A 61,521-nucleotide genomic window follows, 5' to 3' on the forward strand; every position below is an offset into this window, starting at 1 on the left:
ATCTGCCTGCAGTGTGGGAGACCCAGGTTTGATCCCAGGTCAGGAAGATCCCCTGGAGAAGGAAATGGCAACCCACTTCAGTATTTTTGCCTGGAGAATTCCATGGACAGAGGTGTCTGGAGAGCCATAGTCTATGGGGTCGCAGAGAGTTGGACATGACTGAGCTACACACACACTTAAAAAGAAATCCAATAACCTGTAATAAATTGAGACCAGATAGTGAAGCAGAAGTTAGAGACAAATTACAAAGGGCCAAATAAATGCTGTTAAATGGTTTAGAGTTAGTCTAAGTACAGTGGTAAGTCTCTGCAGTGTTCTAAGTTGGCTATTAACTGGAATCAGATATTCATTTTTAGTGGGATCACTCAGACTGACTTGCATATGATGTACTGGAACAAACTGTTGTCTTAAAGACATGATTGTGTTCAAGTCTAAAGTGATGGCAGTTGAAATGAAGGAAAGTTGTTGAATTAAAGACACAATTAGTAAAGAAGCCTTTGATTAATTTGATAAGGTAATTCAAGGAGAGGAGATGCAGAAATAGAGAGTCAGATATTATCCTTGTGTTTTGACTCAGAAAATTGTGTGCAGCAGGCAGTGTTTCTTAAGTAACATAGAAAGTAAGACTGGACTTGGAGAGAATCAAAATGATGAGGTTAGTTTCTAGACCCTGTAGGGGATTCAACTGAGTATTTTTAATATACATTTGAATATATGATTCTAGCCCTAAGCAAAGGATTTTAATCAAGAAAATTACATATACATTCTTACTTTTATGTCTTTTGGTTTAGAAAATAATTTTCTATCTGTGATAGAGGCAGTGGCATGGTCCCACCCTTGACTGAAGAATTCATTCCCTCAGTTGATAGGAATTGGTGTCTCAAAGTTTTCAGCTGAATCTCTATGGTATGGCTTTCAGCCAAAACATACCACCTTCTCAAAGACACATTCTCCCTCAGAAATAACTGCATCAAATCATGCAAGACTATAAACTTGCCTTATACCAGACTTGCCTTAAGGACCACTCAGATTCAGAGCTCCCTATGTTGGCAACTAAAGCTTTTGTTGGGACTGAGTCACACCGTTCAGTTTCCCTTTTCCCGGACAGAAGTATCTCTTTCTCTCCCACAGGTGTTGATTTTGAGGTACCTCCCTAGTTAACTTCCTGTATGCAAAGCTCCCACTTGAGAGTTTGTTTCTGGAGGAACCTGACCTTAAAACACAGTCTAAAGAAATAGACTGTGGGGGCAAAGCTTAGCAAAAAAAAAGGTAGAGTTTCACCTTTGATCTATTTATTTTTTGGATGATCCATGTAATCTTTTCTCCCTGAAAGCAGTACTACAGGGGAATGAGCAAATATAGAATTTTTGTGCAGCCTATATCTTGGTAATACCTGCTTCTCCAATTCTCTTGCATCTGACATTTCAGAGGGTACTTATGATGAATGTTTTGAGTGTCCAGTAAACACACGGAAATGCATATTTTGCATGAACCCCCCCCAACATTTGTAGAAAACATAAAAATGACTCATACAAAAGCAAAGCATACATGATTTTATTTACAGAGGTGTTAAGCTGTACAGAACAGTGATTTGACCTATATACATCATGAAATGATTCCAACAACTGGTTGACTGAACATCAGTCATATATAGATATAACATAAATGAAATAGAAAAACAATTTTTTTTATTAAAATGAGATCTCTTAAGATTAACTTTCCTCATACTTTTCACATATAATATAGGGTAGTTCATGCAAAGAGTTGACTCACTGGTAAAGACCCTGATGCTGAGAGGGATTGGGGGCAGGAGGAGAAGGGGATGACAGAGGATGAGATGGTTGGATAGCATCACTGACTCGATGGACATGAGTTTGAGTAAACTCTGGGAGCTGGTGATGGACAGGGAGGCCTGGCATGCTGCGATTCATGGGGTCACAAAGAGTTGGATACGACTGAGTTGACTGAACTGAACTGAGTGTTAATTATCATATAGTACACTACATTCCTAGTACTTATCAATCTTACAGCTAGAGTTTGTAACTTTTAATCACCTTAATCCAATTTCCTTTCTACCTGCTTCCCTCCACCTATGATAGCCACTAATCTGATCTCTTATTCTATGAGTTTGTTGGTTTAGAAGTATGGTTGACTTACACTATATTAATTCCTAATATACAACATAGTGATTCAATATTCCTCTAAATTTCAAAACATAATAAATCTAGTTTTCATCTGTCACCAAACAAGATTTTACTTAATTATTGACTATATCCCCCAGATGGTATATTTCTTAACTGTGACTCATTTATTTTGCAACTGAAAATTTGTACCTCTTTTTAAAATTATTTTTTTTATTGAGGTATGGTTGATTTGCAATATTGTGTTCTTTTCTACTGTATAGAAAAGTGAGGGAAGTTTGTATCTCTTAATCTTCCTTACCTATGTCCCACCTCCCACCACTCCCCTTCCCTCTGGTAACCAACTGTTCTATGTATTTATTACTTGGTTTCTGTTTCATTACTTTTGTTCATTATTCTTTTAGATCCCATGTATAAGAGAAATCACACAGTATTTGTCTTTGTGTGATCTTTCACTTAGCATAATACCACTTAGAGCCATACATGTTGTTTCAGATGGCAAGATTTCATTCCCTTTTATGGCTGACTAATATTATTTCATCTTCTTTATCCATCCATCTGCTGATGGGCACTTAGGTTGCTTCCATTTCTTGTCTATGGTAAATAATGCTGCTGTGAACATAGGGGTGCCTACACCTTTTCAAATTAATGTTTTGATTTTCTTCAGATAAAATGGAATTGCTGGATCATATGATTCTTTTTTAATTTTTGGAGGACTCTCCATACTATTTCCACAATGACCACACCAATTTACATTCCTGACAACAGTGCAGCAGAGTTTTCTTTTTTCCACATCTTCACCAACACTTATTATTTGTTTTCTTTTTGTAACTGTTTTGTCAGGTGTGAAGTGATATTTCATTGTGATTCTGAATTACATTTTCCCTGATGATTAGTTGCTATTGAGCATCTTTTCAAGTACCTATTGATTAGCTGCCCTTTTTTTAAAGTAATCACTTTAACCAAAAGAATGGTACAATCAGATTGACAATCTCCCAAGATCACATTATGTGAGCTGAAAAATTTCCCAAGGAAATAGGAAGGAAGATGCTGGGGAGACAAAATTTATATTTATAATTATCATAGCTGAGCTTATATATATGTATACATATTTTCAAAGACCAGTGACTAATTGGTTTGAATGGCAGGTATACTGAATTGAAGACAATTAAATGGTAAACTCAATAAACATCTAATATTAAAAAATTCAACATAGCTTATCCAATATTAAATTGATTAATCAAATAGGAAATATCCTTATTTATTGAGACTTTAAATTGCAAAACTCTAGAGTACCATGCTTCTCAATGAATATCAAAAAAGTAAGAACTATGAAAAGTAAAATGATGAATGCCTTGTTCCTTGCCTTAAATGTCTACAGTCCAATTTGAGATATAAACCTTATAAATAAATCATTTTACCTCACACACTAGTAAAATAATGCTCAAAATTCTGCAAGCCAGGCTTCAACAATACGTGAACTGTGAACTTCCAGATGTTCAAGCTGGTTTAAGAAAAGGCAGAAGAACCACAGATCAAATTGTCAACATCCACTGGATCATGGAATAAGCAAGAGAGTTCCAGAAAAACATCGATTTCTGCTTTATTGACTATGCCAAAGCCATTGACTGTGTGGATCACAATAAACTGGAAAATTCTGAAAGAGATGGGAATACCAGACCACCTGACTTGCCTCTTGAGAAACCTGTATGAAGGTCAGGAAGCAACAGTTAGAACTGGACATGGAACAACAGACTGGTTCCAAATAGGAAAAGGAGTACATCAAGGCTGTATATTTCCACTCTGCTTATTTAACTTCTATGCAGAGTACATCATGAGAAACGCTTGGGCTGGAAGAAGCAAGCTGGAATTAAGATTGCTGGGAGGAATATCAATAACCTCAGATATGCAGATGACACCACCCTTATTGCAGAAACTGAAGAACTAAAGAGCCTCTTGATGAAAATGAAAGAGGAGAGTGAAAAAATTGACTTAAAGCTCAACATTCAGAAAACTAAGATCATGGCATCTGGTCCCATCACTTTGAGAGAGTCATTTCCTAGGTAGGTTGATAAGAAGTCTAGGAGTCCCCAAGGAGAGAGGGGTCTGTAATTCTCAAGGAGGAAGAAAGGACAAACTTTTTTCCCCTCTATATTCCTTAGGATATAACAATAATATATCCTGCCTGAAGACAGTCTCTGGATTAAACTTTATGGCTAATCCTGTTATCTTAAAATGTAAATATGGGAGTAGGTCTGGTAAGGTCTTTACAACCTCCAGACATTTCTTTTGATTCATTGGAGAGTATATAACTCCACTGCTAACATTAGCAAGAGGGTACTCTTTCTGTCCCCTTCTGATGCCTATGTCAGAAGCTTTCTCTATCTCCTTTATACTTTAATAAAACTTTATTACACAAAAACTCTGAGCGATCAAGCCTCGTCTCTGGCCCTGGATTGAATTCTTCTCCTCTGGAGGCCAAGAATCCCGGTGTCTTTTCATGGGTCAGCAACAACCTTTCAACTTCATGGGAAATAGATGGAGAAACAGTGGAAACAGTGGCAGACTTTATTTTTTAGGGCTCCAAAATCACAGCAGATGGTGACTACAGCCATGAAATTTAAAACGCCTTTTTCCTTGGAAGGAAAGTTACGGCCAACCTAGACAGCATATTAAAAAGCAGAGACATTACTTTGCCAACAAAGGTCCATCTAGTCAAGGCCATGGTTTTTCCAGTAGTCATGTATGGATGTGAGAGTTGGACTATAAAGAAAGCTGAGCACCTAAGAATTGATGCTTTTGAATTGTGGTGTTGGAGAAGACTCTTGAGAGTCCCTTGGACTGCAAGGAGATCCAACCAGTCCATCCTAAAGGAAATCAGTCCTGAATATTCACTGGAAGGACTGATACTGAAGCTGAAACTCCAATAGTTTGGCTACCTGATGTGAAGAGCTGACTCATTTAAAAAGACCCTGATGCTGGGAAAGATTGAAGGTGGGAGGAGAAGGGGACGACAGAGGATGAGATGGTTGGATGGCATCACCGACTCAATGGACATGAGTCTGAGTAAACTCCAGGAGTTGGTGATGGACAGGGAGGCCTGGCGTGCTGCAGTCCATGGGGTCGCAAAGAGTCAGACATGACTGAGCAACTGAACTGAACTGAACCTGCAAAAGTGTAATTCTAAAATGATAAAATTACACAAGTTGGTAAGAAGGAGATATTTAATAATAAATCTTGTTCATGCTCATTCGCTTCAGTCTTGTCTGACTCTATGTGACCCCACCGACTGTAGCTCAGTAGGTTCTATCCATGGGATTTCCCAGGCAAGAATATTGGAGCGGATTGCCCTTTCTTTCTCCAGAGGATCTTTCTGACCGAGGAGTTGAACCCGCGTCTCCTATGTTTCCTGCATTGCAGACGGTTTCTTTATCACTGAGCCACTGGGAAGTCCAATAAGTCTTGCAAAGGGGCTGCATAATAAAGCAGTTGTAGACAATATAGACAACATCTTACTTTCAATGTTGGAGTGACTTTTCAATTTGCCAGGTTTTAGGAAAACTCATTTTTCACTAAAATGTCAGAATTTTTTGCCCTCAAATAAAGATGTAACTCCCACACATCTGTTTCCTGTACATGTTTCTCTTGATTTCATCACAAACGCTATGCAATTTATAGGAAGTTAATTGAACTTCTTTTCTTAGAAACAGGAAGTTACACATTTCAAAGGTATTTTTAAGGGTAATGGAAGTTTACAATTTCATTCAAATCTTAAGAAAAAGAGGTAACTAAGGTCATAGCTTGATACTATAATTAAACTTATTATAATGAGTTTGATTTATAACACTACTATAAGAAAACCCTCATACAAAACATAGGTCAAAAAAGCAAACAGCTGAGTTAATTGAAAAGGATGAAATGAAGATATTAATAAGGAGGAGAAATATAGAATCCGGTATACCTTGAAATTCAGTGAAGCCTATATGTGTGTGTGTGTGTGTGTGTGTGTATATTTCCCCTTAAATGCTTGTTTCTGGATGAGCACAAATGGGACTGTAAATTTCTTTTAGTAACAGCAGAATCACTATTGCATGTCTCTTGTTACAGCTATATGAGTTAACAAATACAATTTGGTTATTCCTCTATAATTTAATCCACTTTTGTGCCTACCTTATACCTGAAACTGAATAGATCTATCTAGCTAGGGAATAACTCAGAGCTTTGTTTAGATGTCTTTTTTAAAAGTATATGCAACTCTAGATTTTTTTTTTCCCCACTCTATGTGACATTTGGGATCTTAGTTACTTGATCAAGGATTGAACCCACATCTCTTGCATTGGAAATGCAGAGTCTTAGCCATTGGACTGCCAGGGAAGTTCCTACAACTCTAGATTTCTCTATTTTTCCCTCAATCCCTCCTTCTCTCTCTCTCTCACTCTCTTCTTACTTTCTCTATTTAACTTGCAATAAATTCTTTCTCCTCAGTCACTACTCTTTCTGTCTGTAGAATCTTATCACTTCTCTTCTGTTTTTTTTTCTTTTTTATTTAATACTCTATCTGTATCAGCTCCAAAGCCTAAAAACTACCTGTATTCTTTGAAAACTTATTTATTTTTATTGTAGGATAATTGCTTTGCAATATTGTGTTGGTTTCTGCAATACAGCAACATGAATCAGCCACCGGTATACATATGTCCCTTCCAATCTCCCAACCCATCCAACCCATCTAGGTTGTCACAGAGCACCTGATTTCAGCTCGCTGTGTCAGACAGCAAATACCCACTGGCAGTCTAATTTTACATATGGAAATGTATATGTTTCTGTATGGACCTAAGAGAAGCAGAAGATATTAAGAAAAGGTGGCAAAAATACACAGAAGGACTATACAAAGAAGATCTTACTGATCCAGATAACCACGATGATGGGATCACTTACCTAGAGCCAGATATACTGGAATTTGAAGTCAAGTGGACCTTAAGAAGCATCACTATGAACAAAGCTAGTGGAGGTGATGAAATTACAGTGGAGCTATTTCAAATCCTAAAAGATGGTGCTGCACTCAATATGTCAGCAAATTTGGAGAACTCAGCAGTGGTTGGAAAAGGTCAGTTTTCATTCCAATCCCAGAGAAAGGCAATGCCAAAGAATGTTCAAACTACTGCACAATTGCACTCATCTAACCTGCTAGTGAAGTAATGCTCAAAATTCTTCAAGCCAGGCTTTAGTAGTACATGAAATGAGAACTTCCAGATATTCAAGTTGGATTTAGAAAAGGCAGAGGAACCAGAGATCAAATTGCCAACATCTGCTGGATCACAGAAAAAGCAAGAGAATTCCAGAAAAACATCTATATCTGCTTTATTGACTGCGCCAAAGCCTTTGACTGTGTGGGTCACAACAAACTGTCGAAAACTCTTAAAAGAGATGGAAATACCAGACCACCTTACTTGCCTCCTGAGAAATCTGTATGCAGGTCAAGAAGCAACAGTTAGAACCGGACATGGAACAATGGACTGGTTCCAAATTGGGAAAGGAGTACTTCAAGGCTGTATATTGTCACTCTGCTTATTTAACTTATATGCAGAGTATATCATGTGAAATGCCAGACTAGATGAAGCACAAACTGGAATCAAGATTACTGGGAGAAATATCAATAGCCTTAGATAAGCAGATAACTCCACCCTTATGGCAGAAAGTGAATAGGAACTGAAGTGCCTCTTGATGAAAGTGAAAGAGGAAAGTGAAAAAATTGGCTTTAAATCTCAACATTCAAAAAACAAAGATCATGATATCTGGTCCCATCACTTCTTGGCAAATAGATGGGGAAACAATGGAAACAGTGACAGACTTTATTTTCTTGGTTCCAAAATCACTGCAGATGGTGACTGCAGCCATGAAATTAAAAGAGGCTTGCTCCTTGGAAGAAAAGCTATGATTAACCTAGACAGCATATTAAAAAGCAGAGAATTACTTTGCTGACAAAGGTCCATCTAGTCAAGGTTATGGTTTTTCTGGTAGTCATGTATGGATGCAAGAGTTGGACTATAAAGAAAGCTGAGCACCTAATAATTGATGCTTTTGAACTGTGGTTTTGGAGAAGACTCTTGAGAGTCCCTTGAACTACAAGGAGATCAAACCACAGTCTATCTTAAAGGAAATCAGTCCTGAATATTTATTGGAAGGACTGATGCTTAAGCTGAAGCTCCAGTACTTTGGCCACCTGATAAGAAGAACTGACTCATTTGAAAAGACCCTGATGCTGGGAAACACTGAAGGCAGGAGAGAAGGGGATGACTGAGGATGAGATGGTTGGATGGAATCACTGACTCAATATACACGAGTTTAAGCAATCTCTGGGAATTGGTGATGGTCAGTGGGATGCTTAGCATGCTGCAGTCCATGGGGTCACAAAGAGTCGGATATGACTGAGTGACTGAACTGAACTGAATGCATATGTTTCAATGCTACTCTCCCGATTCATCCCACCCTCTCCTTCCCCTACTATGTCCATAAGTCGATTCTTTCCATACCTCTCCATCAACTGCTTACCCAACCTCCCTACTTCATAGTTAAATAAGCACCTTGTTCTCAAAGTGTTCAGAACTGTTCAAAATTTTCCTTTCATACAAGGTTACTTTCCACTTATTCACATCTCAATTAACGTTTTTTTTTTTTGAAAAAGATTTTTTTTTAATGTGGATCATTTTTGAAGTCTTTATTGAATTTACTACAATATTGCTTCTGTTGTTTTGGTTTTTGGCCACAAGGCATGTGGGATCTTAGTTCCCAGACCAGGGATTGAACCCATGCCCCCTGCATTAGAAGTTAAAGTCCCAATCACTGGACTGTCAGGCAAGTCCCTCAATTAACAGTACTTTCCTCCTGATAACTCTGGCCAAAAACAACCTGAAGCATCAGTAACTCCACTTTTTGTCATAGATACTACTTCTTATCCATCTGTGAATTCTTTCTTGATGCATATAAAGTTTCCACCTCCACTGCTACTGCTGTATTTCAACCAACTTTTGCCTAATATTTAATTGTGAATTTTCACCTTCTTCCCTTGCAGAAATTTCAAATCAACCCTAATTTTTATGTTGGAAACTTTCTTTATTTTTCTTCAAGTCATTATCTCATCAGCTGAATTATTACACAATGTTTGTTTGTTTTGTTGGTTGTTTCATTATTATCTCCCTCCATTTGCATAAAAGCAGCATGAGACCATTAATGTTGATGTTGGATATTCAGCATATTCAATGCTCCATCCCCAGTACCTAGTACATTGCCAGGGAGTGGATGCTCAGTAATTATTTTTTGAAGGAATGAATAAATAGATAAATCTGTGCATGTGATAGCAACCAAGTGAGTAGATTGAGGGTGGTTGTATTAGAACAGGTGGCCAGAGAGGACTTTTTTGAATCATTCTGATATCTTATAGGCTTCACATTTGTGTCTACAGTAGTGCCCAGGCAAGAATTAGATCCTGGAGAAGCAATGTGCAGATACCAACTCTAAGAATAAGAAATAGAAGTCTTATAACTTTGGGATACCACATATCCTTTCAGTTGTACCCTGGTTTGAAAGGTGGCATGACTCTAGCTCCCCCAAAACCTCCCTACGAATGGTTCATCCCTGGGGGCTCAGGTGGTAAAGAATCCTCCTGTAATTATGGAGAACTGGGTTTGATCCCTGGGTTGGGAAGATTCCATGGAGAAGGAAATGGCAACCCACTTTAGTATTCTTGCCTGGAGAATTCCTTGACAGAGGAGCCTGGCGGGCTATAGTCCATGGGGTCACAAAGAGTTGGATGCAACTGAGCGACTAAGCACACACAGTACCTCATATACCTAGCTTGAGTTTGTGGGAAAATGTGTTTTCCACACACCCTGTATCAGGTGATCATCAAACAGTTATTTTAAGTTTCCATCCTTGAGACTGTTCATATCTTTGTCATAGGAGAATGATGGAAATTCAAGGAATACTGGTTTGTAGACTGCTGATATACTGTGAGGATGAACTGGTTGGACTTTGCATGAGTTTTTGGCAGATCTACTTGATTGACATCTAGTCTGACTAATCAAAAATTAAAAAAATTGAGCTGAGACCTATATAGTGATTGTGTTTTAGTTTGGGAAGTCATTAATATTATTGTTGCTTTTATTTCTATTTAATATCTGATAGTTGGAGATACTAGAGTGTTATTTCTTCAGAAGGCAAGTAATCTTGGCTTTTCTGCTGTCTGCTTCTGGATAAAACTTTTTTTTAAATTAATTTATTTTAATTGGAGGATAATTACTTTACAATATTGTGGTGGTTTTCTTGCCATACATCGACATGAATCAGCTGTGGGTGAAAATGTGTCCACCCATCCTGACCCTCCCCCCACCTCCCCTTCCTCCCACATCCCTCTGGGTTGTCCCAAAGCACTGACTTTGAATGCCCTGCTTCACACATCAAACTGTCATTGGTCATCTATTTTACATTTAGTAATATACATGTTTCAATGCTATGCTCTCAAATCATCCCACCCTCGCCTTCTCCCACATAGTCCAAAAGTCTGTTCTTTACATCTGTGTCTCTTTTGCTGCCTTGCATATAGAATCGTCACTACCGTCTTTCTAAATTCCATATACATGTGTTAATATACTATAGTTTCTTTTTCTGACTTACTTCACTCTATATAATAGGCTTCAGTTTCATCCACCTCATTAGAACTGACTCAAGTGTGCCCTTTTTTAAAAGCTGAATAATATTTCATTGTGTACATGTACTACAACTCCCTTATCCATTCGTCTGCCGATGGACATCTAGGTTGCTTCCATGTCCTGGCTATTGTAAACAGTGCTGCAGTGAACACTGGGGTGCATGTGTCTCCTTCAATTCTGGTTTCCTTGGTGTGTATGCCCAGCAGTGGGGTTGCTGGGTCATATGGCAGTTCTATTTCCAGTTTTTTAAGGAATATCCACACTGTTCTCCATAGTGGTTGTACCAGTTTGCATTCCCACCATCAGTGTAGGAGGGTCCCCTTTTCTCCACACTCTCTTTAGCATTTATCATTTGTAGACTTTTTGATGGTGGCCATTCTGACTGGTGTGAGATGATACTTCATTGTGGTTTTGACTTGTATAAATCTTAAAATCATTTTTCCAATATTGTCATGATCATTATTGACCTACTGCTGTATTCTATATTCAATATTCAATTTCCTTGCTACTGGAATTCTCTGAAGAATTTGATACAATTGATCTTATCCTTTCCTTTACAAATTTTCCTTGACTTCTAGAGAGAATAATATCATTACTGTCAAAATTACCATCTTCACTACCTTCAGCACTCCTGCCGGCTCCACCACTATCATTTTCTGATGCATAAAATTTGTTTTTTTGTCCTATATTAACTTTCTTGGATGTTTTATTTAAATTAGTCATGTCTGTAACTAATATGCAATTACTAATATGCAGTGGGCTACATGATCTGAAATGACAGTGGAGTGTTTATGTAAAATGTTATTTTCATGAGTCTGCATTGAAATTTCATACTCATTGGTGAGATTTTTTTATAATTTCCTCCCATAGGTATATATGTATATTTTTATATATGAGTGATGATAAAGAAAAAAAATCCATATTAATTCTAATTTATTCAGTATCACAGAGTTTAAATATTTACTTCATCTTTTGTTTAAAAGAAATAAAAATGAGGACTCTCCCAGTAAATGGAGAAATGGAAACATAACATTTTACAGTAATGTTAGTGTCTTCAGGCCTATTGAGAAGAAGGATATCTGACACAGGATATCATAAACAGACTGACATTGAGAGTGTTTGAATTTAAACTTTTGTAAGTTACTTTTTGAAAGATTTTTTTTAATTAAGTTTTTTTTAAAACAGTATTCTGAAGCAGAAACATGCTTATTAAGCAATAAAATTTATTTGTGGTACATATTTTTTTAAATAATAAAACTGAAAAAAGAAACAGGTTATTACTGATTTCAGGTGAGCTGACTTTAAAACAATTGTACTACTAAATCTATAGCATAGATATTTATTATTTTCAGCCATATATTTCAAACGGATATTTAGCTATTTTATATATTACTAAACAATGTAGAAAAACCCTAAATTTAAATCACTTTAATTCATTTTATTTTACTAATTTAAATATTTTGCGAGGGAAAGTAGTCCTAAAAACTAAATTTTAAAAGAATGATCTATTTTTCCTATATAATAAACTTGGAGAATGAAGGCAGATATTCAGTTCAGTTCAGCTCAGTTGACTCAGTCATGTCTGACTCTTTACGACCCCATGGACCGCAGCACGCCAGGCCTCCCTGTCCATCACCAACTCCCGGAGTTTACCCAAACTCATGCCCATTGAGTCGGTGATGCCATCCAACCATCTCATCCTCTGTCGTCCCCTTCTCCTCCTGCCCTCAATCTTTCCCAGCATCAGGGTCTTTTCCAATGAGTCAGCTCTTCGCATCAGGTGGCCAAAATATTGGAGTTTCAGCTTCAACAACAGTCCTTCCAATGAACACTCAGGACTGATCTCCTTTAGGATGGACTGGTTGGATCTCCTTGCAGACCAAGGGACTCTCAAGAGTCTTCCTCAACACCACAGTTCAAAAGCATCAATTCTTCTGTGCTCAGCTTTCTTAATAGTCCAACTCTCACATCCATTTTATAACAGTACTGAGTACTGAACCCAAAGACTAGATCAGTGTAAATGATCATTCAACATTAAACAAAGATAACTAGATTGTTTTTGTATGCGTCAGGAAGAGAATTAGATTAATAGATGCCAGGGATTCACTGAGTTCAACACACAGCTTGAAGATTTTGTGTTTCAAATTACTGCATAAGAGTAAGTGAAATCAACTGACTGACTTTTGACAATGCTTCCTTCTGCCTTTTATTTTTTTATTTTTTTCATTTTAGCAAGGACTCTTCCAGGTTGACCTCAGTTCCTCTTATGAGTTAGTGCCCTCTAGTGGTTAGGTAAGGGGTCAGAAGGGGCGGCCGTGAGAAGATACTCCTCGTCCTAGGTAAGGAGCAGCGGCTACACTTCGCTGGAGCAGCAGTGAAGAGATACCCCAAATCAAAGGTGAGAGAAACACAAGATGGTAGGTGTTGTGAGAGGGCATCAGAGGGCAGACACACTAAAACCATAATCACAGAAAACTAGCCAATCTGATCACAGGACCACAGTCTTGTCTAACTCAATGAAACTAAGCCATGCCGTGTGGGGCCACCCAAGATGGATGGGTCATGGTGGAGAGGTCTGACAGAATGTGGTCCACTGGAGAAGGGAATGGCAAACCAATTCAGTATTCTTGCCTTGAGAACCCCATGAACACTATGAAAAGGCAAAATGATAGGATACTGAAAGAGGAACTCCCAGGTCGGTAGGTGCCCAATATGCTACTGGAGATCAGAGGAGAAATAACTCCAGAAAGAATGAAGGGATGGAGCCAAAGCAAAAACAATACCCAGTTGTGGATGTGACTGGTGATAGAAGCAAGGTCCGATGTTGTAAAGAGCAATATTGCATAGGAACTTGGAATGTTAGGTCCATGAATCAAGGCAAATTGGAAGTGGTCAACAGGAGATGGCAAGAGTGAATGTCGACATTCTAGGAATCAGCGAACTAAGATGGACTGGAATGGGTGAATTTAACTCAGATGACCATTATATCTACTGCTGTGGGCAGGAATCCCTTAGAAGAAATGGAGTAGCCATCATAGTCAACAAAAGAGTCCGAAATGCAGTACTTGGATGCAATCTCAAAAATGACAGAATGATCTCTGTTCATTTCCAAGGCAAACCATTCAATATCACGGTAATCCAAGCCTATGCCCCAACCAGTAATGCTGAAAAAGCTGAAGTTGAACGGTTCTATGAAGACCTACAAGACCTTTTAGAACTAATACCCAATAAAGATGTCCTTTTCATTATAGGAGACTGGAATGCAAAAGCAGGAAGGCGAGAAACACCTGGAGTAACAGGCAAATTTGGTCTTGGAGTAAGGAATGAAGTAGGGCAAAGTCTAATAGAGTTTTCCCAAGAGAACGCACTGGTCATAGCAAACACCCTTTTCCAACAACACAAGAGAAGACTCTACACATGGACATCACCAGATGGTCAACACCGAAATCAGATTGATTATATTCTTTGCAGCCAAAGATGGAGAAGCTCTATACAGTCAGCAAAAACAAGACTGGGAGCTGACTGTGGCTCAGATCATGAACTCCTTATTGCCAAATTCAGACTTAAACTGAAGAAAGTAGGGAAAACCACTAGACCATTCAGGTATGACCTAAATCAAATCCCTTATGACTATACAGTGGAAGTGAGAAATAGATTTAAGGTACTAGATCTGATAGACAGAGTGTCTGATGAACTATGGATGGAGGTTCGTGACATTGTACAAGAGACAGGGATCAAGACCATCCGCATGGAATAGAAATGCAAAAAGGCAACATAGTTGTCTGAGGAGGCCTTACAAATAGCTATGAAAAAAGAGAAGCTAAAAACAAAGGAGAAAAGGAAAGATATACCCATTTGAATGCAGAGTTCCAAAGAATAGCCAGGAGAGATAAGAAAGCTTCCTCAGCAATCAATGCAAAGAAATAGAGGAAAACAACAGAATGGGAAAGACTAGAGATCTCTTCAAGAAAATTAGAGATATCAGGGGAACACTTCATGCAAAGATCGTTTCAATAAAGAACAGAAATTTTATGGACTTAACAGAAGCAGGAGATATTAAGAAGAGGTGGCAGGAATACACAGAAGAACTGTACAAAAAAGATCTGCATGACCCAGATAATCACAATGGTGTGATCACTCACCTAGAGCCAGACATCCTGGAATGTGAAGTCAAGTGGGCCTTAGAAAGCATCACTATGAACAAAGCTAGTGGAGGTGATGGAATTCCAGTTGAGCTATTTCAAATCCTGAAAGATAATGCTGTGAAAGTGCTGCACTTAATATGCCAGCAAATTTGGAAAACTCAGCAGTGGCCACAGGACTAATAAAGGTCAGTTTTCATTCCAATCCCAAAGAAAGGCAATCTTAAAGAGTGCTCAAACTATTGCACAATTGCACTCATCTCACAAGCTAGTAAAGTAATGCTCAAAATTCTTCAAGCCAGGCTTCAGCAATACGTGAACTGTGAACTTCCAGATGTTCAAGCTGATTTTAGAAAAGGCAGAGGAACCAGAGATCAAACTGCCAACATCCACTGGATCATTGAAAAAGCAAGAGAGTTCCAGAAAAACGTCTATTTCTGCTTTATTGACTACACCAACGCCTTCGACTGTGTGGATCACAATAAACTGTGGAAAATTCTGAAAGAGATGGGAATACCAGACCACCTGACCTGCTCCTTGAGAAACCTGAATGTAGGTCAGAAAGCAACAGTTAGAACTGGACATGGAACAACACACTGGTTCCAAATAGGAAAAGGAGTACATCAAGGCTGTATATTGTCACCCTGCTTATTAAACTTCTATGCAGAGTACATGATGAGAAACGCTGGGCTGGAAGAAGCACAAGCTGGAATGAAGATTGCCGGGAGAAGTATCAATAACCTCAGATATGCAGGGAGAAGGAAATGGCAACCCACTCCAATATTCTTGCCTGAAGAATCCCAGGCACGGAGGAGCCTGGTGGGCTTCGATCTATCGGGTTGCACAGAGTCGGATACGACCGAAATGACTTAGTGGCAGCGACAGATATGCAGATGACACCACCCTTATGGCAGAAAGTGAAGATGAACTAAAATGTCTCTTGATGAAAGTGAAAGAAGAGAGTGAAAAAGTTGGCTTAAAGCTCAACATTCAGAAAACTAAGATCATGGCATCTTGTACCATCATTTCATGGGAAATAGATGGGGAGACAGTGGATACAGTGTCAGACTTTATATTTTGGGGCTCCAAAATCACTGCAGATGGTGATTGCAGTCATGAAATTAAAAGACACTTGCTCCTTGGAAGGAAAGTTATGACCAACCTAGACAGCATATTAAAAAGCAGAGACATTACTTTGCCAACAAAGGTCCGTCTAGTCAAGGCTATAGTTTTTCCAGTGGTCATGTATGGATGTGAGAGTCGGACTTGAAGAAAGCTGAGTGTTGAATTGATACTTTTGAACTGTGGTGTCGGAGAAGACTCTTGAGAGTCCCTTGGACTGCAAGGAGATCCAACCAGTCCATCCTAAAGGAGATCAGTCCTGGGTGTTCATTGGAAGGACTGACGCTGGATCTGAAACTCCAGTACTTTGGCTACCTCATGCAAAGAGTGGACTCATTGGAAAAGACCTTGATGCTGGGACTGACTTGGGGCAGGAGGAGAAGGGGACGGCAGAGGATGAGATAGTTGGATGGCATCACTGACTCGGTGGACATGGGGTTGGGTAAACTCCGTGAGTTGGGATGGACAGGGGGTCGCAAGAGTCAGACACGACTGAGCGAATGAACTGAACTGACTGACAGAAAGAGGCTGCTCCCCTGTGATTGTGAGATAAACCCATCTGAGAGGAGAATGAAGTGATGATTCTCATGTTGTTCTCGTTGAGAATATCTTCCTTTGCCAACAGAATATTTTCACCAAATCTTACCTTCATATCCGGTCGTTTATTCATTTGTGAGTTTTGGAAGATTGTATCTTTCAACAGCTTGGCCTACCTCATTTAGGTAATCAAGTTTGTAAGCTTAACGTTCATACTACCTCGTATCATCATTTGATGTTCATGGAATCTACAGAGATGTCCCCTACTACATTTTTTATATTAGTAAATTTTGTCTGCTTGTTTTTCTTAGCCGGGACAGAGGTTTATCATTTTTATTGATATTTTCCAAAGAGCCAGCTCTTGGTTTCATTGTCTTTCTATATTCATGTCCTGTTTTTAATGTCATTGATTTCTGCTCTATTTCTTATTAATTCTTTTCTTCTCTTGGTTTTGAGTTTTTCTCCCTCCCCCCCCCCCCCACCACCTAGTTTTCTAGGGTGGAAACTTAGATTATTCATTTTAAATTTCTCTTCTTTTCTAACATTCTTGCATGCTGGTTCGTTTCAGAGTTGTCTGACTCTGTGTGACCTTATGGACTGTAGCCCACCAGGATCCTCTGTACATGGATTATCCAGGCAAGAATACTGTAGTGGATTGCCAAGCCCTCTTCCAGGGGATCTTTCAGATGCAGGGGTCAAACCCATGTGTCATAGTCTCCAAAATTGGCAGGCAGGTTCTTAACCACCTGCATCACCTGGGAAGCCTCGTCTTGCCTAATATATACACTCAATTATATAAATTTCCTTCTAAGGACTGATTTTGTTCAGTTCAGTCATTCAGTCATGTCCAACATTTTGAGAACCCATAGATTGCAGTATGGCAGCTTTCCAGTCTATCACCAACTCCTGGAGCTTGATCAAAATCATGTCCATCGAGTCAGTGATGCCATTCAGCCATCTCATCCTCTGTCATCCACTTTTCCTCCTGCCTTCAATCTTTCCCAGCATCGGGATCTTTTCAAATGAGTTCTTCATATCAAATGGCCAAAGCATTGGAGTTTTAGCTTCAGCATCAGTCCTTCCAAAGAATATTCAGGACTGATTTCCTTTAGGATTGACTGGTTGGATCTCCTTACAGTCCAAGGGATGCTCAAGAGTCTTCTTCAACAACACATTTCAAAAGCATCAAATCTTCGGAGCTCAGCTTTCTTTATAGTCCAACTTGCACATCCATACATGACTACTGGAAAAAACATAGCTTTGACTAGACAGACCTTTGTTGGCAAAGTAATGTCTCTGCTTTTTAATATGCTGTCTAGGTTGGTCATAGTTTTTCTTTTAAGGAGCAAGCGTCTTTAATTTCATGGCTGCAGTTACCATCTGCAGTGATATTGGAACCCAAAAAAAAAGTCTGTCACTGTTTCCATTGTTTTCCCATCTATTTGCCATGAAATGATGGGACCAGATGCCATGATCTTAGTTTTTTGAATGTTGAGTTTTAAGCCAGCTTTTTCACTCTCCTCTTTCACTTTCATCAAGAGGCTCTTTAGTTATTCTTTGCTTTCTGCCATAAGAGTAGTGTCACCTGCATATCTGAGATTATTGATATTTCTCCCAGCAAACTTGATTCCAGCTTGTGTTTCATCCATCCAGGCAATTAAATGATATAATCTGCATATAAATTTAAAAAGCAGGATGACAATATTCAGCCTAGGAGTACTCCTTTCCCAACTTGGAACCAGTCTGTTGCTCCACATCCAGTTCTAACTGTTGCTTCCTGACTTGCATACAGATTTCTCAGGAGGTCAGGTGCCCTCATCTCTTGAAGAATATTCCAGTTTGTGGTGATCCACACAGTCAAAGTCTTTGGCATAGTCAATAAAGCAGAAATAGATGTTTTTCTGGAACTCTCTTGACTTTTTGATGATCCAATGGATATTGACAATTCGATCTCTAGTTCTTCTGACTTTTCCAAATACAGTTTGAACATCTGGAAGTTCATGGTTCATGTATTGCTGAAGCCTGGCTTGGAGAATTTTGAGCATTACTTTGCTGGTGTGTGAGATGAGTACAATTGTGTGGTAGTTTGAACATTCTCCGCCATTGCCTTTCTTAGGGGTTGGAATGAAAACTGACCTTTTCCAGTCTTGTGGCCACTGCTGTTTTCCAAATTTGCTGACATATTGAGTGCAGCACTTTCACAGCATCATCTTTTAGAATTTGAAATAGCTCAACTGGAATTCCATCACCTCCACTAGCTTTGTTCATAGTGATGCTTCCTAAGGCCCACTTGACTTTGCATTCCAGGATGTCTGGCTCTAGGTGAGTGATCACACTATCATGATTATCTGAGTCAATAAGATCTTTTTTGTATAGTTCTGTGTACTCTTGCCACCTCTTCTTAATATCTTCTGCTTCTCTTAGGTACATATCATTTCTCTCCTTTATTGTGTCCATCCTTGCCTGAAATGCTCCCTTGGTATCTCTAATTTTTTGAAGAGATCTCTAGTCTTTCCCATTCTATTGTTTTCCTCTATTTCTTTGCCTTGTTCACTGAGGAAGGCTTTCTTATCCCTCCTTGCCATTCAGATGCTTATATCTTTCCTTTTCTCCTTTCCCTTTTGCTTTTCTTTTTTTCTCAGCTATTTTTAAGGTCTCCTCAGACGACCGTTTTGCCTTTTTGCATTTCTTTTTCTTGGGGATTGTCTTGATCACTGCCTCCTGTACAATGTCATGGACATTCATCCATAGTTCTTCAGAGATCCTGCCTATCAGATCTAATCCCTTGAATCTATTTGTCACTTCCACTGTATAATCGTAAGGAATTTGATTTAGGTCATACCTGAATGGTTTAGTGGTTTTCCCTACTTTCTTCAATTTATGTCTGAATTTTGCAATAAGGAGTTCATGATCTGAGCCACAGTCAGCTCCTGGTCTTGTTTTTGCTGACTCTATAGAGCTCTCATATATCCATCTTTGGCTGCAAAGAAAATCATCAATCTGGTTTTGGTATTGACCATCTGGTGATGTTCATGTGTAGTCTTCTCTTGCGTTGTTGGAAGAGCGTGTTTGCTGTGACCAGTGTGTTCTCTTGGCAAAGCTCTGTTAACCTTTGCCTGCTTCATTTTGTACTCCAAGGCCAAATTTTCCCGTTATTCCAGGTATCTCTTGATTTCCTACCTTTGTATTCCAGTTCCCTATGATGAAAAGGACATCATTTTTGGATGTTAGCTGGAGAAGATCTTGTAGGTCTTCATAGAATCGCTCAGCTTCAGCTTCCTCAACATTACCTGTTGGAGCATAGACTTGGATTACCATGATATTTAGTGGTTTGCCTTGGAAAGAAATAAAGATCATCCATCCTGATTCATTCTGATCATTCTGATTATTCAGAATCAGAGATGATTCTGATTTTGTTGCATCTCACTAGTTTTGATAAAGTCTCTTTTATTTTCATTTAGTTCAAATATATTAAATTTCTCTTGATACTTTTCTTTGATCCATGTGTTATTTAGAACTGTGTTAATTAGAGAAAAGGGAACCCTCCTATACAGTTGACATGAATGTATATTGTTACAACCATTATGGAGAACAGTATGGAGGCTCCTTAAAAAACTAAAAGTGGAACTACTATAATATCCAGCAATCCCATCCCTGGGTATATATTTGGATAAAATCATAATTTGAAAAATACATGTGCGCTAATGTTCATAGCCGCACTATTTACAATAGTCAGCACATGGAAGCAACTTAAATGTCCATTGACAGAGGAATGGATAAAGAAGATGTGGTATATATATACAATGAAATATTACTCAGCCATAAAAAAGAATGAAATAATGTCATTTGTAGCAACATGGATGAACTAGAGATTATCATACTAAGTGAAGTAAGTCAGATGGAGGAAGGCAAATATCATATGATATCACTCATATGTAGAATGCAATTAAAAAAAAAAGAAACAAATTGGGACTTCCCTGGTGGTATGGAAGTTAAGAATCCACCTTCCAATGCAGGATATGCAAGTTTGATTCCTGGTCATGGAACTAAGATCCCATATGCCACTGGGAAACTAAACCTGTATGCCAAAACTAGAGAAGTCTGCATGATGCGAGAAAGAGCCTGCATGCCACACCGAAGGGCCAGCATAGCCCCCCCCCCCAAAGAGAGAGAGAGAGAGAGAGAGAGAGAGAGAGAGAGAGAGAGAGAGAGAGAGAGAAACAAATGAACTTATTTGCAGAACAGAATCAAACTTACAGATATGGAAAACAAACTTATGGTTACCCAAGGGGAAACATGGGGAGGAGGGGATAAATCAGTAGCTGGAATGAACACACATGCCACGATATATTATATAAGATAGACAATCAACAAGGACAAGGAATTCTACTCAGTATTCTCGTATTATCTATATAAGAAAAGAGTCTTAAAAAGAATGAGTATCTGCTACATATAACTGAATCAATTTTATGTACACCTAAAACTAGCACAACATTGTAAATCAACTATATCCAATAAAATTTTTTAAAAAGAAGTGTGCTGTTTAATTTCCACATAATTGGGATTTTCTAGTTATCTTTTTAAATAGCATCTAGTTTAATTACATTGTAGACTGAGAGCACACACTGGATGATACTATTCTTTGAAATTAGTTTTTTTTTTTTCCTAAAAAATTAAATTCTTCTTTCAAAACTATAAAGCTTCAGTTACCCAAAATAAATGTTTTACAGATGTGCTTCACAATAGGGTAGTGTAGTTAGTACTGTATTGTATACTTGAAATTCTGTTGAGGATAGACCTCAAGTTAAGTTTCTTTCCCCAGCCAAAAAAAAAAAAAAAAAAAAGGAAGAAGAAGAAAGGAAGTAAAGAAATCCACTGAGGAAAAAATGTTTATGAGAGTTCAGAAATTGAGAAGTGAGAATTATTTGAGGAGAGTAGTCAGTGTACTTCACATGCCGCACCCCTCCTGCCCACATCCTTCCGTGATTGAAAGCAGAAGAACTTCTTTTTTGCCTTAAGCCAGGTGAGAATTCTGACACATACAGGCAGTGTTCTTAGAGATTTGGAAGATTCAGACACTGGCGATTTCAGTGTGAAAGGATGTGCAATTAGAACTACGTATATATATAAAAAAAAGAACTACGTATAACCACAGAGTAAAAGTGGATATGATGAGTGTAACCTGCCCTCCCACCAACAGTGAGACTGAATCTTTTTCTTGGGCTAGGTGTGGATCCTATGGAAAGAAACCAGCCATTTAGAATCCAGAAATGAAATTCACTTTAAGTTTCTTCTTGCCGTGGAAAATCAACCTTAATGAGAAGATCCTGGGAGTTTAGGGTAGGAAGCAGAAAATGGCATATAGGGAGTTGTGTGGATGCAGTACCATGATTCCCAAGAACTGCCAAAGGAAACACCATCCACATAAGGTAACTGCAGAAAAAGTTCCTCAGAAGCATAACTTCTGAAAAGTCCCCAGAAGCAATACAAGAGAGAAAAAAAAGAGCATTTAGAGTATAAATGTAGAATCAAAAGGAATATTTGAAAAAAGGGGTGAAAATGGATCATTTGTAGATGTGGGTGTACCTAGAGACTGTCCTCCAGAGCGAAGTAAGTCAGAAATAGGAAAACAGAAGATTTATGTGAATACATATCTGTGTAATCTAGAAAAATGGTATAGATGATCTTATTTGCAAAACAGAAATAGAGACACAGACATAGAGAACAAATGAAAGGACACCAAGCAGGGAAACAGAGAGAAGTGGAATAAGCTGGGAGACTGGAATTGACACATACTCACTACTATGTATAAAATAGATAACAAATGAGAACCTACTGCATAGCTCAGGGAACTCTACTCAGTGCTCTGTGGTGACCTAAATAGGAAGGAAATCCAAAAAAGAGGGGATGTATGTATACGTATAGCTGATTCACTTTGCTGCACAGCAGAAACTAACACAACATTTAAAGCAACTATGCTCCAATAAAAATTAATTAAAAATAAAACACTGGTTAAAAATAAGAGCATTTAAATTGTCTGCTCCTGCAATACTTTCCCACATATTTATCTCTACTCCCCTCATTTTCACTCATTCCTGTGGTCCCAGGTTAAGAGATGCTAGAGAGAAGGGTATCAGGAAGAGCCCGTTAAACTTGCTGGTTTCTTTGTTGGCTCCAGATCTGGAGCAGGCTCAACACAGGGTTCCATGAACCAGATGTGGAACAACAGATAGGTTCAAAATTGGAAAAGGAGTATGTCAAACTTGTATACTGTCAACCTGTTTATTTAACATATATGCAGAGTACATCATGTGAAATGCCAGGCTGGATGAATCACAAGCTGGAATCAAGATTGCTGGGAGAAATATCAACAACCTCAGATATGCAGATGATACCACCCTAATGGCAGAAAGTGAAGAGAAACTAAAGAGCCTCTTGATGAAAGTGAAAAGGAGAGTGAAAAAGTTGGCTTAAAACTCAACATTCAAAACACAAAGATCATGACATCTGGTCCCATCACTTAATGGAAATAGATGGGGGAAAGAGTGGAAACAGTGACAGACTTTACTTTCCTGGGCTCCAAAATCACTGTAGAAAGTGACAGCAGTCATGAAATTAAAGGATGCTTGCTCCTTGGAAGAAAAGCTGTGACAAAACTAGGCAGCATATTAAAAATCAGAGACATAACTTTGCTGACAAATATCCATCTAGTCAAAGCTATGGTTTTTCCAGTAGTCATGTATGGATGTGAGAGTTGGACCATAAAGAAGGCTAAGTGCCAAAGAATTGATGCTTTCAAACTGTGGTGCTGGAGAAGACTCTTGAGAGTCTCTTGGACAGAAGGATATCAAATCAGTCAATCATAAAGGAAATCAGTCCTGAATATTCATTGGAAGGATTGATGCTGAAGCTGAAACTCCAATACTTTGTCCACCTGATGTGAAGAACTGACTCATTGGAAAAGACTGTGATGTTGGGAAAGACTGAGGACAGGAGGAGAAGGGGATGACAGAGGATGAAATAGTTGGGTGGCATCACTGACTTAATGGACATGAGTTTGAGCAAGCTCCAGGAGATAGTGAAGGACAGGGAGGCCTGGCATGCTGCAGTCCACGGAATCACAAAAAGTCAGACATGACTTAGTGACTGAACAGCAATATTATTGAGTATTTAGATAGCTTCTAACCTTGTTGGTATTTTTTATTTTGGTTTTTTTTTCTTTTTTTTTTTTTTTGGCTCTGTCATGTCTTAGTTGTAGCATGCAGTATCTTCACTGTGTCATGCAGGGTATTTTGTTGTGGACCAAACTCTCTAGTTGTATTGTGTGAGCTTAGTTGCTCCACAGCACTTGGGATCTTAGTTCTCCAACTGGGAATCAACCCATGTTCCTTGCATTGCAAGGTGGATTCTTAACCAGTCGATCACCAGGGAAGTCCCCATCCTTGATGTTTTGGACAAAACAAAACTGTTTTAGATAGTTTTTTAGGTGTCCGTTTTATAGGTTTCAGGATGGCTGAAGAAAGAATGGCTGAAGAAAGAAGTTGACTGGCATCCAAAGGGTAGATCACTTTGTCAGCCTAATTACTGATAAACATACCACAAAACTGAAGACTCATGGTGGAAAAAATGTATAATAGAGAAGCAGTATCAAAAATATCACTGCAGTAACTGTGAAAATATTAAATGCAATAACTATTAAGCTACTACAAAATTGAGAAGGGTGCTTCCCTAGTGGCTCAGATGGTAAAGAATCTGCCTGCAATGCAGGAGACCTGGGTTCAATCCCGGGGTTGGGAAGAGCCCCTGGAGGAGGAAATATTAAATAGCAAGCCACTCCAGGATTCTCGCCTGGAGAATCCCCATGGACAGAGGAGCCTGGCAGGCTACAGCCCATGGGGTCGCAAAGAGTCAGAGCTGACTGAGCGACTAAGCATACAGACTTGAAAAGGATGATCATAGCAAATGTTATACCGCTGGTTCCCTCTCCAGCTCTCTTCTCAACCTTCTGTATCTTAATCTTCATCTGAAGAGACTCATCTTAGGAACGGTGTCCTGTGCCTTCTACTTGCCTTTGCGAAACTGGTGCCCAGCAGAAAAATAGAGAAATGTGCTAAGAGTCATGGCTAATGGACCCTGGGTCTTTCTGTGAGGCCAGGACTGGCTGTGTTCCTTTCAGGATGTCTGGGGTAGTCAGCTCTCTCTCTCCACAGTTTTTGGTCTCACCAGTGAATCTCTTGGCTAAAACCTTTGGGTTTCCACTCTAGATTTGCTGTGATTGTCAGAGATTTGGAATTTAGTTGCCCACATTTTAAACCCCTCTATCTCAACTTATTAAATTAGTGTTTCTGGAACTTCAAGACTCTTTTTAGTTTGGGCTTGAGGAATGTTTTAGAGTGATAGAAAAGTTCCAAAATTGGATTTGGTGATGGTTACACACGTAAAGGAGATCAGTCCTGGGTGTTCATTGGAAGGACTGATGCTGAAGCTGAAACTCCAATACTTTGGCCACCTCATGTGAAGAGTTGACTCATTGGAAAAGACCCTGATGCTGGGAGGGGTTGGGGGCAGGAGGAGAAGGGGACGACAGAGGATGAGATGGCTGGATGGCATCACCGACTCGATGGGCATGAGTTTGAGTAAACTCCGGGAGTTGGTGATGGACAGGGAGGCCTGGAGTGCTGCGATTCATGGGGTCGCAAAGAGTCGGACAGGACTAAGAGACTGAACTGAACTGAACTGAACACACATCTATGGGCTTCCCTGGTGGCTCAGATGGTAAAGAATCCACCTGTAATGCAGGAGACCTGGGTTCTGCTGCTGCTGCTAAGTCACTTCAGTCGTGTCCGACTCTGTGCGACCCCATAGACGGCAGCCCACCAGGCTCCGCTGTCCCTGGGATTCTCCAGGCAAGAACACTGGAGTGGGTTGCCATTTCCTTCTCCAATGCATGAAAGTGAAAAGTGAAAGTGAAGTCGCTCAGTTGTGTCCGACTCTTAGCGACCCCATGGACTGCAGCCCACCAGGCTCCTCCGTCCATGGGATTTTTCAGGCAGAGTACTGGAGTAGGGTGCCATTGCCTTCTCCACACACATCTATATATTTGTTTGAAATCATCCAGTCATGTACCAACAATGGATGGATTTCATTGTATGTAACTTAGACCTCGCTAAAGCTAAGAGGAAAAATAAATCTCAACTATCTGTACTGTCTCATGAATATTGGGCAACCTCTTTGAATACCAGAAAAGGTCATTGGACATTATGATTTGTTTCCTAAATTCTTCTTGAAAATTGTTTCTACATAAGACTAGTCTTTAGAATGCCAAAAAATATTGTCAGTGATTTTTTCTTTAAATTATACTACTAAATTATTGGTATAATTTATAATCAGTGTTGTTTTAGAATCAGGAAAGAATTTAACTGAGTAATTGCAAGCTATTATAATAAATCAAACATCCATCTATTGGGGAATATAATTGAAAATTCACCTACTTAAGCTAATGCAAAAGACCAACTAGCTATTATTAACTCAGCCCTAAGAAGGGTACAATTTTCATTTCCCTGACCTTACAAATTTAACGGGAGGACGTTTTAAAAGAAAAAAAAACAAGCAAACATTAAGTTCAATTTGTGGTGGACAGTTGAGAAATTATGTGTTATCTTTGCTCGGAAATTAAAAATAGCATTTCCTTTGAGGTTTTCACCAGTGGATGAAACTGTGAACCCATTGTATGCACCTTGAGTGGACCATTTCAGGACAATCTCTGATTAGCAGTGGTTTTATTATTCTTCTCTTATTGCATATTAAAAAAAAACAAAACATACACTTTTACATAGGCATTCACTCACATTTGAAGATGCAAGATGAAGAAACATACATGACTTTGAATATACAGTTGAAGAAAAGGAGTTCTATCCAAACATTTCAATTTAAATGTCAAGGTATGGAATTCAGGTTTTTTTTTTTAATTGTTGTGGATTAATATGGGTGAGGATTTACTATGAGTTAATATTCATATGCCCCTTCTTGGATCACTGTCTTGTCATGGTGGAGGGGTTTGAGAAACTTCGTAAATCTATGAGCCATGCCATAGACATGAACTTGAGCAAATTCTGGGAGATGGTGTGAGACAGGCAAGCCTGGCAAGCTGCATTCCGTGGGGTTGAGATGAGTTGGACATGCCTTGGAGACTGAATAATAATATTCATTTAATATTAATGTGGATAGTAGTTTCCATTATTCTGGTTTTTTTTTTTTTTGGTTCTTGGACTGTTTCATTTTTGTGGTATTTCCCATTCTCTGTCTTTGCATCTATCTTTTCTCTTTTTCTCTTTATCAATATGGGACTAACAGCTGTTTGCTTTGAAGTAATATTTTGCTTCATATTATTAAGGATATACCTAGGAAATATACACATCTAGTTAAAATCAATAATTAAAAAGTGAATCTTTGGTGCCGGTCATTCACCTTCTTACCATTTATAAAATAATGGCATTTTAAATTATCAACTTTTTATTCAACTTGTCAAAAATTTTAAAATATGTTTTTAATCAGGTGAAAAAAACTTGTTTGGACAATAGAGATATTAACATGAAAGACCACAAAATGTAGGGGCTCTTCCGTGAAAATTTTCTCACATTCAGTTTGGAGATGGCATCTGTAAACCAAAATGTGTCTTTGCACAGAAAATGAGGTCAGGAAAGTGTAAAATAATAAATTTGCAACTCCTAGTTAATTTAAGTGGCACATGCTAATAACCATTATTTATAATATGTTTTGCTGGTATTTAGTAAACCTTGCTAACATTTTGTAAAGTTGGGAATTAGACATATGACATTTCAATCTTATCAACAATTTTATATTTCTATCTTTTTCAGTGTTTACTTAACTATTCTCACTTGTTTGTTCTTCCAAATAATTTTATAATACATTTTGCAGACACTTTTATTATAAACAACAAAATAAAAAACAAACAGATGTAGTTTTATGGTATATTAAATGCTTCCTAATTTATCAATCTACTTAAGGAACATTTATCTCTGACATTTAGCCTTCAAAGCACTCATGGCTGAATTTCCACCTGTTCAAGTCTGTATTCATGATATACTGATTTTTTTTTTGTTTGCTTTTTATTTTGGTGATGTGTCTCTGTTAAGTATGATATTAGCTTCATTAGGCAAAAAACTGTTCTCTTGAAAAAGTGCCCATCAATTTCAGCTTTAATTTTTAGCATAAAGTGGTGAATATTATCACTTGTGTTTTTTTTTTTTTTACTTCTGTGAGATGATGATATATTTTCCCCCAAGCTCTATGAATGTGAGATGAATGGATTTCTTACTAATGAACAGCTCTTGTATTCCTAGAATAAATCCAACATGATCATGGTATGTTTGGCTACTACTAATATGTTTAAGATTTTTGTGTGAACACTCTTAAAGGTCATTGGGTTTTCTTGTTTAAAATACATTTACTTTTGATGGTAAAGTGCTTGTGTTCTAACCTTCTAAGTTAAATTATACCACTTCTCAGGGTAATGAAAATGTGGTTTTCTTCATAATGCTGAATTTAACATGCCTCAAATTCATATTTTGAAAGTTATCCCACGATACTTATGAGAAATAATTAAGTCTGAGTTGAATTTGAATAGGCTTCCACACTCTTTATCCTAACATTTTCTGATAATCATTTGTTTGATTTTTAATATAATGGCATTTTATTACATGTGTTGAAATGTATTGACTATCATTAGTACTATATCAAAATATCCAAAAGCAATCTGTGAAATGTAAAATATTCCTTAATTGAACTCTGATAAAACTTATTTTACTATCTTTGTTAATATTACTATAAGAGAAAAGGTGTGCACCAGTTCCCTGAAATACGGTTCTGTGTGGTTTATTACACTCTTTCTTGACCAGGATTGGCAACTTCAAAGGTAGCTTTTCTCTTCTCACTGTTCTGATCATCCAGAGTGGTATCATTGCTAGATAAGATAAATATGTATTTTTCTGTTTCCTTAGGTTTTATGTTTCTAGTGCCTAATATTCTATGATATTCAAAATCCATATTGTGTACAATCCTGTTATTACAATTGCCATCACTTCACAGGAATGTACTTTCTAAGCTAATTTGTGTGATTAATTTGTCAGACTGTTCTGTGATATCACACCGATATAAAATCTTGTTGGGGATATCTGGAGGACTAAATGGTATTCTGGTTTTGACTTTGATCACCTTGAGTCTGTTAGGTAAGTTAAAAGATCTTAATTAAATAAAAATATGAAAAATGTTTACTTGTTTCTTATTACTCTTTTCATATTCATTCATTCTTCTTTACGCTAACAAAGATTTAATGAGATTAAATTTAAAGATTTAATGATTTTGCTATGTATAAGGCAATAGATTATACCCCATAGTAATATATTGATTAAGTATTCGAATCAGGTACATATCTGGTCTTCAAGTGGCATACAGTTTACTAGGAGAAAAGTGTATGTAAGTGTGTGTGTATATGTAATGTATTTGAAATCATACTTCAGGATTTCTTAGATATTTGTGAATAGATTGAATTACATTATTTTTCTTCAAAAATTATTCATTATTATTTAAGATTGAATTCAGTTTACTATTGATTTTGTCCAAATATTTGCTGAGCAGTCTTTAGACTCCAAACATTGCTACAAATCCTTAAAAAAAAAAAAAAGGGAATAGTCACGGTGAGAAATCTCATATTTTAGTGGAACAGAGTTTTAAAAAATTAGGGTAGACTGGGCTAAATACAACATATAGAGTGAAGTAAGTCAGAAAGAGAAAAACAAATATTATATATTAATAATATATATATATGTGGAATCTAGAAAAATGGTACTGATGAACCTATTTGCAGGGCAGGAATAGAGATGCAGATGTAGAGAATGGACTTGTGGACATAGCAGGAAGAGAGGGTGTGATGAATTGGGAAAGTAGCATTGGCACATGTACATGACCACGTGTAAAATAGATAGCTAGTGGGAACCTGACATATAGAACAGGGAGCTCAGCTCTGCAATCTGTGATGACCTAGAGGGGTGGGATGTTGGTGGAGAGGTTCAAGAGAGAGAGAATACATGTATATATATAGCTAATTCACTATGCTGTGCAACAGAAGCTAACACAACATTTGTAAATCAACCATACTCCAATAATAAAACAAAAAGGGAATGAAAATGCACCTGTTGGTGCACTTGAAAAAAGAAAGCAGGCTTGGAAAGAACTAGAACTAGTTCTAGAACTAGAACTAGTTCTAGAACTAGAACTTTGCTTTATTTACTATTGTATGGCAAGTTCTTAGGACAATGCCTGGCACAGAATAGATCCTAAGCAAATACATGTGCTATGCATGAATTCATTGTGTAATAATTTAATTCACTTTTCATTAAACACAAACATGGTTTAAAAGAAAATTTATCATTATCCCTTCAGTTATTTCTTGTTTCAACGATCTGAATTGTTCTGAAGAATTTGTCTCTGAGACATTGCCTAGAGAAGATATTTTCCCAACCTTAGAATAATCCTCTTTTCAAGTTTCTCAGGAAGTGCTGCCAAAATGCCTGAAAGAATATAATTCAAACATCACTCAGCATGACGATACCGGATACTTGGAAGTCAATAGTGACACAAGAGGCAATATACATGAGAAAGATGCAGGCCACTGTGTTTCAAGAGCTACAGGTAATAAAGGTATCTCTCAAGACTTTGGCCTCTATCACTTTTAATCTTTTGGACTTTCTAAGTTTGAAAAAAAATCCCACTAAACAGGTATGCAGTAGACTAAATTAACGAAGATGATATAAATCTACTTTTTACTCAAAACTTGATTCACTTATTTTTCACTTTTTTTTTGTTGTGGGAGGAGAGCTGTAAAACAACATAAAAAGGCCCTTCCCTCTAGGAATTTAAAATCATATTGAGACATATAAACAATGAAAATTAATTGTGATTGTAAGGAATAATGTAAATAACTATTTTTTTGTCTCACTTATCCTTTCTTCAAATACAAAATGGATGAAAGTAATTATATCTAAGAGGCTATCTGTTATCTGTTATGATTTTAAATTAGAACTTCCAATCATCCAGAATTTTGGGAAACTGTTCTTCCTACTTTCAAGTTTTCTTTCTTTCTTTTATTTATTTATTTATTTATTTATTTATTTATTTTTCCATTTATTTTTATTAGTTGGAGGCTAATTACATTACATCATTGCAATGGTTTTTGTCATACATTGAAATGAATTAGCCATGGATTTACATGTATTCCCCATCCCGGTCCCCCCTCCCACCTCCCTCTCCACCCGATCCCTCTGGGTCTTCCCAGTGCACGAGGCCCGAGCACTTGTCTCATGCACCCAACCTGGGCTGGTGATCTGTTTCACCCTAGATAATATACATATTTTGATGCTGTTCTCCCGAAACATCCCACCCTCGCCTTCTCACAGAGTCCACAAGTCTGTTCTATATATCTGAGTCTCTTTTTCTGTTTTGCATATAGGGTTATCGTTACCATCTTTCTAAATTCCATATATATGTGTTAGTATACTGTAATGGTCTTTATCTTTCTGGCTTACTTCGCTCTGTATAATGGGCTCCAGTTTCATCTATCTCATTAGAACTGATTCAAATGAATTCTTTTTAATGGCTGAGTAATATTCCATGGTGTATATGTACCACATCTTCCTCTTCCATTCGTCTGCTGATGGGCATCTAGGTTGCTTCCATGTCCTGGCTATTATAAACAGTGCTGTGATGAACATTGGGGTGCACGTGTCTCTTTCAGATCTGGTTTCCTCAGTGTGTATGCCCAGAAGTGGGATTGTTGGGTCATATGGCAGTTCTATTTCCAGCTTTTTAAGAAATCTCCACACTGTTTTCCATAGTGGCTGTATTAATTTGTATTCCCACCAACAGTATAAGAGGGTTCCCTTTTCTTCACACCCTCTCCAGCATTTATTGCTTGTAGACTTTTGGATAGCAGCCATCCTGACTGGCGTGTAATGGTACCTCATTGTGGTTTTGATTTGCATTTCTCTGATAATGAGTGATGTTGAGCATCTTTTCATGTGTTTTTTTGCCATCTGTATGTCTTCCTTGGAGAAATGTCTGTTTAGTTCTTTGGCCCATTTTTGGATTGGGTCATTTATTTTTCTGGAAGTTGAGCTGGAGGAGTTGCTTGTATATTTTTGAGATTAATCCTTTGTCTGTTGCTTCGTTTGCTATTATTTTCTCCCAATCTGAGGGCTGTCTTTTCACCTTGCTTATAGTTTCCTTTGTTGTGCAAAAGCTTTTAAGTTTCATTAGGTCCCATTTGTTTATTTTTGCTTTTGTTTCTAAAATTCTGGGATGTGGGTCATAGAGGATCCTGCTGTGATTTATGTCGGAGAGTGTTTTGCCTATGTTCTCCTCTAGGAGTTTGATAGTTTCTGGTCTTACATTTAGATCTTTAATCCATTTTGAGCTTATTTTTGTGTATGGTGTTAGAAAGTGTTCTAGTTTCATTCTTTTACAGGTGGTTGACCAGTTTTCCCAGCACCACTTGTTAAAGAGGTTGTCTTTTTTCCATTGTATATCCTTGCCTCCTTTGTCGAAGATAAGGTGACCATAGGTTCGTGGATTTACCTCTGGGCTTTCTATTCTGTTCCACTGATCTATATTTCTGTCTTTGTGCCAGTACCATACTGTCTTGATGACTGTGGCTTTGTAGTAGAGTCTGAAGTCAGGCAGGTTGATTCCTCCAGTTCCATTCTTCTTTCTCAAGGTTACTTTGGCTATTCGAGGTTTTTTGTATTTCCATACAAATTGTGAAATTATTTGTTCTAGTTCTGTGAAAAATATCGTTGGTAGTTTGATAGGGATTGCATTGAATCTATAGATTGCTTTGGGTAGTATAGCCATTTTGACAATATTGATTCTTCCAATCCATGAACACAGTATATTTCTCCATCTGTTTGTGTCCTCTTTGATTTCTTTCATCATGTTTTATAGTTTTCTATGTAGAGGTCTTTTGTTTCTTTAGGTAGATATACTCCTAAGTATTTTATTCTTTTTGTTGCAATGGTGAATGGTATTGTTTCCTTAATTTCTCTTTCTGTTTTCTCATTGTTAGTGTATAGGAATGCAAGGGATTTCTGTGTGTTAGTTTTATATCCTCCAACTTGACTGTATTCATTGATTCGCTCTAGTAATTTTCTGGTAGAGTCTTTAGGGTTTTCTATGTAGAGGGTCATGTCATCTGCAAACAGCAAGAGTTTCACTTCTTCTTTTCCTATCTGGATTCCTTTTACTTCTTTTTCTGCCCTGATTGCTGTGGCCAACACTTCCAAAACTATGTTGAATAGTAGTGGTGAGAGTGGGCACCTTGTCTTGTTCCTGATTTCAGGGGAAATGCTTTCAATTTTTCACCATTGAGGGTGATGCTTGCTGTGGGTTTGTCATATATGGCTCTTATTATGTTGAGGTATGTTCCTTCTATTCCTGCTTTCTGGAGAGTTTTCATCATAAATGGATGTTGAATTTTGTCAAAGGCTTTTTCTGCATCTATTGAGATAATCATATGGTTTTTATCTTTCAATTTGTTAATGTGGTGTATTACATTGACTGATTTGTGGATATTAAAGAATCCTTGCATTCCTGGGATAAAGCCCACTTGGTCATGGTGTATGATTTTTTTAATATGTTTTTGGATTCTGTTTGCTAGAATTTTGTTAAGGATTTTTGCATCTATGTTCATCAGTGATATTGGCCTGTAGTTTTCTTTTTTTGTGGCATCTTTGTCTGGTTTTGGAATTAGGGTGATGGTGGCCTCATAGAATGAGTTTGGAAGTTTACCTTCTGCAATTTTCTGGAAGAGTTTGAGTATTTAGGTGTTAGCTCTTCTCTAAATTTTTGGTAGAATTCAGCTGTGAAGCCATCTGGTCCTGGGCTTTTGTTTGACGGAAGGTTTCTGATTACAGTTTCAATTTCCTTGCTTGTGATGGGTTTGTTGAAACTGTTCTTCCTACTTTCAAGTTTTCTTTTAGTTTAAATTTTTAACACTTATTTTTTGAACCTTTGACGTTTATTTAATAGTTTGATATGTGAAAAGCTACTGTTGATTTATTTTATAATTACTTGTCAAAAAATTTTTCTGAAATCCACTAGTTTACAGTTTCCTTATCCCATGTAAAAATGTCATATGTATTATATTTACTTATTAACATTCTTTTCTTTCAGATTACCTGTCCGTTTACATGTACAAGTCCTCATCCAATTGAAATATTATAATTTTACCACTTTTTTATACTCTGGCTATCTAATTTCTCATTAAGTAATGAAACTTTTTCAAAAGTAAGAAAGCTTTTATGGGTAAACAGAAGATCAAATAGACACCATTAAGCATTCATTAAAGTCAGTCTAAATCCTGTATAACTGAACTATAAGAAATTAATTTTCTGTAAATTTTCTTACTGAGGTAATGTTAACAATTATTTAAAATTAAACATCAATGGTGTTATGACATTCAAATGTGCAACTACCATTATCTGTCTACTTCCAAAACATTTTCATCACCCAAAAGAGAAATCCTACGCTCCTCTTTTCATTTTGGGGTGAGAAAAGTTATTTTGGAGTTAGATAGATGTGCATAATGTTTGCACACCCTTTGGATGTTCTAAAACCCATGGCTTTTGTACTTTAAAATGGCTAGCATGGTGAAATTTATGTTACATAAATTTTGTCTCAGAAAATACAGAGATTATAAAGGCCCCAAGTTTGAATAGTTACATTGATCTGTGCTTATATTTTTTTTTATTATACTACATTTTCCTTCATTGTTATTCTGAAAGTCTCAGTTTCAATTTGAGAATACGTTAATTTAAATTTAAGAAACTCAAAGGACCTGCAATTATAAAGAGGATAAAGAATTGTTATTCATCTCGGTATTACTTAATATCAAAAAGGAGATATTAAAGAACAATTTACACACATAAAACAATGAGAAAGATTTCTAAAACTTTACCTGGGTAAATGCTAAGCAAATGGTATAGATAATAGTTAATCTCTCATAGCATTAATGCTATATATATCTTGACTGGTACATGCTACTTTAGTAATCATATTAGATTATGACATGAAAAGAAATCCCTTTATATCTGTCTAGGTTTTGCTTCAGACTTCCCACGTGGCAATAGTGGTAAAAATCTACCGACAATGCAGGAGACATAAGAGATGCAGGTTCTGTCCCTGGGTGGGGAAGATCCCTGGAGGAGGGCATGGCAACCCACTCCAGTATTCTTGCCTGGAGAATCCCATGGACAGAGGAACCTGGTGGGTTACAGTCCATAGGATTGCAAAGAGTCAGACACAACTGAAGTGACTTAGCACACACACACACGGGTTTTGCTTCATCTTACTAATTTTCTTGGGACGTCCCCTGATGGTTCAGTGGTTAGGAATCTAAGTTCCAATGCAGGTGACCTGGTTTAGATTCTTTGTCCAGGAACTAGGATTCCTGATGCCCCAGGGCAACTAGCCCAGCATGCTGTAACTACTGAGCTTGCACGCTACAACTAAAGAAAAGCTTGCATATTGCAATGAAGAGCTCACACAGACAAAAATATAAAAGAAATATTTTTAAATAGTTTTCTTAATTTTCATGGACTCTCATTTGTATTTGGGATAACTTGTCTGAGTCTGAATACTTTGTTAGGATTTTATCATAGCTCTACTCTTTTTCATACAATATGCAAATATTTTCACTGTCAATTTGTAGGAATGTGCTCATCAGAATGGCTGAAGTATCAAGAAAAGTGCTATTGGTTCTCTAATGAGATGAAAAGTTGGAATGACAGTTATAGATATTGTTTGGGGAAAAAATCTCACCTACTAATTATTCAGAACCAACTTGAACTGGTAAGTGGTTTAGTATCAGGCTTATGATACTTGCTGCTTTGCAGTTTAAAAGGCTTATCTCAAATTTCTTCCCACCTTTTCATTAAATTATCTTTTATCTTGGCTACTGAACTTTGGTGCCCTTTTAAATTCTGAGCTGGAATTCAGTGCTTCACTTGACTTGGGGTAATTATGGTCTGAATATTGATGTTTAATTTACAAGTAGTGGTAGTTCAGCTGATAAAGAATCTGCCTGCAATGCAGGAAACCTTGGTTTGATTCCTGGGTTGGGAAGATTCCCTGGAGAAGGGACAGGTACCCACTCCAGTATCCTTGCCTGGAAAATTCCATGGGCAGAGGAACCTGGTGGGCTACGTGGGGTCACAAAGAGTCAAACACGACTGAGCCACTTTAACTTTCACTTTCACTTCACAGCGTATGTCCTGGTACATGATATATAGTGAAAGCTGCTCAGTCGTGTCTGACTCTTTGCAACTCCATGGACTATACAGTCCATGGAATTCTCCAGGCCAGAATACTGGAGTGGGTAGCCGTTCCCTTCTCCAGGGGATCTTCCCAACCTAGGGATCGAACCCAGGTCTCCTACATTGCAGGAGGATTCTTTACCAGCTGAGCCACCAGGGAAGTCCATATGATGTATAATGTATGTATAAATAAGATGATTGACTAGGATAAGAGTCCTCATCTAAAGTGTGAGTTGTCCAGTAGAATTCTAAAATCTTTCTTAGTATGTCTAAATCATTGTTATCCTATTCATTTAATTACTCATCACCCACTTTTTAGGCTTTTATACAGAAAACTCTAAAACAATCAAACTACGTGTGGATTGGGCTTAACTTTACTTCCCTGAAAAGAACATGGACCTGGGTGGATGATTCTCCTTTGGATTCAAAGATGTGAGTCTTTCCCAAAAGACAATATAATCTATTCTCTATCAGAGAATTTACCTCTTTAAAACATCTATAAACATATCAAAATGAACTCAAAAATTTTTGGTACTAAAGAATCTGAAAGGATGAAAATTAATGTGGTTGGAGTAATGACAAATTTTGGCTTGGTTTTTAAAGCAAAAGGACTTGAAAACAATAGTGATTGTTCACTTACTGATTTTAAAAACTAGTCACACTTTATATGGAAAGGTACACTGGAAACAATGTAGTCTTCTGCTTTCAAAGTTCTCAATACTTTTTTAATTTTTATTTTTAAAATTAATTTTATTGGAGTATAGTTACTTGACAATAGTGTGTTAGTGTCTATTATACACCTGAGTGAATCAGGTATACATCCTTGTTTTTGGAGTTCCTTCCTGCCGGGGTCCAGCCCCAGCAGGATCCAGGGGAACCCTCAGCATGAACGGCGTCAGTGAATGAGAGAGAGACAGACAAAGCTTGGGGACTGAGTCTGGAGTTTATTTTTGCATGGCTCCTTTATACCCTTAACAACATCTTTGGGGAAAGTGCATATTGCTTACACATAGGTCATCTCAAAACATTACAGCAACTTGACCTTCAACAGAAACTGGATGTCACCCACATACTTTTCATTCACAAGAGTCTTATCATTTGGCCTTCACGCCTGCTAACATTTCATGGCTTGCACCTGGTGTGACTTAAGCAACTTCAGTAGCCGACCCTGTTTTTCTTGTGATTAATCTATTTTCTTTCTAATAGGCGTCATCTCTATGGGAACTAGATAGGATTACATTTTTACAGAACAGAAATGCGAAGGACTGCAAAAACAGCAGATATAGCACAAAACAGGCTCTTAGTCTAAAAGTTAACTACCTGCAAGAAGTCACCAGCTAATCTCTATCTAAAGTATTTTCTATTAGGCACATTTGTGGCTATTATATTTGTGGAGCTTTTCTCACCCCACGGAGGGGCCTATGCTTAATGGTTTCTTTTGTTAGCGTACTGTGCTTAGGATGTTTAGAACAATCATGAGCATTTTTTTTTGCAATGAGAGCACACATATATCAAACAAGCCAGAATGCCAGCAAAAGGGTTTGAATTGAAGCATTTCCTTCATCCCTGGCCCCTTCATAGGGTACCAGCATCCAGGAGATTTATTAGTTAGGGTTTTAAGTTGGTCTTTATTCAGTGAAAGAGGAGCAGGAGAGCTCTCGGCAGGCAACACAAGAATCCGCAGCAGGGCAAACAAGAACAACAGCAGAAAAGGGGGGAGGATACAGGGTGGGGTAGAGGCCGAGGCCAACCTGGAGGGTCCCTTGTATCCTGAACGGCCTTGCCTGTCAGGTTTTTTCCTCATGACCTCGTCATGGATGGGATCCCGGACGGCCTTGCCTGCCCGGTATTTTCTTCATGACCTCGTCACGGGCGGGACCTCCCATAATGGCTCCTGGCACCTTCCCATTTGAGTCACGTCAGACCCTGAGTAGAGTTCCTGGAGCTATACAGTAGGTTCTCATTAGTTACCTATTTTGTACATTTTGTACATAGCATCAATAGTATACGTATATCAGTCCCAATCTCCCAATCTCATCCTCTCCTTTTTCCCCCTTGGTGCCTTCCCTGGTATCAATGCATCTTTTAGTCATTTTTAGTAATTAAAAAAAAAACTCTACATGATTTTTTTGTACTGTAAGATCATCACAATGCTAAAAAAATGAATAAGAACTACAAGACAGAACAAAATAATCCTAAATGCTCTCAGCAGCTGCAGGAGATTATTGCAATTTTGAAAATTTCATGAATGCTTTTCTGCACTTGTATTAATTTATAAAATTATATTATACTATAGTAGGAACAGTAAACTCAAATATTATCCCTATGTTGGTAGGCAAAGTAATGGTCCCCCTAAATGTTCTAATCCCCAAATTCTGTGAATGTTACCTTAAGTCTAAAAGAGAGTTCATGAGTGTGATTAAATTAATAATCTTGAGATAGAAGTGTTATGCTGGATTATTCAGGTGGGCCCAATGTAATCACAAGTCCTTATGAGAGGGGTAAAGTAGGGGCAGACTTGGAGGAGATTTGAAGATAAATGCAGAAGTCCAAGTTGTCTGATAGCCAAGGAGTGCAGGCAACCTCTAATACCTGCAAAAGGCAATGAACAAGTTTTTCCCCAGTGCCTGCAGCAGATAGCTTCAAAGACACTTGATTCTAGTTTTTTAAGATGAGCTTTGAGCTTCTGATATCTAGAACTGCAATATAAAAAAATTTGTGCCTCTTTAAGCCACTAAATTTTTGACAGCTGATTACAGCAGTGATAAGAAACATTCACTATGGAACCAATACTGTTGGTTAATAAATACCATTGTGTTATTGTCCCTTCACTCCTGTTTAATTATTAGATATTACTTACCTTCTATCTCTGGAGAAGGGAATAACAACCTACTCCAGTATTCTTGCCTGGAGAGTTCCATGGACAGAGGAGCCTGGAGAACTACAGTCCATGTGGTTGTGAAGAGTCGAACACGACTGAACGACAAACACACACATTTTCTATCTCACTGCACTAAATTAATAAATTTAAGGAAGTCAACTGAAGACATTATTTGGAATGGAGAATAAAATTATGGGTGAGATCTAAGTTGCATCACTGGACATGACCTGATTGGCTACTTACGAAGATGCTAACTTAGGTTTCTTCCTCATGCCAAATCCACTAAACACTACCTTTAGGATTGAGTTTTAACTCTGGACTATGCCTAGGGATTTTTGTTCAAAAACATTCAATACAAAATTCAAGCATAAACATATATAAATTCAAATGTAGGTGTATTTTCCAATATGAAAATCCAATACTTACTTTTCCGCTATTATTCTGGAAGCTTTGAAAATCATGTACATCTTTACTGTGACCCCTTCTTAAACCTTTTTTTTCTAAGTTTAAATAAATTCTTAACAGAATAAATCACTAAGTACAATATTTTATATATAACTTCATTATTGTATTCATCACATCGCTTTATGGATAAGTATTATGATACATGTATAATTTATTTAGGCCTTATTTATACATATATAAATTATTTAGGATCAGTTTGTGGCAGGTGAGTGTTCTACCACTGAACCACCATTGCAAGCAGGTCAGTTTGGGTACTAAGTTCTTTACAAACATCTAGTCATTTAACCTCTGTAACAACATAATGAGGTAAATATTTGTATCACTATTGTACAAACGGATATGAAAAACCAAGAAAGATTTATTGGGCTACCCATGTGACTTACTCCCAGTTTTTAATCTAAATGGATGACATTGAACAATGGAAAGAATACTAGGATAGAAATGTGAGCACAGATTTTTTCTTAGCTCTGTCATTTACAAACAGATTTTGGAATTCTTTATCACAGACAGTAATACTAAATTACAGAGGCATTGATAAGTTTCATGACTCTAAGTATTTGAAAATGCCTTAAATATTTGAGTTATCTTTTAACTGAGGGAGGCTTTTAACTGAGAACAGAATGGATGTCTTCGGCAATGATGATGAATAATATCTTTATCTTCTCCTTTTCAGATTTTTCATAAAAGGACCAGCTCAAGAAAATAGCTGTGCTGCCATCAAGGAAAACGGAATTTACTCTGAAACTTGCAACAGTGTTTTCAAATGGATTTGCCAATATTAAAATTTTTAAAGTGACAGTGAATTATCAAGGATCAAAGTTTTGATCTAATATGAATCTTCAGGAATAAGAATTTAAAATTGCAATTAAACACCAGCCTGGCTTCTCTATTTTCCTCAGTCATGTTCATCTGTCCTAGTCACAGAGTAACTCATGTTAACAATCTAAAATATACCCTCTGATTCTTTGTGTGATAATATGAACCCATACATTTATATTCATGATGTAGTTCACCTTTTCTTTTACAACAAATGTGAACAAATTATGTCTGCTTTTCTGTTGTTTTGCTTTTTTTTATTGTTAACAATATCTTATGCAAATTTCATGTAGTTCTGAGTTATATCATAGTGTGACTTCCTGTGGGGCTTCCAAGGAGGCACTAGTGGTAAAGAAGCTGTGTGCCAATGTAAGAGAAGATGTAAGAGACACAGGTTCAATCTCTGGGTCTGGAAGATCCCCTAAAGGAGGGCATGGCAACCCACTTCAGTGTTCTTGTCTGGAGAATCCCACGGACAGAGGAGCCTGGCAGGCTGTGGTTCACAGGGTCGCAAAGAGTCAGACAGAACTGAAGCGACTTAGCATGCACACACATGGCTTTATATTTTACACCCCTTTATTGATAAACATTAACTTTAACTTTTTTCCCAGATTTTTGCTACTATAAACTATGCTGCAGTATTCTGAATATCTTTTTAAATGGCAGTACTTTTATTTCTATGACGTAAACTTTAAAACTGGATATTCTGAGTAAAAAAGTGTTAATGTTTTTGGTTTGCTGCTGAGTTTATGCAAGTTTTATCTAAATTTAGAAGCTATCACAAACTTATAAGAAGACTATATGTACAGGGGAAAAAAACTTAACTTTTCCCCAAACCTGTCGAGAATTAGTTGCCAATTTGATGAATTTCATTATAAAATTTCAAGTATCATTGGATATTTTTATATGTATTTCCTACAAAAAAACCTACTTAATTAAAATACAATTATCAATCAACAAATTAATACTAACACAGTACTACCATCTCTAAGTCTCTGTAACATTTTCCAATTATCAAATAATGTTCTTTTGAATTAAATATCCAGATCAGAAATATTTTCTGCATTTAGTTACTTTGTCTAATCTCCTAACATCTAGAAGACTTCCTTAACCTTTGACATTCATAAGCTGATGCTTTTAAATATTACAGGCTGGATATTCTGTAAAATGTTCTTCAATTTAAATTTGTTTGATTATTTCTCATAGTTGTATTCAAGTTATGTCTCCCTGGCAGGAATAGCAGAGCAATAATGTAGTGAAGCTTTGTTCATTCTTTCAGAAGATGCAGTTTTTTGTTCCATTGTTATGATGCTTACTTTGTTCACATGGTTAAAGTGGCACCTGTTAATGGCAACCCACTCAAGTACTCTTGCCTGGAGAATTCCATGGACAGAGGAGCCTGGCAGGCTACCATCCATGGGATCACCAAAGCCAGATATGACTGAGCAACTTTCACCTTCATTTTATCAGACTTCACTGTAAAGCTTCTCTTTTATCTTTGTAATCAATTAATATTTTGTTGTTTTCTACCATTCCACCACTTCTTATTTATCCTAGCACCCATGGCCAGACCTCTAGAAATTCTGAGAGCTTGGATTATTACTAAAGCTCCTTTCCTTGTTGGAGATTGAATTTTTTCTCCTCAATGCTACATGACTCTCAAAACACTACTCTGCTTTTCACATTTTCCTTGTTAGCCTCTTTCCCTGTGAAGTTTAGTACTTTGGCAAGTAGCTTGAAGAAAAAATATTAAGCTAAATATCTTTGGCTCTTTTTTGTCTTCAGAATTTTTTCAAGTGGATTGACAGCAATTTTTATCTCAACTAGGACAGTGTCTGCTAGCCATGGCCTTCTGCCCAGATTCTGAGCAGGTGACTCTTCACCAAGATACTGCTAGGAGAGGAATAACTCCCAAATTATTTTTTTTTATGTCTTTGAATAATTCCTGTTTCTTCATTTACCTTGAGAACTTTCCAATGCTTAAAAAAAAAAAATTGTTTGTTTGTTTGGATCCTGCTCTTCTAATTTTTCTCAGCATCAGCTGGTCTCTGACAACCTGCATTATTACAGACAGAAGTATATAAGAACTTTCAAGTTTATCCTTTTTACATCATTTCAAGATTTTGTTGTCAAAGAGAAAAGGAAGTAAACCTTAATAAATTTACTTTTATTGGAATTCTCAAACAGTTGACAGAGCTTATAATTACCATTATTATCATGGTGTGATAACAAAAACTACAGTTTATTATCACTTGTCATGATCCAGAAACATTGATAAAAGATTTAAATGTGTCTCAAGTAATTGGTCCAACTACATAATGAAGCTGTTATTATTACTTTTAAGATGAGCTTTTTGATTGAGAGACCAAGTAAATTTGTCCTCAAATTGGTGACAGAATCCATGATTAAATGACCTCATTTGAAAGTTAGTTTGAAATTAAGTCAGTAAATAAATGTTAGTGGTGACTCATGGCATTTCTGGGTTAGTCACAGAGTCTATGAATGGAAAGTCCCTCAATTTAACATTGCTGTAACCACTCCCAGTTCTTAGGAAAGGCATTAAAAAGTAATAATCCATATCATTGATATGGTTATTCATTTGCCAATTAGAACATATTTTTGAAGTTTAATATCTTTGTGTTACTGGGCTTCATGGTGTATTCTGAGTGTATAATAACGAAGACATGTGATTCCTTCATTTGAGCAACTTAATAGAAAACTGAAACATTCACTGGGTATATGTGATTCATTGTGACAAATTACAAAAGGCAGTGGAGTAAGTTATTATGAGAGCACTTAATGCGATATCTAACTCAGGGGAATCTTCCCAAGGAAATGTCAAATAAATTTGCAGACTGAAGACTTGAGTATACATTGGCTAAACGAAAAAGTAAGACATTGAGTTTGAAGGGAGAAATGTTTCAGTTGAAGGGAACTGCAAAAGAGAAGAGAACGTGTATAGCAGTTGGGTAACGCTTTGAAATTTAAGATGGCTCAAGCAAAAATTGCCTTCCTGGTGGTTCAGAGGGTAAAGAATCTACCTGCAGTGCAGGAAACCAGGTTCAATCTCTGAGTCGGGAAGATCCCCTGGAGAAGGCAATGGCTACCCACTTCAGTATTCTTGCCTGGAGATATTCCATGGACAGAGGAGCCTGGTGGGCTACAGTCCATGGGGTCACAAAGAGCTGGACATGACTGAGTGACTAACACTTTCACTTTTGAGCACAAATGATGAAAGAGGAAGTATGAGAAAATAACTCTCTTTAACACAAAAATCTCTTTTTTAAACTATGTGAATTTTGTAATTCCTAAACTTTGTCGTGCTGTTTACTTTCTTATGAAACCCTATGTGAAGTGAAGTGAAGTGAAAGTCGCTCAGTTGTGTCCAACTCTTTGCAACCCTATGGATTGTAGCCTGCCAGGCTCCTCTGTCCATGGAATTCTCCAGGCCAAAAACTGGAGTTGGTAGCCTTCTTCAGGGTAACTTCCCAACCCAGGTCTCCCATATTGCAGGCAGATTCTATACGATCTGAGCACCAGGAAAGCCTCAGTTGGTAAAGAATCTGCCGGCAATGCAGGAGACATGGGTTCAATTCCTGAACTGGGAAGATCCCCTGGAGAAGGAAATGGCAACCCACTCCAGTATTCTTGCCTGGAAATCCCATGGGCAGAGGAGCTCTGTCAGCTACAGTCCATGAGGTTGTAAGAGTCAGACACGACTTAACAACTAAACCACCATGAAACCCTATACCTGTTACCATACATAAGATACAATGATGTTTTCACATGATTCCTGGGGAGCTGCAGTGTAAGGGGAGAAAGTATACAGAGAGTTGTTTTAATTTCACTGAGGAAAAAAATTTTTCTGCAGGTGCCAGACAAATAGTTTGGGACAGCTAGTGCTCAAAAACTCTAACTCCTCAATGGGTTTCAGGAAAGCATTTTTAAAGGCATGCTGAGGGAGGGGAGTAAGAGTGTGTGAATTTCTCATTTCTCTGATTGTCTGATGGTGACGAACCAGGGTGGCATCACAAGGGTTAACATTATCAATCCTTGGGCTCCGTAGCTCTGAGGGCCACTGTTTATGGGCACCAAGCAGTTAACTTCTTCCATTTGGTAGAGGTTTAAGCATCTGTAAAACAACTCTGGAAATGTGTGTCAGATACTACTATCCTGATAATTCAGAGAGGAGGTAAAGATTCTTTGATGCCATATGACTGATTACTGTAAAACTATTATCAGTTCTCCTTCCCCCAGTGTTATTTTTGTCACTACATGTTTACAACTTTTCAATCATTGTCTTTTCTTTCTTTTTTTTTTAAAAAAATCTTTTTATTTTGGGGTGGAGTACAGAGAATTAACAATGTTGTGATAGTTTCGGGTACACAATTAAGGGATTCAGTCATACATATACATGTATTCATTCTCCCCTAAACTGCCCCCCCCCCCATTCAGGCTGCCATGTAACATAGAACAGAGTTCCCTGTGTTGTATAAATGTCTTTGTTGGCTATTTATTTTAAACATAGCCGTGTGTACATGTCCATTCCAACTCTCTATGTCGCAGCCAGATGCTCCAGGATGCAAACTCACTCAGAAGGACAATGTGGATAACGGAGTGCAGTTTATTACACTGGTGGGTCCAAGGCAGAGTTTCCTCTTCAATCAGGGACCCCGACCAATTTCTGTGAAAACCTTAAGTATACCCTAAGTGTATGGGAATAAGCCCACATCACAAAATTCCTCAGTCCTACTCTGGAAAATGTCAAAGGGAGATACAATCAGGTTACAGCCATGATTCATAATCAGAAGGGTCAGCTGGTTATACATTGTAGCCTACACCAATGGGTCGCATAAAGATTACAAAGCTGACTGACTACATAGGGGATTCTTTCTGGCAATGGGAAATCTTGGTATGAGATCTTGTGTTTATCAGTCCAGGAGGTCTGTTAGGCCGTAGGTATGCTATCTCCATGGCTATGACATAGTCCAAAGTTTCACTGGGAATGTAAGATGGAGTTTCCTTCTTTTTCAAGATGGAGTCAGCTCAGCCTGTTCCTTTCCTCCTTCATTCCCCCCTCTTAATGTTCTCAACTTCCAGTGTGAGTGGCACTCACTGGGATGTACTGTATTTTAGGTTTCCTGGTATATATTTGGGTAAATGAAGTCAGCCTCTGTGAAACAAAGTTAACAACACATTGGAGAATACAAGGTCCACATAACAAAATCAACAGAGCAACTATAACAATGGTTAATATAGTTTTCCACCAATCACCCTTCACCATGATAGAACAGAAGTCCAAAAAGGAAGATTATCATCAGACATAGCTTTTACCTGACCTTTCATGTCATCTAGGTGGCTGATATATTGCCAGATAAATCAGGAATATATACACAACATTCAACTTTAATTATAGCACAGGTCCCTCCTTGAGCAGCTGTAAGTATGTCTAAAGCCATTCTATTTTGAATTACTGCTTTTCTCATTTGTATTTGTTCAGTATTTAGTGCTTGAATAGCTCTCAGGCTGTCATTTAGGGCTCTTTGGGTGAAATTAGTTAGAGCTTCAACTCTAATCATTTTGTCCATAGTACCCAATGAGGGAACAAATATAGCAGCCAAATAATCATACCAATGGAAAACTGATCGTGACCATCTGGCCCGTAGGGAGGGTAAATTTAAAGGCTCTTGTATTGTTGACATGATGTTTCCATGGGCAAAGGCCAGACCTAAAGTACACCTCTCTATCCATCCTGGGGCAGCCAAGGCCATAAGTTAGTCCCACATAACCAGTGAGTGGTGGCTGCTATTATTACAGTTTCCATACTTGATTTGTGTTGTTTTGTCTGGTGCAAAAATTCACATAAGCTAGGCATATCACCCTTCCGTAGAGGTGATACCCACCACAGGAGTCCATCCATGTGCATGGCTGCACACACCCAGCAGTTAGATTGTTTTATGAAAGTCAGTATAGGAAGGTGCCCACAAAATGAAAATATTGTCCTGTGCAGAAACTATGTCTAGTCTCAAGATGATACCAGAAAGTCCGTGTAGCAGGAGTTGGTTGTAGAGTTTCATCTCTTTTTCTTCTATCTCATGATGATCTTGGTTTTCACATAGATCAGCAGGGTCCTTCTGTGCAATCCACTCAGTGTTCTCTGGGTCTGTGTGGTATGCTCTCTTCACCCTCGTGTGGTGAATCCAGAGAGTGACAGCTGCAACTTTAACTGCCATAGGGGTGGTTAGAACAACAGTATATGGACCCTTCCAATGTGGGGCCAAGGACTCATGTTTCCAGTCTTTGACCCACACCTGATCGCCAGGCACAAATTCGTGAATCTGTTCTCCAAGAGGGAATGGCACCCTTTCTTGTACAAACTTAGTTATTTGATTTATTACCTTACCCAATTGTTCTATCTGCTGTGAAATCCCATCCCCCTTTATCTGTAGCAAGTTTGCTGACACCTGTCTCACTATGGGAGGGGGTCTCCCATAGACAGTTTCATAAGGAGAATAACTGTGGGAACTCGGTGTCACCCTTAATTTGAGCAAGGCCACCAGAAGCAAGTCCATCCATGAGCAGTCAATCTTTATATTCCATTTGGTGTTTAAGAGTTCAGTTGGTTCTTTCTATCATTCTGCAACTCTGGGGCCTGTATGCTGTATGCAATTTCCATTTGACACTTAGAGCTTTGCATACCTGTTGAATTAGGTCGGCTACAAAGGCAGAGACATTGTCTGATCCTATGCTCGTTGGGAAATCAAATCTGGGGATCATCCTCGAAGCAGACAGCAAGCCACTTCCTTTGCTTTTCAGTTCGGGTGGGGAAGGCCTCCATCCATCCTGAGAAGGTACATATCATAACCAGTAAATAGCGACAGTGTTGCAGGGTTTCATTTCAGTAAAGTTCACTTCTAAATGTTCAAAATGTAGAGTGTGTTTTAATTGTATCCCTGGGGATTTTTGTTTATGTCCAAGGGCAGCATTGACCTTTGAACAAGCAGAACAGTTCTGAAATTCCATTCTACACAAGGAGGAAAGTCATGGAATTAGGAAATATTTTCGAATTAATTCTTCTATTTTGTCATGTCCCAAGTGAGTTGTCTGGTGAACCTGAGATACCAGTGTGGGGGCTAATGCCTCGAGTACCAGTAATCTGCATCCAGCGGTTCCCACCAACCTTTTCATTTTTGGTGGCCCTTTCTGCTTTGGCCAGCTGGTCTTGGGCTGTAGTATACTGTGGAGAGACAAAGTTAACAAAGGTTCTGATAGATTCCCCGACCAGCAGCCCCAAATTTCTCAGCCGCATGTTTTGTGGCTTTATCTGCTAGTCAGTTTCCCCGTGCTTGTGGGGTGTCTTCCTTTTGGTGACCCCGACAATGCATCACTGCTACCTTTTCAGGTTCCCATGCAGCATCTAATAGAGTCAAGATTTCTTCCTTGTTTTTAATGTCCTTTCAGTTTGCTGTCAGAAGACCTCTCTCCTTATATAAAGCCCCATTCACATGTAAACTAGCAAAAGCATACCTGGAGTCTGTGTAAATGTTTGTCTTCTTACCTTTTGACAGCTGGAGGGCCTGGATTAGAGCATATAGTTTGGCCTGTTGAGCGGACCAGTGTGATGGCAGAGAGCTAGCCTCAACGATGGTTTCTTCCATGACTACTATCCCCACAGTCGTCCTTGTTTCAACAGGCTGGTGCTATCAGTGTACAGGACCCAATCTGGGTCTGGGATTGGCTGGTCTCTCAAGTCAGGTCTGCTGGCATAAACTTCTTCTAGGATTTCCTTGCAATCATGTGAGGGCCCACTTCCTGGCTGACAAGGCTCAATAGTGACATGGGGGTTCTCACATAAAAGTCCCTGGTATTGAGTAATCCAAGATGTTTGCAGCCATCTGTGGGGTCACCTTGTAGGAGAGTGTTGACCTCATGGGGGACTTCTACAGTTGAGTCCTGGCGCAAAGTCAGCTTGGTTGCCTCCTGGACTAGTAAGGCAAATGCAGCAGTCACCTGGAAGCATCCTGGCCACCCGGTGGCAACATTGTCCAGTCGTTTCAAGAGATAGGCCATGGGTCTGTCCCAAGTCCCCATAGTCTGGGTCAACACTCTCATAGCCACCTTGACTTTTTCAGTTATGTAAGGAGTAAACGGTTTGATGAGGTCTGCCAGGCCCAAGGCAGGTGATGACGTAATTGCCAGTTTTAGTTCCTCAAAGGCCTGCTACTGTCTCTCAGCCCAATTCAGTGAATCTCCTCCTGGTCCAGTTAAGAGTTCATATAACGGCTGGGCCGTCTGGGAATAACCTGGAATCCAAATCCTACAAAACCCAGTGGCTCCAAATAACTCGCGGACCTATCGTTTTTTTGTTGTGGGATTCTCAAAATGACATCTTTGCTCTACTGGTCTAACAGCCTCGTGCCTCCTCTCAGAACAAACCCCAAATATCTTACCTCCTCTTTGCAGATCTGTGCCTTCTTTTTCAAGACGCGGTAGCCGGACTCCATCAACAGCTCTAGTAAAGCCTTGATCCCTTCCCAGCAATCCTTTTTGTTCTTGGCAATCAAAAGCAAGTCATCCACACATTGTAGCAATCTGCATCTGAACCTCTCTGGCCAGAATGAGTCCAGGTCAGAAGCCAAGGCTTCCCCCAAAGATGGTTGGGGAATTCTTTAAATCTTTGTGGGAGGCCAGTCGATGTGAGCTGTTGTTTGGTGCCCCCTGCTGGGTCTTCCCTTTCAAAAGCAAAAATGGGCTGAGACACCAGGTCTCATATACAGAAGAAGGCATCCTTGAGATCTAAGCAAGTATAGATCTTAGCACTCGGTGGGAGGCGGCTAAGTATAGGGGTTAGGAACGGTGGAATGTAGCGTCACAGTGGCTTGGTTGACCAGTCTAAGGTCCCACACAGGCCTGCAGTCTCCCTTCTTAACAGGAAAGATTGGTGTGTTCCAGGCTGACTGGCATTCAATCAGGATGCCTGCCTGTCGTAGCCTATTTATATGTGACAAAATGCCAGCCCGCTTCAGCGGCAGTGGGTGCTGATGTTTCCTGACTCTTATGGCACCAGGTTTGAGTTCTGTTACCACCGGAGCTCGATATTTGGCAAGCCGGAGCGGGGGTGGGGGGTGGGGTTACCGTCCACCCAAACCTCAGGCAATGGTTGGATCAGCTCTCTTTCTCAATTATTTAATTCATCTGACTTCGCTCCTGGAGGGAAGGTCATACAACCTCCATGTCTCTATTCCTGAAAACCTTATCAGTAATCTCAATCAATTGTGAGTTAGTCATGGCCAATACTCCATCTACCTTTTGAAGCTTGAGTCTGATATCAGGGTAGGCTTGAGACACAAAGCCTGTGTTTATCATCTGAGGTCTATTGGCGTATAGAGCCAATAACCTCACACAGTCTTTCTTAGAACCCAGAGGGTGATTCAGTTTCTTTTTTAATTATTTCAGTGGGCTTCACCATATTCATGGGCTTTCGGGCCCCCCTCTTGAGGCCTTGTAAAATAGCCAGCCGATATTGGGCCCTTTCCTTCCTCTGTGTTATAGTTCCAATTGGGCCTCTCATCAGGGGTGGCTAGTTCTGCCCACCACTGCCAGTTTATGGCACCCTCAGATGCCATTTCTCTTAGCCATTTTCTGGCCTCAGTTAGGATCCTGTGTCTTTCCTCAGTGCTGAAAAGGGAGACTAGTAGTTGGATTATGTCATCCCATGTAGGGCAGTGGGTTCGAAAAATAGTCTCCAATAGCCTGATCATGCCTTGTGGCTTCTCTGAGTACAATGGAGTGTGTTTCTGCCAATTTAATATGTCCATTGAGGAAAACAGCTCTTAATAATAGGCTACTGGAGGTTGGTGGTAATGTCCATCTGTTCCCTGAACTTGGGGCTGCTGAAGCTCTTTGAGGGGCATTTGTAGTGGAGCCCTTTCCCCCCGGCTCCCTGATGGAGTGCAGCCTCTGTTTAATTCCAGTGTCTCCTTCCCTCTTCCCATCAGTACTCACTGGGAGAGGTGGGTATAGCTTAGGTGGTTCTGCTGGGGCTGGATCCTGTGGGCATTGACTAGAGGCTCCTTCCCCCAGTAATCAGAGCCTGCCAAGGTGGTAACTCTGCCTTCTCCAGGGGAGCTGGTGGGAGGGCAGCTGCAGGAGCCCCGGCAGGCCCTGGATCAGGCAAGGCGGCCTCTGGTCCAGGTGGAGTATTAGATGGCAGGCGCATCATCCAGTATGGGAGGAGGGGCAAATCATCCCTGTCCAGATCCTGCAGAATTTTTCTTGTTATCAGTCAATTTTTGTACCATTATTTTCTCTTTCCCTTTCTGAATGTAAAGCCTTGCCCAAGTGGGAGGGTCTTGAGCCAACCATAGCCATGAATCAGTATTTGGATATTAATCCAGGTGTCCCGGCTCTCCTGGGACTACTGTATAGACTGCTTCCACTATTTTTAAGTCCATGGTGCCCTCTGGTGGCCATCCTACTCCCACAGAGGGCCATTCGACCTCACAGAGTATGTGGAGGCGGTTAGGCGTCATCTTCACCCCATAGTCTCCTCCAAATCCCTCCTTAAAATTTTTAATCATGCACTCCAATACAGTTGCCTTAGATTCATTTCCCCCATCTTGCTTACCTTCTCAGACCTTCTTCTACTTTTCCTTTTCGCTCTATGAAGTTCTCGGTACCCTATGTACTTCTGATATTTCCACTCAATGAAACACTTAAATTGCCATTCTGCCTCCTTCCTAATTGGGGTGAGAAGAGCCTTACCTGCCAGATCCCAGAGGGAGAAGGGGGATTGGCGTGTCTGGGTTAAATATCCCACATCCCAGGCCCTCTCCGGAAAAGCCAATTCGTACTCACTTATGTATCCCCCTCCTTCTAGCCTGACAGTTCTGAAGGGATCAAAAATTTCACAGCAGATAGGACACCTCCTTGGGGAGGGCAAAATACAGGCGCACAAAGGCCAAGTTTCTTCCCCTAGAAGCCCCTTCACAATTGCCCGTAATAGTTTACCCCCAGACAATGAGGACACCACCTCCTCTGTGACATTCACAGCCCTGAATTTCCCCAAAACTTTCTCGCATTTGTCCAGTAGCAATCTATCCCAGAACAATGTGGATACCACCTCTTTGTGACAGTCGCGGTCCGTGTTCTCCCTAGTCTCTCACAGGGGGTTGATCAGGCCCCCTCTTCCACCCTGCTAGGTGGGAACCTCCTTACCTGAGCACTCAATTCCCCTGCTACCGTCCACTATCCACCAATGTGAAAGGTCCAGGCATTGAGAAATGGAATCTCTCCAGGAGGGCGAGATGCCTTCCCCCCTCTAGAAGATCCAAGCCACAAGGACTCAGAGTAGCTCCAAGTGGGACTTGTCTCTTCAAAGTGAGGAGCTTCCCGGCCAGTGCACCAAATGTTGTAGACAAACGCTCCAGGAAGCAAACTCACTCAGAAGGACAGCGTGGATAGTGGAGTGCAGTTTATTACACCAGCAGGTCCAAGGCAGAGTTTCCTCTTTAGCCAGGGACCCTGATCCATTTCTGTGAAAACTTTATATACCCTAAGTGTACGTGCACAAGCCCACATCCCCAAATTTCTCAGCCCTACTCTGGAAAATGTCAAAGGGAGATAACAGTCAGGTTACACCCATGATTCATAATCAGAAGGGTCAGCTGGTTATACATTATACCAATGGGTGCCATAAAGATTACAACGGTCACTGAATACATAGGGGATTATTACATTCTTTCTGGCGATGGGAAATCTTGTTATGGAATCTGGTGTTCATCAGTCTGTGAGTCCTGTTCAGTCGTAGGTATGTTATATCCATGGCTACCAGGCACATAGTCCAAAGTTCACTAAGAATGTAAGATGGAGTTTCCTTCTTTCTCAAGATGGAGTCAGCTCAGCCTGTTCCTTTCCTCCTTCACCTAATTATCCCTACCATCTTTCCCCTAAATTTTTGAACCAGGCTTTTGTGACTCTGGAGATGCTGGGGAAACAATACCTTTTCTGCAAGCAAGAGACCGGCAGAGGACATGGGGGGAGGTGTCCGTCCCAGGAAGGCCCCAGAAAGTCCTGCTTAGTCACAGTTATACATACGGAAATAGTATGAACTTTATTTTCTAATATCTCCCCGGTGAAGCTTTGGTCTAGAGAATACCTACAACCTTTTCTTCAGGGCTCAGATAAAGCTGTAACCCCTAAGTGTAGAACACTGACCATCGGCTCTTCTGATTCGCCAGTGCCTGAGTTTAAATATTCTGAATGCGAGTGTTTCTTCAACGGTAGGAGGAAAGTATATTTTGTCCTTGTGCATTGTGAAAAATATCTGAGAGAAACGAGTGAAACCCAATAAGCAAAGCAACTCCTGTTAGGTAGCTCAGCAGAGGAAAGTACCCTCTTCAAGAAGCAAGAATACAGAGTGTGCACAGTCAGTGGTGAATGGTAACTAAAAATGATTCTGTGTGCACCATCAGCTACATGAACATGCAGACCATCTGGGAGTACACTTTTCCTGACAGAAAAGGGGCTTCATACTTGGCTTAATGCTCTACCACTGATATCTTAAAATTATTAACAAATTTAAACAAAGCACTCCTCCCTTTTTATTTTGCACTTGACTGTGCAAATGATGTAGTGGATTCTGACTCTATGTGCATGGAAGGGATGAATTGGTTTTTTTTTTTTTTCCTTCATCTAATCTATCTTTTATTGTAAGCAGCTTTTGTCAGAAGAGTTCTTCGCAGGAAAGAGCTCTCTGCAAGTTACCAACTGAATTGGGCCCAACTGCTCGTGGCTTACCAAATCAAATTTATGAACATTTGTGGAAGGACAAGCTGTCTTTAATCAGAAAGCCAGCAATCTGAGAAGATAGTGGACTCAGTGTCCCCCCAGAACCACCTCCAAAGATTCTTCTCAGCCCTGAAAATTGTAAAGAAATGGGAGGAAGTGATCTCAGTTCTTTGTTGAGACAGGGGAACAGAGTCACTGCCAACCCCCACTGCATGCAGATGGCTTCCTCGCAGTCTTCCTCTAGACTTGTTCCTCTATCTTGTTCACATGGTTTATTTGGGAGACTGAAACTCTTGGGTGGTATTTTGGGAGGGGGGATGCTCTGAAGAACTCTGTTCATTTATGTCTAGGCACAGAAAAAATTCAGCGAGAGGCAAAGAGATAGATTAGAGGTGATTTCTTAGAACAGGGCATTTGTGAGGCTTAAAAACAGGGGGGTGAGAGGATTCTGCACCAAGAACTAAATGGGCTACAGTTTTATAATCAAAGGAAAAGTGGGGAGGGGCAAAACCACTTTCTTCCTCATTTCTGAGTAGACATCATGCTTCCGTCATCAGCATCTCCTTTAGATTGGTCTGGGGAGTTTTCCTGTCCCTAAATGATTAAACCAGGATTGTCATGACACTAAGGAAATATTTCAGGTCTCAATGCAATGAGGATCTTTGCTTTGAAATGTCAGCTTTGCATAAATTATTGTTTTTTGTTTGTTTGTTTTTTGTGTGTAGAAAGCATATTCTAGGGGTCATTAACTCAATGAGCTCACGGGGCAGGATGTGGGTTTCGCGCCACCTTTCTTTTACTGTTTTGGGGCATACCTCATGGTTTTGTTGTTAAGCAAACCTGCTGGCTTTCTGGTTAAGCAAATCTATTTTCTTAAGTGATTATTAATTTACAGGGGTCTCTCATACTTTTTTTTTTTTTTTTTAATTTATAATCCCCTAGTGGAATTAGCTATTTCCTCTGTCCCCATCAGGATCACTGAAAAGGAAGCTAGGGATGAGATCTGATCATCTGTTAATTACTTATTCTTCATTTCTACTTCTTTGATCTATGGAAAGAACTGGCAAGTTAGGCAAATTGCTGTATGATTAAAACATTTGTAAGATGTGCTCAAGGGTCAGAAATGAGTAGAGCATGGGGATATCTGATTAAAAGTCATTTATAATACAGTTTTTCTAATGACGAGGAAAAGAGCCTCCTGCTGTCGACTTTAAAATATATTTGCAACCTAAAAGTTGAGAGTTGTGTTTTATTTGGTGGGAATTTTTAGGACTTTAAGCCTGGGAGACAACTTCTCAAGTAACCCTGAGAGAATTGCTCTGAGGAGGTGAAAGGGAAGAGCCAGGTTATGTAGGTTTGCAACAAAGGGCCGGTAGTCTGAAATTAAAAGATTTTATTGTTCATTGAAGAAAGCCAGATATCCAATGTTAAGGGATTTAGCACTTTTCTACATATTGGAAGATGAAAGAGTCTGAACTCACTGAAATCACAACTTTGCTATCCACCTCACCTATCTCGGGCCAGTATTCTGTGTTTTCACATCTAAAATTTCCTCAGGGCTCACCGAAGGGTAGTGGCTGTGGTCTGATGGTTGCTAGATAGCAGATACTCTTCTTCCTTCCTGTGTTCCCCTAGGTCTCACAGGTTAACTTCAGAGGGCTGCAATCACTGATGCCTGTGAGATCCTTGTTTACTGGTATGGCAGGAAATACTCCGTTTCTCACTGCTGAGATCTGTTTTCTGCAAAGAGCACCTTGCATGCCAGAGACCCTCTTGTTTTATCTCTGTCTTCAAACCATTAAGTTCAGTTCAGTCACTCAGTCGTGTTTGACTCCTTGCGACCCCATGAATCGCAGCACGCCAGGCTTCCTGTCCATCACCAACTCCCGGAGTTTACTCAAACCCATGTCCATCGAGTCGGTGATGCCATCCAGCCATCTCATCCTCTGCCGTCCCCTTCTCCTCCTGCCCCCAATCCCTCCCAGCATCAGGGTCTTTTCCAATGAGTCAACTCTTCTCATGAGGTGGCCAAAGTATTGGAGTTTCAGCTTCAACATCAGTCCTTCCAATGAACACCCAGGACTGATCTCCTTTAGGATGGACTGGTTGGATCTTCTTGCAGTCCAAGGGACTCTCAAGAGTCTTCTCCAACACCACAGTTCAAAAGCATCAATTTTTCGGTGCTCAGCTTTCTTCACAGCCCAACTCTCACATCCATACATGACCACTGGAAAAACCATAGCCTTGACTAGATGGACCTTTGTTGACAAAGTAATATCTCTGCTTTTTAATATGCTATCTAGCTTGGTCATAACTTTCCTTCCAAAGAGTAAGCATCTTTTAATTTCGTGGCTGCAGTCACCATCTGCAGTGATTTTGGAGCCCCCCAAAATAAAGTCAGCCACTGTTTCCACTGTTTCCCCATCTATTTGCCGTGAAGTGATGGGACCAGATGCCATGATCTTAGTTTTCTGAATGTTGAGCTTTAAGCCAACTTTTTCACTCTCCTCTTTCACTTTCATCAAGAGGCTTTTTAGTTCATCTTCACTTTCTGCCATAAAGGTGGTGTCATCTGTGTATCTGAGGGTATTGGTATTTCTCCTGGCAATCTTGATTCTAGCTTGTGCTTCTTCCAGCCCAGCATTTCTCATGATGTACTCTGCATATATGTTAAATAAGCAGGGTGACAATATACAGCCTTGACATACTCCTTTTCTATTTGGAACCAGTCTGTTGTTCCATGTCCAGTTCTGACTGTTGCTTCCTGACCTGCATACAGGTTTCTCAAGAGGCAGGTCAGGTGGTCTGGTATTCCCATCTCTTTCAGAATTTTCCACAGTTTATTGTAATCCACACAGTGCCAAAGGCTTTGGCATAGTCAATAAAGCAGAAATAGATGTTTTTCTGGAACTCTCTTGCTTTTTTTGATGATCCAGCGGATGTTGGCAATTTGATCTCTGGTTCCTCTGCCTTTTCTAAAACCAGCTTGAATATCTGGAAGTTCATGGTTCACGTATTGGTCAAAGCCTGGCTTGGAGAATTTTGAGCATTACTTTACTAGCGTGTGAGATGAATGCAATTGTGCGGTAGTTTGAGCATTTTTTGGCATTGCCTTTCTTTGGGATTGGAATGAAAACTGACATTTTCCAGTCCTGTGGCCACTGCTGAGCTCAATCCATTAGCTTCCAGTTAACAGATGATCTTATCTCTTTCCCTAGTGTCTGTAATCTCATGAACGATGTAAACAAGATATCTTAGAAAGAAAGGTCACAAGAAGTCAACAAGCCCACACACTGGAGGATGGTGAAGACTCTGACCCCTTATCTTAAGGATTAACTGACATTACTTCACTTTTCCCTTTAAAATATTTCAGGGCTGAGCAGAATCTTGGAGGTGGTTCTTGGGGACACTGAGTCCACCATCTCTCCAGATTTCCAACATTCTGATTAAAGGCAAGTTTCCTTTCTACCAGTATTTGCCTCCCTTGAGGATTGATTTTTGGAGTGGTGAGCTGTTGAACCTCACTTGTTTTTTTATTATATCTACATGATTTTTTAATTAAACTTCAAAAAAACTTTTCAGATCATCACAGACTCACACTCAGTTGTAAGAAATACTACAGAAAAGTCCTATGTCCCTTTTATCTAGTGGGCCTCATGGTAACACCTTAAAAACTAAGGTGTGAAATCACAACTAAGATGTGGACACTGACATGGTGGAGATACAGAATGACTCCATCACCACATAGATACAGTCTGTAGGTCTTTCATAGCCACAATCCTCTTTCCTCTCTCATCATCTTGTCCTTAGCTGCTGTTCCTTATCTCTACAACTTTGTCATTGCAAGAATATTACAAAAAATGAAATGAAACAATATGTAAAATTTTGTGATTAGTTTTTTTCTTTTTTTCATTTATTCAATCAAATTGTTCCATGTATCAACTGCCCATTCCTTTTGATTGCTGAGTTGTAAGCCTTTATATGGTTGTTACAATGTTTATTTACACCCATTTTATGACATCTGGTTCTTTTTAGGTTTGACTATTACAAAGATGCATGCTTAGTATTGAAAGACACTGTGACTGACACAACTTGATGGCAAAATAGGAGGTTCTGGACTGTTTTTCCTACCAAAATACACAAGTTCAACAGTCACATATGGATGAATTCTTCTGTGAGAAATGCAGGAACTGTTCAAAAGACAGAGTAATTGTGAAACTAACCACGCCAAAGCTGATAGGAAAAGCTGACAACACTTTTTCACCACACTCCCCATCCCCTGAACTTCAACATATAATCAGGAGAGCAAGTCCTGCCCCCAGATTCTCCCTGAGGAGCAGAAAGTTTGAACTCCATATCTAGTACCTCAATTTTTCCAGGTGCTACCTGAGGGGCTAGGCATACCTCATTTCCTGAGGACTACAAAGAATAACAGGCTTTTTTTTAAATTGAGGTATAGTTGATTTACAATGTTACTATGCATAGCATAGTGATTCAGTTATGTATATATACATATCTAGTATACATATATATATACATATGTATATATATATATATATATATATATATATTAGATTCTTTTCTGTCATATGCTATCACAATATATCACAAAATATTAAGTACAGTTCCTTGTGCTATATAGTAGGTCCTTGATGATTATTTTATATAGAGTAATATGCACATATTAATCCTAATCTCTTAATTTATCCCTCCCCTAACCTCTCTTTTGGTAACCATAAGTTTGTTTTCTGTGTCTATGGGTCTATTTCTATTTTGTATAACAAATAAATTCATTTTAATTTTTTTTAGATTCCACATATAAGTGATATCATATGATATTTGTTTCTCTCTGTCTGACTTACTTCACTTAGTATGAAAATCTCTAAGTCCATCTGTTAGGTAGTTAGAATAGGGAAAAGGAGTCCAGAATGGTGGTGGCTAAAAGACAAGAAAGGGAAAAGCCCGCAAAAATAGAACAAAGGAAGGTCTGAAGACCAGAGTGAGGACCTCAGGTAGAACAAACAGCACTCCTGGCTAGCCCAATTTACATAGGGCAGACCCGGAGCGGAGAGGGGGTAGGAAAAACATATTAAAAAGAGGAGCCAAAGGGCAGGGGGTCCCTCGCTCTCTTCTCTTTGTGTCTTTTGGGTCGGCATGCCCTCACACCTCAAGGATGTATTTTCCTTTATTTTCTAAATAAAACTGAGCTGTAACACGGAGCTGTAACACTGATCTCCGAGAGTTATAACACTGATCTGTCCGAGAGCTGTGACTCGGTCTGTCCGAGGGCTTTAACGTCCGTCGCTTCAAATTTTTGTTGTGATGAGACAGAACCAAGGAAATTACACTCCCATGACACACTCATGTTGCTGCAAAGGACATTATTTCATTCATTTTTATGGCTGAGTAATATTCCATTGTTAAGTATGTACCACATCTTCTTAATCCATTCGTCTGTTGATGGACATTTAGATTGCTTCCATATCTTGATTATTGTAAATAGTGCTGCTGTGAACATTGGGGTGCATGTATCTTTTCAAATTACTGCTTTCTTTGAACATATGCCCAGGAGTGGGATCACTGGCTCATATTGCAACTCTAGCAAAGGGGTGGTTTTAAATGAGCATGAAGGCACTTTACATAGCTCCTTCCTTCATCTCAGAGCAGAATGAAGAGATGATAAAGTCCACTTCCAGCTTCACATTAGAAGAAGTTGGACCACACAACTAAAGAGGCCCAGCATATGATAATTCTGATTGGACCTAGCATCCTTTAAACTGGGGACCACTAAGAACAAAGACAAAGGTTTTAATGAACAAAAGTTTAAAACACTGTGCATGCATACAATGAAATATTGATGTTCAATTACATGGGTGTTTTCTCAGCAGACACTCCTATATATTCTAGCTCCTGTCTTACAACTTACCCTTTGGGAACAGTCCCCTCAGCTATCTAAGTGGACAATAATCATGGGCTATAGTCTTCAGTAAGTCTCTTGAATAAAACATAATTCTCAACTCTTAGGTTGTGCATATTTTCAGTCAACAATAGTTTATGCTACTATGAGGGTAGTCATACCAGAAAGAACAACCATGAGAGCACATGCGAGTAGAGGGTCATGACTCTGAGTTGCATTTGAGACTTTGAGTAGCTTTCTATCCAGGAATGTAAAGAGAGTATCCCAGTCAATTGCTTTCGATGACACCAACAGTGGCTAGCAAAATGTGGAATTAAGAACAAAATACCATGTATTTATACCAGCACCCTAAAAAAATGAAATGCTTATGTATAAATCCAACAAAATGTGTACAAGTTCCATATAAGGAAAAGTACTGAACCCAGGTAAACAAAATCAAAGAATTTAAATCAGCAGATACTCCATGTTTGTAGATAGTGTTAGGGGAAGCACACTGATTGAAACCGCCCACCCTGGCCAGGCACCATAGTAACCATTTGCATGAGTTGTTTTACGACAGGAGGTCCTGGTAAGGAACACGGAACTAATAAGCCACCACCAACCGGAAGAGTTCGGGAAAGGTCAAAAGGAGACACCACATGTCCGACCACCTCCCAGAATCCTTCTCTCTGGCATCCATCTTGGCTGAACAAGGCGTGCACCACCAGGAAGGACTCTGAGTCAGAATGATTGGCTAAGGACAACCTGGAAACTAATCCCATCACCATAAAACCCGAGACTGCAAGCCATGTGGCAGAGCAGTTCTCCTGGGTTCCCTTACCCTCCTGCTCTCCACCCGGGTGCCCTTTCCCAATAAAATCTCTTGCTTTGTCAGCACATGTGTCTCCTCGGACAATTCATTTCCAAGTGTTAGACAAGAGCCCAGTTTCAGGCCCTGGAAGGGGTCCCCTTTCCTGCCACAACAGGAAAACACAATATTTTCAAGATGTCAGTTCCTTGCAACATCATCTATAAGTTCAATATACTCACAATAAAAATGCAGCAAGTCATTTTATAGGTGTTGGCAAAATAATTCTAAAGTTTGTATGAAGAGGCATAATTCCCAGAATAGTCAACCCAATATTTTAAGAAGAAAATTGGGGAATGGACCTTATTCCATGTCAAGCCTTACTATATAGCTACAGTAAGCAAGTTAGTGTGCTGAAATAAGACAAACTGATCAATGGGACAGAATAGAGAAACCAGAAATAGACCCCATAAATGCCGTCGACTGAATTTGGACCAAAGAGCAAAGGCAATATAAAGGAGGAAACAGAACAGGCTCCATCTTGAAAGCAGGACTCCATCTTGGGCCGGACTGTGGACTTTGAGCTATATGCCCAGTATCTATGGAAACAACATACCAATGGAAAACCTGACCCCCCAGATGAAGGAGCCTCAGGACTTGTACCTAGACTCTCCGTTGCCTAAAAGAATATGCTAATTATCTCTGTAACAGAACAAAGTCGTAAATCCCATTATGCTTATCAGGGTATGACCACAGGCCTATTGATAAATGTCCACTGTTTAACTATCTAGGCTTATGACACATGAATCATGGGTTAACTTTGATCGTATCTCTCTTTTACCTTGTCCAGACTAGTTTCAAGGAATTTGGGGAGGTGGGTTTGAGCACATACACTTAGGGTATATAAGGTTTTCACAAAAACTGGTCGGGGTCCTTGGCTAAGAGGAGACTCTGCCTTGGGCCCGCCGGTGTAATAAACTGCACTCTACTATCTGCATTGTACTTCTGAGTGAGTTTGTTTCCCGGAACCCGTAGCTGCAACAACAGAGAAAAAGTAGTCTTTTCAACAAATGGTACTTGAACAATTGAGCATACACACACACACACATACACAAATTAGATGCGGATCTAACACCCATCACAAAAAAATAACACAAAATATTATTGCTGCTATTTTTACTTTCATTTCCATAGAGCAATGATTGGAGAAAAAAAAAAACTATGTATTAAATATTTATGGAGTATAGAGTAACAAGAGACTTTCATCTGTTACCTCATTTGAATCTTTAAGCTAGCCAGTGAAACTAGTGATCTATTTACTTTTCATGTGAAGTGCCTCTGCTTTGAGGTAATTTATAAAGATCACAATGAGAGGGTAACAGGCAGGGAAGGTCAGGGGTCTCCAAAGAGAGGAAATAGGCTGTAAGTGTCAGACTTTTTTTTTTTTTTTAATCTCTCTCTTAAGCTGCAGGAGGAAAAAAATAAGTGTTAGATTTTTTCTTCTTCTCTATACAAATTTAAAAGGAGGTTTCTCTTAAAATTCTGTGTTGCCATGACGACTCCTGGCTCCACCTGAATTTAACTTTTCTCAAACCTTGAGCTAAGCAATGCATTTTTCTTATGGAAATGTTTGTCTTAAGCTATGTTAATGTACTATGTATTTACCCTAGACTCTGTCTTCAAGTGGTTTCTGCCAAAGATTCAGAACCAATTTTTTGGACTCTATGGGAGAAGGTGAGGGTGGGATGATCTGAGAGAACAGCATCAAAACATGCATATTATCAAGTGTGAAACAGATCACCAGTCCAGGTTGTATGCAAGAGACAAGTGCTCG

At 39.0% G+C, this 61,521-nt stretch overlaps 1 protein-coding gene and 1 pseudogene across 4 annotated transcripts; one reads left to right on the forward strand and one right to left on the reverse strand.

Moving 5' to 3' along the window:
* The first annotated feature begins 26,388 nt into the window (after positions 1-26,388).
* Positions 26,389-42,925, forward strand: KLRF1 (killer cell lectin like receptor F1). Of its 4 annotated transcripts, none has more exons than XM_070463995.1 (6): positions 26,389-26,588; positions 28,797-28,895; positions 30,211-30,366; positions 35,429-35,568; positions 36,352-36,464; positions 40,052-42,925. In XM_070463995.1, the coding sequence occupies exons 1-6, from the start codon at positions 26,504-26,506 to the stop codon at positions 40,158-40,160; spliced, it is 702 nt and encodes a 233-aa protein (XP_070320096.1). In that variant the 5' UTR covers positions 26,389-26,503; the 3' UTR covers positions 40,161-42,925. The 4 variants fall into 4 exon arrangements, with proteins under 4 accessions (XP_070320096.1, XP_070320097.1, XP_070320098.1 ...); XM_070463996.1 differs by having other exon boundaries at positions 30,211-30,357; XM_070463997.1 differs by lacking the exon at positions 36,352-36,464.
* Positions 42,926-44,800: 1,875 nt separating this feature from the next.
* LOC110143541 (endogenous retrovirus group PABLB member 1 Env polyprotein-like) lies at positions 44,801-47,776 on the reverse strand (annotated as a pseudogene).
* Between the last annotated feature and the right edge of the window lie 13,745 nt (positions 47,777-61,521).

Source organism: Odocoileus virginianus, unplaced genomic scaffold, assembly GCF_023699985.2.
Source record: "Odocoileus virginianus isolate 20LAN1187 ecotype Illinois unplaced genomic scaffold, Ovbor_1.2 Unplaced_Contig_11, whole genome shotgun sequence".
Lineage (NCBI taxonomy): Eukaryota > Metazoa > Chordata > Mammalia > Artiodactyla > Cervidae > Odocoileus > Odocoileus virginianus.

Excerpts from the sequence above, each read along its gene's own strand:
- KLRF1 (XM_070463995.1), top strand. The coding sequence starts at position 26,504 with ATGCAAGATGAAGAAACATACATGACTTTGAATATACAGTTGAAGAAA. Across the intron at positions 28,896-30,210 it reads GATCACCTTGAGTCTGTTAG|TTTCTCAGGAAGTGCTGCCA; the intron begins GTAAGTTAAAAG and ends CCTCTTTTCAAG. Across the intron at positions 35,569-36,351 it reads TTCAGAACCAACTTGAACTG|GCTTTTATACAGAAAACTCT; the intron begins GTAAGTGGTTTA and ends CCCACTTTTTAG.